Raw genomic sequence first — 72,089 nt, forward strand, 5'->3', positions numbered from 1 at the left:
TCCAGTCCTTTCTGGGACCCTGAGTGAGTGTATTCCCTTTTCCTCCTCCCTCTCAGCTCTGTCCAGCATGGCTCTAACCCCCAGCTGCCACACCCTGAACATCTCCCAGCCATCCCACCAGATCATTCCTCTCTTACCTCTCCAGGTCCTGGCTGCTGCAGCTCTCTCTGGGGCCCTGGGGGCCTGGCTTTAAGGAGCTGAGACAGAGCAGAATCCACTCCCACCCACACATCCCAGACCCTCCCATCAACCAACTAATCCCAGGGACACGACATGAAGAATGGGCCCAACAGCTGGAGCTAGGGCCCACCTGTGACAGCTGTGAGCTGAGTTTGTGGGGTGCGGCCAGGGCCCCAAGGGAAGGGAGTGTCATTGCAGGGCAAGGGGGCACAGGGAGGGCGATAGAAAGGTGTAAGGAAGGCCTCGCAGCTGACTGTCATTGTGCTGCCCTGACCAAGGTTCAGGCTATGGTTTGGAGGGTGCATTTCTGGAGGCCTGGCTTCCCCCTGGGCTGAGGAGGCATTGCTGGAGCTCCTGCTGCTGTCAATCCCAACTGCTCCTCCACACCAGCTGGCCAGCCCATTCCTCCAGCACCCTGCCTTTCCTGCAGCTGCTGGGTGGGCCCTACAGCCAAACACAGGGGCCCCATAGCTGCTAATCAGCTTACAGGCCAAGCCTTGGTAAACAGGAGCCCTCGAGCTAATGCCAGCTGTGAGAGGTTTTACTCAAAGTCCAGGCTGGCTATGGCAGGGGGTAGAGATGCTAAGAGGCCAGGATCCTAGGGCCTCCAGGCTCTACTTCCCTGGGCTTCAAATTTTTCATGGAGAGGGGCAATTGTGGAAAGCAGCGCAGATTTAATCACATCAGACAGATCATCCCATCTACCCTCAAGTTGAAGAGAGCAGGGGTGCCATGCCTGCCCACTTCCGACTTTGGCAGCTGGTACAGTGGAAAGCGTGGGTTCTGGAGTCAATCAGGCCTTAATTCTAGTCTCAGGTCTGACACGTAGGCACTTAAGCTTTCTGAATCCTTTTTCTCATCTGTAGAACACACCGCTATTTAATAACAAATGCTCTTTAATAACAGCATTTACTGAGCACATATTAGGTGCCAGGCACTACTGGAAACACCAACTCCCTAAATCCTCACAGCAACTCTATGAAGTATTTACCATTATTATCCATATTTTGCAAATAAGCTAGTAAGTGGCAGAAACCATCATGTACCCCCTCCCTTCGTCTTTGCTGACCAGTGTGGGTAAATCTTAACTAGTCTAAGTCCATCATGGGAATTCCATTCTCCTTGCCAGTGATTGGTCTAGGAATGGAAATGTCACATAATTCTGGCCAGTGGGATGTGAGCAGAAATCTAGGGGTCTTCTAGGAGAGCTTTCCTCTCTCTTTTCACCTTGGGATGTTATGTGCAAATGTGCTCTCTAGAGCTGCTCCAACTATTTTGCAACGCTGAGGGCCAATCAATTGAAAGCAGCAGAGGAGAAAGGTGAAAGAACATTAGTCGTTGGTATCATCATAAAGCAGCCAAATTACCCAACATTGAAACCGAAGCTATGTTATCTCTGGACCTCTTATGTGAGAAAAGAAGTTTCCTAATTGCTTTGACACTCTGTATACATAGCATATGTATACCACTACATACATATGTACTAATATACAGGTACTAATATATGTGATAGATCCATAGATGGATTGCATCACTGTGCTTTCGGACACAAGAAGAAAAGACCTACCTAAGAGTGCCAACTTGCCTGAGGTTCCCAGCTAGCCAGTCAGAGCAGAAAGTACCATTCATAGTGAAGATGAAATGGAGTAATATACAGAGAACTCTTTTACCCCTGTAGGCTCTCAAAAGCCATTGTCCCTGCCCCCAAAGCAACTTGTAGGCTAGTGGCTAGAGTATGTGCACAAATAAATGAACTCTTTTTCCTATTTTCCCTTATGGGAGGGACACCACTTCCCAAAAGGCCCCCACTGAGATGAAGATGGTTGGTGGTCCTAACATGGTCACTTGCCCTGGAGAACTGTCACACAGACACCCTTCTGACTCCCTTGGACCTCTGGGATTCATCCCAGGCTTCTGGCACTGCTTTAACATGCAGCATCCCTTGGAGATGGCTGTCCCTGCCTCTGTGTAAGTGTCCAGGAAGCAATGCACTGAGTGCCCCACCTCACCACCAGAGGCTGGCAGTTTCCAGTCCTGTAAAATGATATTCAATGCCCATCTTTGTTAGCTCTGCCAATCTAAAGTGCACAATGAGATAAAAAAGAATGGGGGAGAATACCTTGTGTGGCTCAGAAGGGCAGAGGCAGAGGCAGGTACTTATACTCTGCCATATTCAATGTGTAAATTTTAAGTATGTAATAAAAACCTTAAAAACGTGCATGCCTTTTGAACCAGCACCCTCACTTCTGGGGAAAGAAAATAAGTATGCGAAGGTGATTTGCTGTGAGGTTTACAATAGCCAAAAATTGAGAATAATCCAAATGTTCCTCAGTGGGGGCCTGAATAAATACATTACGGTACATCTTTACAATGGAATACTACACAGCCATTAACATCAATGAGGTAAAACAGACATGGAATGGTGTTACTGTATATTAGGTTTAAAAAGCAGGTAATAAAGTAGTATATATGGTCTCATTTTCATTAAAAAAAATATCTGTATAAAGGCATAGAAAAAACTTGAGAGGTACAGTTATATAAAGGAACTGAAAGCAGTTACTTGAGGGCATTAAAATTTTGGGTGATTTAAATTTTTCTGCTGATTTTCTATTTTCACATGACACGAGGAATGCTAGTATGTGTAACACGTACCCTCAAAAAAGAGCAGTAAATGTCCGAGACAGAAAGCAGGGCCAGGCAGACAAGACGTCTATTTCAACACTGGCCGACCCTGGACATATTGGTAATAAGGTGGTAGACTGTGTGTATTCCACCATGTTCCTGCTGTGACCGTGACATGGCATGAAGAGGCGAGAGACACTCTACTCCCAGGATTCCTTGAATGCACCTGGAGTCTTCTTCCTAGTGGGTCTGACCAGCTGCTTAGTTTGGACCAAGACCTGGCAGATATCCAGCAGCAGCAGGAGCCCCAGGCACACGATGGCTGGAATGCAAGTGTTCAGTGACTCTTTCAGAGACGCCAAAGTGAAGAGAGCCCCTGGAATGGAAAGTGAGGTCCTCAGGCTCCCTGGGGGCACCCAGGAGATCCAGTAACTCAGGGCTCTCCAGGCTAGGCTGACCCCCTCCAGCGCAAGCCCTCCCATAACACCCCCCAACACACACACCCTAAACTAGCTGCACTCATCTCTCTGGCATCCCAGAGAGAACAGAACCGGGAATCAGAAGCTTCTTGAACTGATGTAGCCCCTTCTCAGAGGGCAAGAAAGAAACAGGAATCATCAAGCCAAACAGGGCAGGCAGGTGCGTAGATGGGCATTTTGGAACAAATTCTCACTGATGCTTCTCCTTTCTTAATCCTACTGGAGGGAAGGAGGCCCACGGGTTGGTGGTGGAGGTGTGGGAAAGATGTGAAAATGAGGGAAGCTCCAGAGACGGAAAGAAAGCCTGGGGGAGGGGTGGTAGTGGTGGCAGCAGTGGTGAGACAAGGCCAGGGGATACAGAAGAGCCTGAAGACGGCTGGCCTTGGAAGCAGCAGCTGTCTTTGTACATCAGCAGTTCCTGTGAGCAGAGCTGCTATGAGGGGGCCTTCTAGGACTGCCTGCCACAGGAAACTCTCTGCCTTTCCGTTCAGGGGGCCCAGCTTCCCTGCTCTCTGTCCCCACCTGCCAGACACATAAGTCCAGTGGCAGCTGCTACTCCATCCTCTCATCTCAGGGGTAGGGGTGGGGAGAGAGGGTTAGGGTCTTTTAGGTTACAATACATCCTTATAATGGAATACCATGCAGTCAACTGAATTGATGAAGTAGAATGTATACTTGACATAGAAGCATGTTATGGTATACTAAGTTTAAAAAGAACATGTCCTAGTCTGAAGACCATGGAAACTGCAGTACAGCAGGGAGTGCTCCTGGTTCCAGAGAAACAGAAAAGGAAACAGCCAGATGTTTCTATCACACACACACACACCCCACCGAAGTCCCCACTTCCCCAGCCCCGTTGCACCTCCCTTACCCATCATGAGCAGGGTCAAAAGCAAGTTACTGATCTCTTGCAGCATCGGTGGGCCCAGGACCAGCAGCAACCCAGCCAGCAGTTCCAGCCAGCCCACAGCCGCTTGGTAGCTCACGGGATCTGGCTGGTAGCCGAACACCTTCAACGGGAACACCTCAGCGAACTGCACAAACAGGGCTTTCTAGGGGCGGCAGGGAATGCCTGTCAGCCACGCTCCCCAAGATCCACTGCCCAGGCGCTCCACAGGGGCTTCTGTGCCTGTGGCCTCAACTCCCCCAACAAAGGAGCTTCTACTCTAGGTCAGATCCAGGGCTGAGGTCAGCCTGGAGAGGACAGAGCCTCCCTGCAGGCTGAGCTTTGGAATCAGGAAACAGGCTTTATGCCCCAAAGAGAAGGGCTGGATGGTGGTGCAGAAATGGACTGATTTTCTCCCCAGATTACAACTCAGCCCCAAATTCCAGGAAGAGGATGCCAGGCTTGGGCCTTCTCAGCTAGTGCCAAGGCCTTGGGAACACCACAGCTTCTCTTTCTACCTGGCCTGGTTTCTCTTCAGGCTACTGTGCAGGGAATATTTCGAGGCAGGGGAGAGGATGGAAGGGCAGATTGTTACTCATAAACAGATTCCACTCTGAATATCATATGCTGGGTCCTGAATCCCATTGCAGTAGACATGGGGGGTGTTGAGGGGGCTTCAAGTGACTTGCTGAGTCAGGCTCTGTCCTGGGCCACATGACAACTTCATCCCAACTCTCAGGCTGGCTACCTTCACCTGCTCCCCCATCTCAGATCTACCTCCCCTACTCAGCACTGCAAGGAAGAAGTTCTACGCCATCCAGCTCTGGGGATGTACTTCCCCAAACAATCCACCACCCTAAATAGGAAGGAAGGGGAGAATCCAGGCCTGGGAGAGGGAGGCTGGCAGGGGTCTCCAAGTGTGGCTTATTTCAAGGGCTGAGGGGGTTTGGTGGACATCAGTGGATGAAAGCTTTCCTGAGAGTCTGGAACAAGACAGGAGGCCAAAGGGCGACTTCTGGGCCTCCCTCTCAGGCTCCATGGAAGGGCTCTCTGGATTCTAAGTTAGAGCGTCTAGTTTGGGTCCTGCTTCCTAACTAGCCTTGTGGCCCAAGCCTGACATCCTCTTCCTGGAATTTGGGGCTGAGTTGTAATCTGGGGAGAAAATCAGTCCATTTCTGCACCACCATCTAGCCCTTGAGTAGATACACGCCACCTTCATGGCGGGTTTCCTACTCTGCCAAGCGGGGATTAATAACCCCCTGCCCCAAGAACTAATAACCCCACCCCCACCCCCCCCAAATTCAAGCAAAAGAAGGAGGGGAAGGGGGCAGGGAGGGAGCTCGGTCCCTTTTGCATTCCGTCTTCCTCCCCCACGGTCCCGGGGCATGCCCCCTCCGGGTCGAGATGTGCCCGGGCCGCCAGCGCTCCGCTGGAAGGGGATGTGCCGGCCCCCTTCCGTCTACGGGAGATCGCAGGACTCGGAGGCGCTCCGCAGAAAGGGCTCACGTTAAGTCGAGGTCCAGGTGCTCTCCCGGCTCCAGCTCCGTCTCGCCCGAAGGCAGGCGGCTCCGCGGGGCACGGGCGCGGGCAGGGCGCCGCGGTCACGGCGGGTAACGGCCCGGGCCGCAGCCCCCGCCGCCGCACGGCCGATCCCCGCCCGCCCCCGCCGCGCCGCTCACCATCTGCTCCGACGCGGGCGCCGAGATCCGCTCCGAGAGCTTGGCCGCCCCCGTGAGCGCGAAGAAGCCGCCCAGCAGGACGCGCAGGGCGGCGAGCGGGCGCGCCATGGCCGCGCGGGCCCTCCGGACGTGAGCCGCCCCCGCAGGCCAGGCCCCGCCGAAAACCCGCCCCCGCCGCCGCCCGGTTCCACCCTCCCCGGGGCGGCGGAAGAGCCGCGCCGCAGCCTCCCCGCCCTCGCCTTCCAGGGCCGTTGCCACCGTCTCGTTTGGCCGGGCACCGGGTGCGGGAGGACACGGCGTTTGGGGGGGGCCTCCCCATCTCACAGATGGGGACACTGAGGCCCACTGGCTCTTAGCTGACTAAACGGACCACTCTGAATTCGGCGACCGTTTCTGTCTCCCAGCCAATACGGACAGAGTGGAATCAAACATGGGTATCTGGCCTGTAACAAGCACAAGACCGGGGCTTCCTCTTGCCACACTAGTTTGCCATCTGAGCTGTGAGCCAACCCCAGCGGGCCTTGGTCAATGGGAGTAACGCCCTATGAGTTCTGAACACGCCTGGCGCATAAAGAGCTCCAAATGTTATTTGTAAATCAGTAATGAAATTATTAGTAATAAATCAATAACTAGTAATTATCAATTGTTGTTCTTGGCTATCTTTGCCAGAATTATACTGTCCCTCTAATTTCTCTCAGCTGAAATCAAACTGTGAAAGGTGTTTGAAAATTCAGATACTTGTGGCTGTGGGAAGAGAGGCTTTCGCTGAACAAAACCCTACAGGCCACTCCTGCCCATCTGCTCTTCCCTGGAAATCTGTCTGGACCTGGATGGGCAAACTATGGGCCAAATGTCCTTAGCTGTCTGGGTTTTTTACTCCCTCCTCCTTCCCCAGCTAACAATGTTTGTTTGTTTGCTGTCTGGGTTTTTTACTCCCTCCTCCTTCCCCAGCTAACAATGTTTGTTTGTTTACATTTTTTAATGATAAAAAAAATTTAAGGCAGCTTTCATGACACATGAAAACTATATGAAATTCATATTTCAGTGTTCATAGATAAAAATTTTTATTGAAACACAGCCACACTCATTTGTCTATGTACTATCTACAGCTGCTTTTGTGCTGCAACCGCAGAACTGAGTAGCTGTAACTATATGGACTGCAAAGCCTAAAATACTCACTATGTGGCTCTTTATGAAAAAGGTTTGCCAAGCCCTGGTCTAGCGGGCCACAAAGGCCCCTAACAGGGTCTCAAACGCTCCTGCTGCTTCCATTTCCTGTTAGCCAAGCTGCTTAGATCTTTGTTTTCTACCTACTCAACTTGCTGGGGTAGGTGACTGGCTGGCTATAAAACTGAAATGTCCTATCATGTGCTTCTAAAGGTCACGCAGTTTCAATACCCAGGTGTGCTATTCATATAAATTGGACCCGTTCATTACCTACATCTTTGTCACTAATCCAGATTCTTCAATCAATCAGTAAAATAGCTAAATTCTCTACCTTGGACTATTAAAATTATATATAATTAAGTATAAACGCATAATTATTAAATTCCTCAACAAAAAGAAAAATTATTAAAACACTTATTTAATCACTGAAAACAGATATCCACATTAGGAAATTATATTTTAGGATACTTATACAAAATTTAACACAAAATTATAGACTTTGATAATAAGCAGTATGCATGTTACTATTCTTTCTCCTTTACTAATTTTTCTATCCTTGGAATTAAAGATGTGACTGCAAGTCTTAGGGCCGGGCCAGAAACCAACAGATTGCTTTGCTTTGACTCAGTCAAAGCTGAAAATGTAGCATCACATAAATAAACAGTTGAAAAAGGCAATAAAAATTTCATTGACTTTTCATGGAGTTCTGGGTAACTTGTCTTTGCTTTGATCCAAAACTGAGTTACAGACATTGATTTAAATACTGATTGTAATCCTAAATCTGAAGATAACTGTGCTAGTTTTTCTTCTTCACAGTCCGTGAGATTACTATTTTGGTGATTCATAAAAGGATTAATTATCCACAAATTTCCTGAACGAAAGTCTTTTTCTGGTGGGTAACAGTCATTGAACATTTGAGAAAGTCTTTCCAGGTGCTCAAAAATAATGCTTGCAATACTTCTCATGTTTAAGCCTGATGAGTTTGAGAATTCAGAAAATGAAGGAAACATGTCATAATCATTTTCTTGTGTGCGTTTCAACCACTTTTTTAACTTTGCTTTAAACACATCGATTTTATTATACAAATTGAAGAGAGTAGTCATAGTTCCTTGGAGACTTAAATTTAGTTCATTTATAAGTGAAAAAATATCTGATAAATAGGCCAGCTTCGCAACCCATTCCTCGTCAAGAAAATACTTGGCCAAATCTGAATGCTTTTGATTTAAAAAAATTTCAATTTCATGTCGCAATTCAAATAATCTTGTTAAAATTCTCCCTCTTGATATCCAACGCACTTCAGCACGAAGTGGTAAATTCACATGCTCAGACCCCATCTCTTCACACAAAATTGTTAACATACGTGAATTCAATGCATTGCTCTTTATAAAACTTAAAATTTGTGCTGACTGCAAAAGAATTTCATGTAAGCATGGAAACCACTTTTCTCCTGCTAAATGTTCACGGTGAATAAAACAATGTGTAAATGCCACTGTATTCATGGCAACTTCTTGAATTTTTGCCCTTAAACCAGAACACCTGCCAGTCATGCTTGCAGCCACATCTGTACAGAGACCAACACAATGTTTCCAATTCAGAGATCTACTATCAATGTATTTATTTATTAGTTCAAATATTTCAAAACCAGTTATTTCAGAAGGCATTTCAATGCAACATAATAATTCTTCTTTTATATCACTACAGTCATAATCAATGAAACGAATATAGCACAAAAGAAGGGTGATATTGGAGATTTCTGATGACTCATCTACCTGAAGGGCAAACCACTTTGACGTTCTGACTTTTTCAATCAGCTGATCTTCAATGTCTGCAGACAGTTCATCAATCCTGTGTCCAATTGTATTATTAGAAAGAGGAATGGTGTTCATTTTGTCTCCGGCACTTGAACCCAAAACTTCAGAACACATTTCTACTAAATATGGTTTAATTAATTCTTCATCAATAGAAAATGGCTTCTTGCTGGCAGCAATTTGGAAAGCAATTAAATAAGAAGCTTTCACAAGTGACTTTTCAACTAGTAAACACTTTTTTAAAGAACTGTTTTGACATTCCATTTCAAGGGATTTTTGTTCAAAAAAATCTACGGGTTTGTTTTCTAATTCTGAATGTTTTGTCTTCAAATGATGAGAAAGATTTGCTGGCTTCATGTTTTCAGTGGATAAGATTTCTCCACAAATGACACACTGTGGCCTTGGTGAACTTTCTTTTGATCCCGGACAGATAATAAAACCAACTTTTAAATATTCCACATCGTAAGTCTGGAAAAAACCTATTCTTTTCTTCTTTGCAGGTGGAGACTCAAGTTCCATATCATTTTTCTCATTAGGTATAGGTAAATCTGAATGAAATATTTGAATCACCGTTATTTTCAAGAAAAATAAGCAATATTCTTTATGTTTTTCCTCACACATTTAAAATTTGTATTTTTTTTACTAGTTACATTTGTCTAAAGAATACACTACTTAAAGTTTAAACACAAGCCATAATATTTCCATGATGCCATTAAAAACTGAATTTCTCCTTTGCCCAAAAATTGGCCATTGACTGAAGTAAAACTGTAGGCTGTGGTACATGAACTAGCAATGCTGTGTGTTCAATAGATTACTGGAATTAGGGCTGAAGTCCACAGAATACATCAAATTAAGAATAAATTATTTTACTTTAAAAAAGTTCAGAAAAAAAGAGAACAAATGTTGCAAAAAGTTAACATTTGGCGAACCTAGATGAAGGGTATACTGGTGTTCATTGTGCCGTTTTTTCAATCTTGCTGAATTCTGAAATTTTTCCAAATTAAAGTTGGGGAAAAAAGATAAGGGTTAATTATTAGTTGTAATACTCAGTCTCAGTGAGGGTGCAGAGAAATGAATGCTCTCAAACCCTGCCGGTTGGAGCATAAATAGATATAACTTTTCAGGAGGGCAATTTCACAACATGCATCAAAAGCCTTAAAAATCTATGATAGCTTTTGAATCTGTAATAAATTAATTAGACAGATGGACAAAGATCCACTTACACAGTTTAACTCAGCATTGTTTATAATATTAAAAAACTAGAAGCAATCTAAATGTCCAATCTTAGAGGGATGGATGTGTTATATACATCGGAATCTATGCATCCATTAAGAATCTCAGTGTGTACTTAAATGTGTATTGACATGGAATGATGTTTCTAATGCAATGTCAAATGAAATAGTTTACAACAGTATATAGAAAATAATCCAATATTTAATCTAGAAATTCAAAAAAATGTATAGCACACAAATGTAGAGTAACTTGTCTTTGCATTGATCCAAAACTGAGTTACAGACATTGATTTAAATACTGATTGTAATCCTAAATCTGAAGATAACTGTGCTAGCTTTTCTTCTTCGAAAAAAACCACACATATAGATGTCCATAGCATATTATGTGAAGTAAAATTATTAAAAACAAAAATCAAAAAATGCTTTAGACAGAGTAGGCTATGAATGATATTGAAAATATAAGGGTAGTGGGATTAAAAGAAGTTAACATGGATTGGTGCAATAGTTCACAACCTTTTCCAGTATGAATTCAAATAATTTTCCTGATCACCAATACCTCAGACATACAGTTATACTTTTAGTAATGAACCAATCAATTCACTGTGTTTTAAAAAAAAGCTAAAGTTAAATCACTAATCCTTTTAAATAAGTTTGTATCTTAGTAATTATAATAACTTGTCTGTACATTTGAAAAACAGTAGTGCACACATATAGGACACCTTCGTCCACTCTACACAATGCTTTGTGTGCATATGGATTCAATTTAGCAGTTATTAGTGTTAATGATATTCAGAGTATGTGATCTAAGCATTAATGAATGTTTTCACCTTTAAGAAATTGTCAATGACTTTCTTTTCCTTTCTTAAAAAAACAAACAAAACAGAAGACAAACTTTCTATAACTGGAAAGCACAAGGACACATACCTGTCTGACACTCCTTGTGTTGTGTATGTGGTTTGCAAGAAGTGGCCTTGGTCTGTGTAACAGGCTTGCACAATAATGCTTTGTTCTTTAAAAGCCTGGAAGACTGGGGAGATAGAAGTTTCATGGCATCTGTCTGTGTGCTTCCCTAGTTAAAAACAAATTCAGAAACGAATGAGAGATTTTTTTTAGTACCTTACCACTGACTATAATTGCTAGCAATTGAAAGGTGACATATATCAAGAGAAATATAATTCCTCTGAAAGAGTGGTTGCCATAAAAGAAGGCACTCTGGAAAATATACACTAATTCCTAATTCTTGTAATGAGTATTATCAGTTCCATTTATTGCTTTTTAAAAATACTCTGCCTCTAGTAAGTACGATCAAAACAATGAAAACAATCTTTGCTGAATAGGACAATTGGTTATTCAGAAAAATTAGATCTAGCCCAGACCATGTGCAAAAGTATATTCCATATTGATTAAAGACTCAACATGAGGAAAATAAAACTTTAAAATCACTGGAGAACTTTCAAACAACCATAACATGGAGAAAGCATTCTTAAATAAAACACCAAAGAGTTAAGAGTTAAAAACAAAGTAAAAAAGATTAGTACATTTGACTACCTCAAATTTTTTTTGCAAACAAAGGTCTTTATAAAACAAAGTTGAAGGATAAGCAACAAGAGTGAGAGAATATATTTAAAACACGTTTATTCATTCAATAAATATTTACTGAAGGTATACTACAAGCCAGGCACTATTCTAAGCCCTGCGGATCAGCAGAGAACAAGATCAAGTCCTGCTCTTACCGGCCTCACGTTCTAGAAGGAAACACAGAAGATAAACAAGTAAAACAAACATATAATGTATAATTCCTGGTAGTGATAAATGCTGTACAACACATAAAGTGGGGTAAGGGAATGGAGAGTGATGGCGTGGAGGAGGACTAATTTTGGAGTAACATTTGAGCAGAGACCTTCTGAATATTCAAAAGAGCAAGCCATGCAAAGGCCTGAGGTCAGAGGATTCCAAGCAGAGGGACTGTAGGTACAAAGGCACTGAAGTGGGAAAGAGCTTGGCAGGCTTCAGGAACATCAACAAGAACAAGGCTGAAATTAAGGAAGCAGGGGCTAAAATCATGGAGAGGCAGGCAGAAGCCAAATTGTACAGCATCTGGAAGGTCTTAGCTAAAATAAACAAGAAAAAATTAGGATTGTATGTTATGTGTGATGGAAAGCCACTGAAGGTTATATTTAAATTTACTTTTTAAACAGGTAATAGATGCAATAATTCTGAATTATGTAATAATTCATAAGGTATGAAAGTGTATACATGAAAAGTTAAGTTTTCCATGCCTGTCTGCCATCTATCTAGACTCAACCTTGAACATAACCACTGTTCCCAGTTTCTTATACATCCTCCTTGAGATGGTCTATGTAATTAAATAAGTTGCCTCTGAGTACAAATGGTAGCATATTAGTGTCAAGATTCAGCACCCTGCATTGTCACGTAGCAAGCTCTCTTGGAATATATTCACATAACTTTGTATAAAGCTGCCTAGTAACAGCTTTATACACTGAATGTACCACAGGGAATCTGAAGAGCCTCTGCTGCTGAATTTTTAAATGTCACAAATCTTTTGCTATTATAAACAATGCTATAATAAATATCCTTACACATAAATTCCACATGTGCTAGTATATCTATAGAAAAAGGTCTTATCTTGTTTGCTGGGTCAAAAATACATTAAAATCTGTATATTACAAATATTAAAATCATACTTTTGAGAGAAGTCAAGATGGCGGCGTAGGCAGACTCTGAACTCACCTCCTGCCGCGGACACAGCCAATTTACAACTACTCGTGGAAAAATTACCCCTGAGACAGAACTGAAAACTGGATAAGAGCAACTCCTGCAACAACGGACAATCCTAACTGAGTTAGAAGGGGCAGAAACTCCCTTCTGGAGAGGAAAAACGCCGCCTTCACAAGCCGCCAGCGTCATGGCCGCCCGGGAGCAGCCCACGGGTACGCAGCCTCCCTGGAGGCGCGGGGCCCTGAGCCGGGAGCGCCCCCGCTGTGGGCATTTTGTGGACCCAGCACAATCGAGACGAGTGGCAGAATATCTGACTTTGCCTGCTACTAAAACATGGGGGAGTACCCCCAGAAAAGCTGGTTCACAAAGACATTAAAACCGGCTCTTAAAGGGCCCACGCACAAACTCACCCGTTTCAGAAAGCAACCTAAAATCACCAGAAGGAAAGGTGCAGTGATTTGGTGAAAAGAGACTCACCTAATAGGCCCTGAGTGCATCTGGGTGAGAGGTGAGACCTCTCCAGGGACTGGGACATTGGCGGCCATTGTTGTGGCCTGGTGTGGGCATGCTGACACAGATGCCATTGGAGTTCTCCCTGAGGCCTGCTAGTCCAGGGTCTGCCCCACCCGCTAGAGCACCGATTTAATCCAGCTCAGCCAGGGCAGGCAGCCCACCCTAGAGACTGGCCCCACCCAACAACAAGCCCTCAGGCAACTTGTGGGCCTGCATAGATTGGTGACTGGATTCTCTGCAGCCTGGCAACTGAGCCGACTTCAGTGGGGCAGGGCGTGCACAAGGAGCGGGTGGAGAGTGTGGGACGGTGGTGGAGCGTGTGGGGCTCCTGCCGGCGGAGAGACTGGGTCCGCTTTGGGAGGTCGGGGCACGCACATGGGGCAGGACTGTGTTGACTGTGTGTGTGGACCTGTGGGTGGTGGGACTTGTCAGCTGCAGAAGACTTGTGCTTCTCAAAGACCCACATAGGGGGTTTGCCCCACCTTCCAAAGCCTGAAACAATTGGGTTCCTCCGTGCCTGAGGCCAGCCCCACCCAGCTGCAATCCTCAGAGAGCTGACAAGAGACCTAAAGGCTGGAGGCTTATAGCAATTGTAAGCCCCTGAGCCTAACAACCTGCCACGCTAGGGACCTACTCACTTAAAAGAAATACTGCAACACAAATGTGGTATTAGAACTTGCAGCCAACTGTGCTGGGGCTCCCCACACCTGATAAAGAGACTGAAGGACCCACAACAACTACAAGCAGCTGAGCATTACAACAGCTGGCCAGGAGCATTACTCAGCCTCCCCTGGGTGCCTACAGGGAGAGCAAACAGGCCACAACAGAAGGACACATGTAGCCCACATAGGGGTCACCCCTGGAACGTTGAGAACTGAGGGAAGCACACTGGAAGCCTCCTAAGCCATCACTTACATAAGATCACCTATCCAAGAGCAGGAGACGTAGCTGACCTACCTAATACGTAGACACAAGCACAGGGAAACAGGCAAAATGAGGAGGCAAAGGAATACATTCCAAGTAAGGGAACAGGACAAAACCCCAGAAAAGGAACTAAGTGAAACAGAAATGAGCAACCTACCCAACAGAGAGTTCAAACAAAGAGTGTTAAGGATGCTCACTGATCTGGGGAGAAGAATAGATGAACTCAGTGAGAATGTCAACAAAGAAATGGAAGATATAAAAAAGAACCAATCAGAAATGAAGAATACAATACTGGAAATGAAAAATTCACTAGAGGGACTCAAAAGCAGAGTAGAGGATACAGAAGAATGGATCTGCGAGCTGGACGAAAGACTAGAAGAAATTACCCAAGCTGAACAGGTAAAAGAGAAAAGAATTAAAAAGAGTGAGGACAGTCTAAGGCACCTCTGGGACAACATCAAGCACACTAACATCCGTGTTATAGGTGTCCCGGAAGGAGAAGAGCGAGACAAAGAGGCAGAGAATCTATTTCAAGAAATAATAGATGAAAACTTCCCTAACCTAAGGAAGGAAACAGACATCCAGGTACAGGAATCACAGAGAGCCCCAAACAAGATAAACCCAAAGAGGCCCACACCAAGACACATCATAATCAAAATGTACAGAATTAAAGATAAAGAGAGAATCCTAAAAGCCGCAAGAGAAAGTCAAGTTACATACAAAGGAAACCCCATAAGGCTATCAGCTGACTTCTCAGCAGAAACCTTACAGGCTAGAAGAGAGTGGCACGATATATTTAAAGTGCTAAAAGGAAAAAACTTACAGCCAAGAATACTCTACCCAGCAAGGTTATCAAACTTACAGCCAAGAATACTCTACCCAGCAAGGTTATCATTCAAAATGGAAGGAGAGATCAAAAATTTCCCAGACAAGCAAAAATTAAAGGAGTTCGTCAACAAGAAACCAGTGCTACAAGAAATGTTAAAGGGACTGATTTAAGGGGAAAAGAGAAGACCACAAATAGGAAAAATTATCTATTTCCATGATAAGAACGTAATGGATACAAATGCACAAAAAAGAGGTTAGATATGATATCAAAAACATAAAAGCAGGGAGGAGGGGAGTTAAAGAGTAGAGCTTTCAGACAGAGGTCAAAGTAAAGAGACCATCAGTTCTGTATAGAAGAAGAAAGGAACAGAGAAGGACTACTAAAACACTGAGGGAAAAAAAAAAGTTAAAAAATGGCAGTAAGTACATACTTATCAATAGCTACTTTAAATGTCAATGGACTAAATGCTCCAATTAAAAGGCACAGGGTGGCTGATTGGATAAAAAAACAAGACCCATATATATGCTGCATACAAGAGACACACTTCAAACCTAAAGACACTCACAAACTGAAAGTGAAGGGATGGAAAAAGATACTCCATGCAAATGGCAATGAAAAGAAAGCTGGGGTAGCAGTACTCATATCACACAAAATAGACTTTAAAACAAAAACTGTGAAAAGAGACAAAGAAGGGCATTACATAGTGATCAAGGGAACAATCCAACAAGAGGATATAACACTTGTAAATATCTACACACCCAATGTAGGTGCACCTAAATATATAAAGCAATTATTAACAGACATAAAAACAGAAATAGACAGTAACACATAATAGTAGGGAACTTTAACACTCCACTTACACCAACGGCTAGATCATCCAAACAGAAGGAAACATTGGCCTTAAATGACACACGAGAACAGATGGACCTAGTAGATATATACAGAGCATTCCATCCAAAAACCGAATAATACATGTTCTTTTCAAATGCACATGGAACATTCTCCAGGATTGATCACATATTAGGCCACAAAACAAGTATCCATAAATTTAAGACGACTGAAATAATACCAAGCATCTTTTCTGACCACAACAGTATGAAACTAGAAATCAACTATAGGAAGAAAATCAGAAAAGCCACAAATACGTGGAGATTAAACAAAATGCTACTGAACAACGACTGGGTCAACGAAGAAATCAAAATATACCTGGAGACAAATGAAAATGAAAATACGACATACCAGAATTTATGGGATATGGCAAAAGCGGTTCTAAGAGGGAAGTTTATAGCAAAACAGGCCTATCTCAACAAACAAGAAAAATCTCAAATAAACAATCTAACAATGCACCTAAAGGAACTGGAAAAAGAAGAACAAACAAAGCCCAAAATCAGTAGAAGAAGGGAAATAATAAAAATCAGAGCAGAAATAAATGAAATAGAGACGAAGAAAACAATAGAAAAAATTAATAAAACCAAGAGCTGGTTCTTTGAAAAGATCAACAAAATTGACAAACCTTTAGCTAGACGCACCAAGAAAAAAAGAGAGAAGGCACAAATAAGTAAAATCAGAAATGAAAGAGGAGGAATTACAACAGACACCTCAGAAATACAAAAGATTGTAAGAGAATACTATGAAAAGCTATATGCCAACCAATTCGACAATCTGGAAGAAATGGATAAATTCTTAGAATCATACAACCTTCCAAAACTGGATCAAGAAGTAGAGAATTTGAATAGACCAATCAACAGTAAGGAGATCGAAACAGTAATCAAAAACCTGCCCAAAAATAAAAGTCCAGGACCAGACGGCTTCCCTGGTGAATTCTACCAAACATTCAAAGAAGACTTAATACCTATCCTTCTCAAACTCTTCCAAAAAATTGAGGAGGGGGGGAAGCTCCCTAACTCATTCTACGAAGCTGACATTACCCTGATACCAAAACCAGACAAGGACAACACAAAAAAAAAGAACATTAGAGGCCAATATCACTGATGAACATCGATGCAAAAATCCTCAACAAAATACTAGCAAATCGCATACAACAATACGTTAAAAAGATTATACACCATGATCAAGTCGGATTTATTCCAGGTATGCAGGGATGGTTTAACATTCGCAAATCAATCAACGTGATACACCACATTAATAAAATGAAGAATAAAAATCACATGATCATCTCAATAGATGCAGAGAAAGCATTTCACAAGATACAGCATCCATTTATGATAAAAACTCTGAATAAAATGGGTATAGAAGGAAAGTACCTCAACATAATAAAGACCATATATGAGAAACCCACAGCTAATATCATTCTCAATGGTGAAAAACTGAAAGCTATCCCTCTAAGAACAGGAACCAGACAAGGATGCCCACTGTCACCACTCCTATTTGACATAGTACTGGAATTCCTAGCCAGAGCAATCAGGCAAGAGAAAGAAATACAAGGGATCCAAATTGGAAAGGAAGAAGTGAAACTCTCACTATTTGCAGATGACATGATTTTATATATAGAAAACCCTAAAGAATCCACCAGAAAACTTTTAGAAGTAATAAACGAATAGGATAAAGTTGCAGGATACAAAATCAACATACAAAAATCAGTTGCATTTCTATACACTAACAACGAAGTAGCAGAAAGAGAAATTAAGAATACCATCCCATTTACAATTGCAACAAAAAGAATAAAATACCTAGGAATAAACTTAACCAAAGAGGTGAAAGAGCTGTACACGGAAAACTATAAAACACTGCTGAAAGAAATTGAAGAAGACACAAAGAAATGGAAAGATATTCCGTGCTCTTGGATTGGAAGAATTAACATAGTTAAGATGTCCATACTTCCTAAAGCCATCTATAGATTCAATGCAATCCCTATCAAAGTTCCAACAACATTTTTCACAGAAATAGAACAAAGAATCCTAAAATTTACATGGAACAACAAAAAACCCCGAATAGCTAAAGGAATCCTGAGAAAAGAGAATAAGGCTGGAGGTATCACACTCTCTGACTTCAAAATATACTACAAAGCTATAGTAACCAAAACAGCATGGTACTGGCACAAAAACAGACACACAGATCAATGGAATAGAATCGAAAGCCCAGAAATAAACCCACACATCTACAGACAGCTAATCTTTGACAAAGGAGCCAAGAACATACAATGGAGAAAAGAAAGTCTCTTCAACAAATTGTGTTGGGAAAACTGGATAGCCACATGCAAAAAAATGAAAGTAGACCCTTACCTTACACCATACACAAAAATTAACTCCAAATGGATTAAAGACTTGAATATAAGACCTGAAACTATGAAACTTCTAGAAGAAAACATAGGCAGTACACTCTTCGACATCGGTCTTAGCAACATATTTTCAAGCACCATGTCTGACCGGGCAAGAGAAACAATAGAAAAAATAAACAAATGGGACTACATCAAACTAAAAAGCTTCTGCACAGCAAAGAAAACCATGAACAAAATGAAAAGACAACCTAACAACTGGGAGAAGATATTTGCAAACCAACCATCTGATAAGGGCTTAATCTCCAAAATATATAAAGAACTCATGCATCTCAACAACAAAAAAACTACCAACCCAATTAAAAAATGGGCAAAAGACCTGAACAGACATTTCACCAAAGAAGATATACAGATGGCCAACAGACACATGAAAAGATGTTCAAAATCATTAACTATCAGGGAAATGCAAATCAAAACTACAATGAAATATCACCTCACGCCCATCAGAATGGCTATAATTAACAAGACAGGAAACAAGTGTTGGAGAGGATGTGGAGAGAAGGGAACTCTCATACACTGCTGGTGGGAGTGCAAACTGGTGCAGCCACTATGGAAAACAGTATGGAGATTCCTCAAAAAATCAAGGATAGAACTACCATATGATCCAGCTATTCCACTGCTCGGTATTTATCCAAAGAACTTGAAAACACCAATCCATAAAGATACATGCACCCCTGTGTTCATTGCAGCGTTATTCACAATAGCCAAGACTTGGAAGCAACCTACGTGCCCATCAAGGGACGAATGGATAAAGAAGATGTGGTGTATATACACAATGGAATACTACTCAGCCATAAGAAACAATGAAATCCAGCCATTTGTGACAACATGGATGGACATTGAGGGTATTATACAAAGTGAAATAAGTCAGAGGGAGAAGGTCAAATACCGTATGATTTCCTTCATTAACTAGTAGATAATAACAACAATAAACACACACACAGAGACAGAGATTGGATTGGTGGTTACCAGAGGGGAAGGGGGGAGAGAGGAGGGCGAAAGGGATAATTCGGCACATGTGTGTGGTGATGGGTTGTAGTTAGTATTTGGGTGGTGAACATGATGTAATCTATGCAGAAATAGGAGTATAATGATGTACACCTGAAACTTATACAATGTTATAAACCAAGGTTAATGTAATAAACAAAAAATTTAAATAAATAAATAAATATCATAAAATAAAAAAAAAAAAAAAAAAAAGAAACGATGAAATCCAGCCATTTGTGACAACATGGATGGACACTGACGGTATCATGCAAAGTGAAATAAGTGAGAGGGAGAAGGTCAAATACTGTATGATTTCCTTCATTAAGTAGTAGATAACAATAATAAACAAACACATAGAGACAGAGATTGGATTGGTGGTTACCAGAGGGGAAGGGGGGAGAGAGGAGGGCGAAAGGGATAATTCGGCACATATGTGTGGTGATGGGTTGTAATTAGTATTTGGGTGGTGAACATGATGTAATCTATGCAGAAATAGAAGTATAATTATGTACACCTGAAATTTATACAATGTTATAAACCAATGTTACTGCAATAAACAAAAAATTTAAAAAAAAAACTAAAAAAAAAACAAAACACTAAAGTGACAATAAAACATCTAAAAAGAAAACAAAATCACACTTTTTACACATTTTAATATCTGTATATTACAAATTTTAATTATGATAGTACTGCCAAATTGCTTTCCATAGAAGTTATATCAAATTATACGACCTTCAGTAATGTATGTGGGGGCCAGCCCGGTGGCGTAGCAGTTAAGTGCGCGTGCTCCACTGCGGCTGCCTAGGGTTCGGATCCCGCACCAACGCACCGCCTGTCAAGCCATGCTGTGGCGGTGTCCCACATAAAGTGGAGGAAGATGGGCACGGATGTTAACCCAGGGCCAATCTTCCTCAGCAAAAAAAGAGGAGGATTGGCATTGGATGTTAGCTCTGGGCTAATCTTCCTCTCAAAAAAAAAAAATGTAATGTATGTGAACACAGTCTAGTCAACACAGTATTATCAAATGTTTTGCTACTTCTCAATAAGTGAAGAGTTATCTAACACTACTGTGGTTAGGTATTTTTCATGTTTAAGCATTACTTATACTTCCTCTTCTGTGAATTGTCTAGTCATCCTTTGCCCTGTTTTCCTTTATCTTTTTAAAAAAATTTTACGCATAATTTTTGAAAGAGTAATGTAATATGAGACATAAATTCAAAGATTCAAATACTAAACGATGAAAAAACAAAATTCTCTTAAAATTCTCCCCCAGTCATTCAGTTCTCAGAGGCAACCACTATTACCTATTTATTGGCTGCCTTCCAGAAATATTCTATATGTATATTCAGGCATGTGTTGTGTGTGTTTAAAATACAAGTGGTAGTATGCTATACAGTTTTGTGTCTTTTTTCACTTATTATATATGAGACTGCTCTATATCTGCACATACAGAGCTGTCACATTCTTTTTAACCACATAGTATTCCACTGTATGGATATAGCATACTTAACTACAGTCCCAAGAGAACCACTGTGTATGCTCATGCAAGGGACTCCATTTGCCAGGCCATGTGACGAAGTGTGGGATTGGAGGGGGGTGCATTTCAGGCTCTACCTGCATAGGGCTATTTTTTTCTAATTCGCACAATAACTCAGGATGAACTCACAGCGGCCCTGACCGCTGACGAAACAATTAGGTTGTTTTCAAGCTTTTGCTACTACAGACAATGCAGTAATTATTATCCTTGTACATACCTCACTTCATAAATGGGTGAAATGTATCTGAAGGACAAATTCCTAAAAATGAAGTTCCTGGGTAAAATGGTATTTACATTTTATATTTTAACAGGTTTTACTAAACTGCCCTCTGTAGCAGTTTTCCCAACTTCTATTGGCAATATGTAAAAATGCCTTTACAGCGTTATCCATTTTTATCTTTGCCATTATGATAAAACTGTAGTTCTAACTGGCATTTCTCTCATTTTGAAGTTGAATATCTTTGCATATGCTTAAGAACTATTTTCATTTCCTAGTCTGTAAACTGATAAATCATACTTTTGCCCATTTTCCTAATGGGTGTTGGGTCTTTTTATTGTTTCATAGAACCTCTTTACATATGAAAAAACACTAGCCTTTTATGAAATGAACTACAATCTTTTCTTTTTTTTTTTGTTTTTTGGTGAGGAAGATTAGCCCTGAGCTAACATCTGTTGCCAATCATCCTCTTTTTGCTGAGGAATATTGTCCCTGAGCTAATATCTGTGCCCATCTTCCTCTGTTTTATAAGTGAGATGCTTGCCACGGCATGGCTTGATAAGCAGTGCGTAGGGCCATGCCCGGGATCCGAACCTGCGAACCCTGTGCCACCAAAGCGGAGCATGCACACTTAACCACTACACCACCAGGCCGGCCCCCTTTTCATTTGTTTTCCTTTGTTTCTTGCCTGTGAAATGTATTTGAATTTCCCTAACAAATCTTTTATGGCCTCTGGGTTTTGTGACATATTTAGAAAGACTTTCTCCACCTCTGCATTAAAATTCTTTCCTATATTTTTTCCTAGTATTTTTATTTTTTTTCACATTTAAATATTTTCTCCACTTAACTTCATTTTGGTTTAACTTGTGAGGTGAAATCCAACTGTATTTTCTTCCAGCTGTCTACTCAGTTGTCACAACACTTTTTATTGAATAATCTAGATGTCTCCTACTCATCTGAAATGCCACCTTTATTATTTCTCAATTCCCATATATATAGTTAGGTCTATTTCTGGACTTCTTTTCTATTGAGTTGTCTGTCTATTCATGGCTTCAGTATCAGTTGTTTTAAATATATAGCTTTATTTGTAGTTTTCCTATAATTTTGGAAAGTAGCTCTTCCCCTTCTTATTCTTCTTTTAGCAGAATTTCATTGAGGGTTTTTAAGCAGTGGAGTGACACAACCTGATCTGTGTTTTAAGATGATTCCAGCAACAACGTGGAGAAAAAAACTGCAAAGGGCAAGAATGGAAGCAGGAAGACAGGTAGGAGGTCACTGCAATAATCCAGAAGAAAGATGATGGTGGCTCAGACTAAGGAGGTAGCGAAAGGAGTAGTAAGAAATCAGGAACCCTGGAGAGGAAGTCTGGGGAAACTACAAGCGTTCTGTTTTAGACATATTAATTGAGATGGCTATTAATCATCTAAGTGTAAACGTCAAGTAGGCAGTTGCATACACGAATCTGGAGCTCAGAGGTCAGGGCAAGAGAAATAAACCTGAGTATCAGCCACCACCCAGGTGGTGTTTAAAACCACAGGACTTTATGCGTCCCCTAGGAAGTAATGTAGACTGAGAAAAGGGATAAGTCTGATGACTTGGCAGTTGAAGAAGGTATTTTAAGAAGGAAAGAGACATCAAATGTTCCTGAGAGGAAGAGTAGAATGAGAACTGAAAACTGCCCATTAGATTTGGCAAAATAAAGACGGATGGCACCCTTGACAAGAGTAGTTGCAGTGGACTGATGCAGTCAAAAGCCTGACTAGAGTGAGCTAAGGAGAGAGAACAGATAAGGAAATGGAGACAGCAAGTAGAGGCCACCGAGAGAGGAGTTTTTCCAAAATGGAGAGCAAAGAAACGGGACAGTAGCTGGAGGACCACGGTGTTAAAGAAGGACTTGTTTCAGATAACGAGTATTACTCCATGTTTTTGTGTTGATGAAAATGATGAATAGAAAGGGAGGCAAATCCAGAATATATAAAGAAATTCCATAAATCAGTAAGAAAAAGACAATTCAACACAAAAACAGGGAAAAACTAAAAACAGGAAATTCAAAGAAAATTCAGATGTTCAAAAACATAGAGATATAAGCAAACTCACTAGTAATCAGTGACATGCAAAATAAGACAACAATAAGATATTACTAAACAAATTGGCAAGAAAATGTTTAAACATGACATTACATGATAGTGAGGCTGTGGGAAAGGAATACAATCATAAACTACTGGTGGGAAGAAAAACTAGAATAGCCACGCTGTAGGGCAATTTAAAAACTAAAAATGCAAATATGGCCTTGACTCAAAAATTCCACTCTTATCTATCTACACTAGACAAACACCTGCACACATGCACAAGGAGACATGTACAAGGGTGTTCACAGTAGCAGAGATTTTTAATAGTGAAAAACTGGAAGCAACCTAATGTTCATCAACAGAGCAATGGATAAATAAAACATGGTACCTACAAACAATACAATACTATACAGCAGTCAATAGGAATGTACCAAACCTACTAAGAATCGCATAAGGGGCCAGCCATGCGGTGTAGTGGTTAAGTTCAGCGTGCTCTGCTTTGGTGGCCCGCGTTCGCAGGTTCGGATCCCAGGCGTGGACCTATGCCACTCGTCAGCCATGCTGTGGCAGCAACCCACATACAATATAGAGGAAGACTGGCATAGATGTTAGCTCAGGGTGAATCTTCCTCAAGCAAAAAGAGGAAGATTGGCAACAGATGTTAGCTCAGAGCAAATCTTCCTCAACAACAACAACAAAAGAAGAATCACATAAATATTTTTTGAACAAAATTAAATATGTTCCATGGATTTGTATATATGAATGTGAAAGATTAAAAACGGTCTGAAAGGACATACACCAAACTCATAATGAGAGTTGCATCTAGGCATGTGAAAATGGGACTGGTGGTAGTGATTAATTTTTTAAAAAAGAATTTTTAAAAAGTAGGAGAAAAAAATCCTGAGCAAATAAGCCAAATCTAACAACGGTTAATTCTGGATAGTGGGAATACAGTAGAGCAGGAGTTGGCAAAGTATGGCTCTTCAGCCAAGTCCAGCCCACCACCTGTTTTTGTAAATAAAGTTTTATTGGAACATAGCCACTCACTCATTAATGTCTTGTCTATGGTTACTTCTGTGCTACAATGGCAGAGGTGAGAAGTTGCAACAGAGACCGTACGTACGGCCTGCAAAGTCTAATATATTTACTATCTAGGCCTTTATAGGAAGAGTTTGCTGACTTTTGCAGTTGACTTTCTTCGTTGTATTTTCCTGTATCTCACCTTTCCTCAAAATGTAAATAACTTGAAATAACTTCCCCACTTAAATATCTTGAAGGAGATTCACACTAAAGCCCCAGAGAAATGAAGAAAAGATTCTAAAAAGGTCAGATTTTTTAAAATCATAAGAGTACTACATTATTTATTATTATACTTTTTACAGACTAAACTAAAAATATTATCAGAGCTATTACGTAACACAGTTTAAATGACTGGTAAATTATAGAAGTACTCCATATCAGGACAACATATATAGGGCAGTCACATTTAACATGAGGAATATGTTCCTGAAAACCTTGAATAATTCAAAACTAACATAATTCAAGACTAATTGTCCCATATATATAAAGTAGAGGAGGGATGCATTCTCAGAGTACATAAATCTACAACCAATATAGAGTATTTTTATAATAGATATTAATAATGCTTATTAATAGAAAATACATTCATATCTTAATTTTATAATTATGTGGTTAATAAAAAATTATTAATTCTATAACAGCAATTTATTAATCATGTAATTTAAAAATATAATTTAATGTACAATATATAATATACAAATAAATACAAAATTAACTTAATTATAGTTCATTAACTAATATGGTATACTGCCTGAAAAGAATTAAGTAGAAGTTATTATTATCATCTTCCAACAACACAAATAATGGGAGAATTAAGAGGTATCAAATTAGGACAAGCTACCTCTCTCTCTCCACATTATGGTGAAGGCTGGTCTGATTTCCTGGAAGACTTCTGCTAAAAAATGAATCTAATGTGGTTTGTTTTTTTCTCTCATTTTTTTTCACTGAGGATTTTTTGATATTCAGATACACTGTCCATCTTCCGCCTTGAGACCATGGAATAATAATCCACATTTGGGTCGTCCTCATCAAAAATAGCAATTGTTGCTGAACTATGGTCAAAAGGCTATGCCAGTCACTTCACTGTTAGCTGATGTGCTGAAAGCCCAGGCTGAGTGCTGGGGCCCTCTTCCTGCTACCTTTCTTTTTCCAGTTCTAGCAAGTCTTCCTTTATTAATCCACAGGGACTAGCCCAAGCAAAATTTCGACATCTCCTTCATCAACCTTGCACAATCTACCTTCTTTAACACTTTCACAGATTTTTTATTAGCAGGTCTTATGCTGTCTTCCAAGTTAAAGCCTCTTTAAATTATGGTAAAGCTGAAATATTTCGATAGCTTCAGAGTTAGCAGATATAGCTTGCCTGCTCATTTTTATATTTTTAAAACCTTGGTGGGCTTTAAAATTTGAAAGCCAGCCATGACTTGTAGTAGTAAACCTTTTTTTCTCACTGTCACCTCTTTTCAAAACATCAAAAATACTCCATGCCTTAGCACAGATGATAGCTTGGCCTTAAGGGTGCATTACGGCAGCATTGATCTTGCAGCCATGTTGCCAGGATTTTTTCCATTTATTCTATTATTCTCACCTGGTTATACGATAATTTTATGAACTAAAGAGTACACCTGCTTTTTTTTTTTTGGCTGCAAAAAGCTTTATTGTTTCCACTTGGTCCACAGCTTAGGAGAGGGCTCCAGTGGCTAGAGGGAGAGGCTCAGGCAGAAGCCCTGACACCAAGGGGATGCTCTAGGGGCTCTCAAAGGCCACTGGGCTCCGGAGGCTCCTAGTCGTGCCTGAGGGTGAGCCTTTCAAAGAGATACTCGCCCAGCCCAGCCTAGGGGCGAGCCAGCCTGTGGAAGTTAGTCAGGTGGTTGCCCATCTTGACGAGTTTCACCTCCTCGTCTAGGAAATGGCTCCCCAGGAAGTCATAAAGATGGGGGTCTGTGCGGGCAGAACCCCAGGCATGCAGATCCAAAAGGGCTTGGTTCAGGTTCTTCTCCAGGACCATGACAGCTTCCATGGTGTCCAGGGTCTTACCCCACTCATCTTGGGACAATTTCTGCACGTCCCGGAAGAAGACATGGCCGCCGCGCTGGTCTTGCATTTTCAAGAGAGACTTGGCACCCTCAGGCTTCTCCTTAGCCAACTTGTGGAAGAATCGGCCCACACCCTCCAGAGCCACATCATCACGGTGCAAACAGAAGCCCAGAAAGAGGTAGGTGTAGGAGGCTGGCACTGACCAGGCGGTTGACAGCAGCCCCCACCTCGGTGGAATAATTCTGACGAATCTGGGAGCTCATGGTTGATCAGCAATAAGGAGCTAAGCTCAAAAAACGGTGTTGGCTGGTCCTGGAGGGAAAGGATGGCTGAGAAGATGGTTCTGAAGGTTGCAACTGGAAAACAAGTCACAGGGTGGTCGGAGGCTGGAAGGAGCATCCCTGGGTCTGTTCCATCCAAACACCGTGGAAGCAAGAGAGAGATCCGTGGGACCGCCAGGCACACCGCTTTTGGTTTTTTTGAGCATTATCTCCAGTATTCTGCAGGGTGCACTCTCCTAACGGCATGGCATATCACAGAAGTGGTCTGGCATTGTCACAGAGTTTTATCACATCTAACTTCCAAATTTACTGAATTTGGGACACACTTTTTAGCACTTGTACCACCACTAAATGAACTTAAATGACATTGTCTTATGATATTAAAAACACATTTTTAATTGTATCAACAGCAAATGTTGAGAGAGCAGCACAAGTCACCAAAAACATTAACCCAAGATCTGACACATTAGGTTCACGTGATAGTCATAAAGGATAATGGGAATTTTGTTTTCTTGCTGAAGTGATGCTGACACAGGACAATGATGACACAGCCTGCAATCCTTGCAGCCTGCCAGATTTCAAATTATGAATTTCTTCAAAAAAAATTTTTTTAATTTTGGCAAGTTTCACAATATTTCAAATTTGAGACATAAAGTGGGAATTTAAATATATTTTTACTTTGCACTATTTTCAGCCTCACATAATTCAAAGATGCATAAACCAACAATACGCTGAACTTTTTCAAAAGACTTTCCAGTTTAAAAGAAAAATACTTGAAGGTAGTAAAAGAGGAAAATAAGCAACCAGATGGAATTAACGACTGTTTACAGAAATTAAGGAGCCAGAACACAAACGATAAAATAAATCAGGAATGTACTCTTATTAGTGAACTAGTGTCAGACTTGAAGATTTGAAAACAAAAGTTAGTGCACTCCACTTTTTTTAACGACTACGCTGCAATAAGAAACGTACTCAGATATATATTAGAACGTTATATCCAAAATGAAAAAAAAACGGCATTATCAGGAAAAATATTAACAATAAAACTTACATCTTCAATGATCTTTGCTGCCTCTTTAGTAACTGCACCTGTTATAAATTTAAAAATACATTATTATCCCCAGAATTATACAGAAGTAAACACTGAAACCAAGAAGTTACTTTCCTCTCACTAAGGTGGGCTAGAGTTTAGATTAGAATTTCTCAAAAAATAGCCCAAGGAAACTCAGCATCAACATCACCTGGGCTGCTTGGTAAGGGTCAGATTCCTGGGCCCCAATCCCATCCTACTGTATTAGAATCTCTGGGGATAAAGGCAGGTATACTAAAATCATTTGGATTCTTAAAAAAATAAACTGTGCACACCACTTCCTTCCCTATCCACGCCACCCTGTTGCTACCCTCTTCCCTCAGAGACAGAAGGGCATGTTTCCTCATATAAATGTAAACGTAAACATTACCAATGAATGTAAATATTAGACTAAACAACACTCACTTTTACAATCTAACCAAATGCCTTTATATAAGTCATACCTTTTAAAGCACTGTTAGTGCTGCCTGTGGGCTGGGCAGGAGATATTTTTGCCAATGACACCACACTGGTTATAACTGGTGTTGTATTTGTCCTTGCAGAAGGGAGCTCCGCTGAAGCAGTTTGCGCCTTAGAAATAATTACTGATTAAAATAAACAAAAAGGTAAGACCTAGTATAAACAAAAAGGTCACACAAAAAAACCCTGTTTAACAACTAAGTTTTCAAGGTGCAATGCAAATATCTAACTCTGTATTTTGCTGGATTGAGTGATTCTGGTCAAATTAGTGTTCATCAGGGCTAAACAGAGCCTGATTGTCTAAAATTATAAACCTCAATTGATATTTAACAGGTGAAAATATAGGAATTAGCTTCAGGATTAACTGGGTTTTCCAACTAGTGAATATTAAAACTCTTACACCTAAGCTTGCTTCAAATAAAAATTTAACATAAAAATGTTTATAAATAAGTTGGTGAGGTAGCGGTCCATCCAAATAAGAAAACTGGTTTTGTTAACCCACATAATAGAGTGAAAATTCTACCGCCAACCTGACTGGTCTTAGGGAATGGATGGCCTACATAAAAGATCAGCACAAGGCACATGTGATCAAGGTGATGATTAACACGATTGCAAAGGCTGGTAAGGGCCAGAAGGTAAGGAGCCAAAGCATGTGGATTCTGTCCACTGGGCAGCACTCCAGGCTTTGTTCAGGGAGCATAATATCAAATCTAACTCAGAGAGATGCTACTTTAAGAATATGCCACATATCTGTCTATTCATCTGGATATTCTGACCACATTAGCTGTCCTACTTTGCGAAATTATTTTATTCTTAGCCAGGAAAAACTTCGCTACCCATGAAGAAATGGTCTACTTTATTTTTCCTGATATAATTAATGTGTTCGGTTTTTTTCCACAGCTATAAGCAAGCTCTGGATCAAATCTTACACCAGTCGCAGCAACCGTATTAACATACTTATACCCTCTCCCTTTGTTTGCCCCAATTGTCTATTTTTATTTCTAGTTTATTAACTAAATAGCATATATTCCTTAGTGAAAGTCACTTATGTAAAGATAAATTCAATCAAAAGCAATCAAATCTCATTTTCCTATAAAAGTAGCGCTTAGACTTTTATTGATTCCTTGGTGTGTTTGATTAGGACAGGAAAAAGCATCAGGATTAATTTTCCCTCAAGGGCCATCTTTAAGGATTCTTACAGGAAAATTCAAAGAAATTCAGGCTATTTGAATCCAGTGAAGTTTTGTTTTTATTATATTATTTGCTGTGTGCTGATAGTATATCCTAGCACTGACATAAAGATCCCACTAGCCAAGTGTAATTTTACCTTTATTTTGTGGAAGACGGTCATTCGTAATTTGCCGATGACAAAACTCCAAGACACAGAATAGGTTACAGAAATGTTTGACGTTTCCTCGCCATTTTATGGACTCACTTAGCTTACCCTGTCGTTTACAACCATCACACTTGGCCATCTGAGAAAGAAACGTAAGACACGTTAGGCTGAAACTATAAAATAATGAAAAGATAACATTAATCAGAAAACTAGAAGGCACTATGAAAATGGGATGTATGAGTCAGTTGAGACCACAAAATGTAAGATTCCTGCCTTAAAATATTGTGGCTAAAAATATATACACTTAATTATTTGTTTCATATAGATACCCTCAATCGAGAGGATGTAAAAGTTGATCTCCTGTTTTCAAAATTACTGATGAAGGAATATAATGATAGGTTCTATTTTTAAAAGGTTCAGAGGCAGCATATTGCAGTAGAAAGAATATGGGCTTTGAAGTCATAAAGACTTGGTTTTGTTCGAATATCTAATGAGGTATCCTTTGTCTTAAGCACTGTCATAGGTCCTGGTCATAGAATTATGAAAAGATACACCTCCTCCCCAACAAGATTATATTTTAGGGAGTAGGTAGACAAGTAAACAGGTGATTTCACCAAAGTGTTATAGGTGCTGTCCAGCTGTCATCTACCAGCTTCTTCAAGGGCACGTTACTTAACCTCCCTGGACCTTACTCCTTTTCCTTATTTATAAATTGGCAATACTCCTACCTCTGGGGATTGTGGTGAGGATAAATGAAATAACACTTATGAAGCACCGGACATGTATCAGTGATTCAATTCATTGTTAGCCTTTCAAAGAGGTAATTTTTTTTTTAGAAAGAGGTCAGTCATAGTCATTTGACCTATGAAGTGAGAACAAGGTCTGACTTCAAATTCCTCAGAGGAACCTTATGAACAACAGAGCCATTTAAGGCAACATAACTATGAAAAGCTCTAACTTGAAAGAACTCAAAGCTATAAATAATGTCAATGTGCCTAATCAGAAAGCAAAAAATAAAAGAAACATATCCTCAAACAACAAGAAAGTCTCTAGAAATTCTATACTCTTTACCCCAAAGACTTCATGTTTATATTCAATTGCATTTTGCTTTAGGGGCTCATAATTTATTTTACCCAGTTTTAAACACCAAACTTTTCTTCACACATTTTGACAATATTTTAAACAGAAAATAGTTTGTACTAACTTCAGAAGCCAAAGAGGTATATTACATTTACCTGATAAAACAGAACCGTAAATTTGGACATGCAATCTTCACAACAAAACTCTTCTAACTTGCCCTCCAATCGATTTTCCACCAAATTAGGGGATGTCTGTGAACAATAACTGCACATCTTACAGTAGTTTCCCCATCGTTCTCCGAAGTCACGGGCAGAGAGGAATTTGCAAACTGAGAACCGGAAGGGATGAAAGGAAGAAACATCAGATTGACATGAACTTGAGGGAGGTAAAGTGAGTTTCTATAGTCTTAGATACCAACTTCAAGCTAATTTCTGAACACTTGACACAATTATTTGCCTCTAGGTTAAAGGACGGTCTTTATACTCACAAAACGAAGTCATATCACTTTTAAATATACTCTAAATATTAGGCCGTCTACATTCAGAAACATCAGAGGCATAAAAGCTTCTTAAGCCAAGAAGCAGCAACTGCTTAAGGACCCTCTTTACAAACGGGTGCAGAGACAAAACGATCTCTGAAGTCACAGCCAAACTCGCGAAGAGATTTTCTATACTCTATGCTAACATCATTGATCTTACCATATTTTGAAATTTTTCTTTATTGAGATTATTGTAACATTTAAAAGGATAAACTTTAAAGTGGATTAAGAATAAACTCAACAAAAAAGCCTCAAATTATACCTCATAAAACAAAAATTACTTGAAAATTAACTGTGGATTAATAGCCTATCACCGTGAATCACTTCATAACCACAGGCTCCGTGGAGAAAAGTGAGCTTTTTTCTTTACCTTCACTACAGAATGGCTTATCCACCCCTGAGTATCGTACAGTCTCCTTTATAATTTTCTGCAGTTTACAATAGTCACACATTGCCATAACTTTATTTTTCTTTTTGTAGTCATCGGAGCAAGTCTTGCCACAAAACAGAAACATTTTGCCCTGAAGAGAAAGAAAGAAAAAAATCTAATAGTTGCTGTATCTTTAAGAAATCCTCTTCCTTCTCATTTCAAAGCAAACTGAGTGATTGTCAAAGACAAAAAGACAAAAATGCTTCTATTGATAAGTTTATATTCAGTTCCTTTCACAAGCTCTCTTTACCTTGTAGAAAAGAAGTTCTGGTTTTGTGGCAAACAGATGGTTACAGTGCTGACACTTGAGTTTAACAACTGTATGGGTTACAGCAACTTGCTGGGGTTGGGCAGCAAGAGGCTGGAGACTGACCGCAGCGGAGCCACTGATGGAGCTGGGGGAAACAGCAGAGGTGTTACCTCCTCCTGTGGACACCGCTGACCCGGAGGGCGGACGGACAACCACTTGGCCCTGAGACGGGGGCACCACTGAAGGGTTTGTTCCTTTTGGCTTGTTAAATACATTCTGAACGAACACAAATAAGGCAAACATTTTATCAACAAAGAAATAACGTAACCTGGTAACTTTCATTTTCTCACTTTATAATAAATTAATTCCCCACAAACATCTCTTTAAAATTCTATAAAGTCGTTCACAGAACGAGTTTAAATAGCATACTTCCAGAATAGAAGGACTAGAATAGTTCAGAATAGAAGGACGGAGAAACGTAACATTAGAAGGTTGAGGCATGGAATTCAGGCTTTCCAGACAAAGAGCTCTAATATACGTCTTTAATAAATTATAGCAGGTCTCTCTTCCCCCCAAGATACCCCTCCATCTGCACTCTCATCTCTAACGAGCCTCTGATGGCTACTAAGAGCACAGTGGCCATCAGTAGACTCTTCCTCCCTGGTGCCAGGGACTCGGCATCAGACATCTTCCCTCCCTGGAGGATCACTAAACTCTACTCTTTCTCTGCGTATCACAGAGAGTAAGGAGAAAATGGGACAAGTAAGCGGAGGCTTACAATTCCATGCCAGGAGTCATTATGTATCTGGCCCAGGATGGGAGGAAGGGACACATGAGCACACCACCACACCACCTACCCAACCATATCCTAGCTTCCATCCTTCTGAGAGGGAGAGAGCCAAGAGAGAAAGTGGAAGGGAAGAAAGCACTGAGGCCCAAGACCTGGGCTCAGACATTTTGTAGAAATGACCTCTGGGAGCATAGTTGAAGAGAATTTTTTTCTTTCCAACTTAAATTTAATCTTCTTTAAGTATGCATCTTCAGCAGTTAACATTTTGCCATAGATCAATACCTAAGAGAAATTTAGGAGTAAAACACTACCTTAGATCATACCTGGAAAGCCACCACACAGCTGGAGCTGCAGAAGCTGTATATAGTTCCATTGGACATGGCTAGGTGATACTGAGGAATCGCTGAGGTTTTACAACTATGACACAAAACCTGCACACCTTGGTAACAAAAAATAAGAACCAATGAATAAGTTACACAGATGAACAAACGATACAAAAATGTATTGGAGAATAAAAAAACCAATGCTCAGTAATATACAAAACTCAAGGAACTTTACAATAATTGTAAAGCTAATTACAACTAACCTCAATTAAGTCCCACTTACACAAAAGCTAACTCAGAACTTATGTTTTTTTCCCTTTATTTTCACATATGAAACTACAAAATAAATACCTCAACCAAGAAAATCAATGAAAAACTATTTTCACTTAAAAATCAGTTCTCTGAAACTAAATCAATCTGGGGTCTTTACTTAACCATATAGATAAATTTAGTTTGTAACAAAATGAAAGAAAGGCAGTTATATTCTTCTTCAATAGTTATTAAGTCTATAAATTTATCAAATTTAAACATTACCTGAAGAAATAACTGTCTTAACTCTGTAAGCAGATAAGCAATTAACAGAGCAGAAAAGCTCTGTTTTTCCTGAGTCATTCGTAGTCTCAATCATTTCAGCTGAGGGCCTCAATGATTTCCCCAAGGCATATGGAGGAGTTTGGGCTGAATTCTATTAAGAAAATAAAAGAACACTGAGATACCTAGTACAAGCATACCTATGTACATATTGTTTAAGAAAAGAAAAAAGAAAAATGACCTACAACCACTGCCTTTGGCTGAAATATTTGAGCATGACAATGAGGCCACACTAAGTATAGACTTTTCTGAAATTTGGAATGTGGGAAAAATAAGTTCTTTCACACAATAATAAAACGTAAACTGAAGAAAAATAGTAACTACTCAGATATATTAGCAACAACAAAACACATTAAAAGTCATGAATTGGGTAGTCATAACATACTTTTCTCATCACAAACAATCAGAGAAGACCAGGTAATCCACAAACCAAAGGGCCAGCCTCAGCACAGACCTGGACATCAATCTAGAAGAGAGGTTACTTAACGAGTAAGACTCGAACAGGAGGAGAGAGAAATGATGTTTAAGGTATATTAGGAGACCCAACAGAACTACCTGTTTTTCAAGCTGAGTTTCATAATAAAATTTGCCTGTAAGTTTATTCATGTTTTAAGAAACAATAATAACGGTTACTATTTATATAAATTACTAATATTATTACTTATTGAGTGCTGACCATGAACCAAGCCCCATACTAAGCAATTTATATACACTGGATCATAGAATCTTTTCAATAACAGAGTGAGATACTTCAAAAAACTGTATTAACAAAAAGTTTAAATTAATTCTAATTAAATTAACTTAACAAATAAACAGAAAAGTAAGAGATTAAACTTACTTCATCTGACTCCAAAGTCCAGGCTCCTAAACACTACACTATACTGTCACTGACAGAATATAAGTTCTCTTGGTAAGAAACTATATGGGGAAGTAAACGGTAGGAGAATATGAACTGTGAAGTTTCACCACATAATCTTCTTAGTAAAAGAGGAACATCATTTATGCAGTTGATAGAGTATAATACCAGTAACAAAATTAGGAATGGAACTGATTTTTGGATCATATATATAAAAATAACATGGATTCTATTCCTGTGAAAGGAGAAACAGACTGCCAAAAGTGGCAATTCCTAGAAAAGAGATGCTTTTCAAAGATGAGTGTCCATTACCAACTGCTCAGAGGGATTAAAAATAAATTGAACTTGCTAACTGAAAAAAAAAATTTTAATTGTCATTGACATCCTCTTTAAAAAAATTAACTTTTTAAAGATCTCAAATCATTCAGCAATAAACTGATAGAAATTAATATATTTAGTAACCAAATGAATTCAATATTCATTAAAATAAATAAAAATTAGATAGAGTATTCTAAGAAGGCAACATTGCCAAAATAATTACAATTCATTCCAAAACACATTAAAAAATATATTTTCTAAAAGGAAAAAGAGGGCCAGCCCCATGGCTTAGCAGTCAAGTGCACGCACTCCGCTGCTGGCGGCCCAGGTTCGGATCCCCAGCGCATACCTACGCACCGCTTCTCTGGCCATGCTGAGGCCGCGTCCCACATACAGCAACTAGAGGGATGTGCAGCCATGACATACAACTATCTACTGGGGCTTTGGGGGAAAAAAATAAATAAATAAAATTATAAAAAAATAAAAAATAAAAAAAAATAAAAGGAAAAAGATATGCTTTAGATTTACTGATTTTATCATCTTTTAACTCTTGGTCAGAATTTACCTACAATAATATGGCTTTTTCTTCACTCTCAATGTATCACAAAATATTTCAGACTCAGAGCATCATGAAATTACATTTGTGAACTCTTAGCCACAAAGGAAACCTTAAAAAATGATCTAGTTCACCTCTATCATCTCACTACCACAATCAACCCTTACAGTATCAGAATCTATCCCATTTTTCTAAATGGGAAATCACACAGCAGGATCAACCAACGAGAAGAGCTCACTTTTATTTTGCACTGCATCCCTGTGAGGCCATCTCAGAAGGGGTGAGCCTAATGATACGCAACAGACATATATTCATACCTGCTTATATGCTGTGACACTTGTTGAACTAAAAACCTTCTGGGACTGGCAAGGACCAGAGCTACTATAGCAATAGCTCCCACAGTTCTCACAACAGTTCATGGTGAGGTTGTTGGCAGAGTGAAATTTCGAAAAACAGGCATCACTACAAAGACCATGTACCACATTTTGATATTTAACTTCAAATCGAATCTAGGAAATACAAACACACATGCATACAAAATAAGCAGAGCCAGTTGAAAATCTCTGATTTTTGAGCGGAATCCCAGTAAGAGTAAAATGTAACTTACGTCAGCATTCTTCTGACACATACTGCACTTAGTTGAAATGCTATTGGTATATATGGTAACAACAGGTTTTTTCTTTAGCTCGTAAGAGGAAAGGCATGATTGGCTGCAGAAATCTTTGCTAGGAGAGGAATTTTCAAATCGTGTTGTGATCACATCCTTTGGATTTAAAATGTCTCTAAAAATAAATAACAAAGGCAAAATGAAATGTGTTCTTCATAATTGTAATTTTTTCTTCTTTGTGAGCTAAAATAGCCACATTGACTAAGGGCAGCTATTGTACAGTAGAAAATGGCTGGCCCTGGATAAGCCATCTGGAAACCTGGGTTTCAGGATCAGTTCTGTTACTTATCAGCTGAGTGACAATGCGTGAGGCAATCACTGTTTCCTCATCTATAAAATGGGGTTTATAATACCTAATTACAATGTATTGGGAGAATTATATTTAAAATATATCCAGCCAGATGCTCATGACAAAAACAGTGAGGCTTCCAGCTTTAAGCAAAAATTAATATAAAAAATTAGCATGATATATAAAATCTAGCTATAACTGAAAAGATCAAAGAAACAGATGACAAAAGGGTATTAAGCCTTGGTAGCAGAGGACAGATGGAAACAACGAGACAGAAAGAACACAAATAATCGAGTTGTTCTGTGAGATTCCTAGAGCCATTTTGTAAAAGCTCATTGTTACAATAAGCACTGACAGTAAAAACAGAGGCTGTGTTGCCACTCTTCTGACAAATAGAAAAACTGAAAGAAATAGTCACTAATTAAAAACACTAATACAGCCCACACAGTAAAGAATAATAATGGCAATAATATTGTATACTACAATAAGGTATACTGAGCAATTTAGTGCTAGCCATCGTTCTCTTTACTCAAATCATCCAATTTAATTATCACAAAAAACTCTATGAAGTAAGTATTACTCTAAGTGCCATTTTACAGATGAGGAGACCAAATCAGAAAGGTTACAGAGCTTGTCAAAGTCACATAGCTGGTAAGCAGTGAAACCAGAATACAAATCCAGGCAGTGTGATTCTATAATCCATGGAGTTAATCATTCCACTATTCTGCCTTCCATCCTGTATTTTTATTACACAGAACTGTTCCATGTGTAAACTATGAAAGAATAACAACAACAACAAAGTACTTTAATTTTCTAAAACTCATCTAACCTTAAATGAGTCTTGGAAAACTAAGTGGCTACGCTAACACACAGATGAAGTATTAATTTTGAAAAGTGATTTTTCTACTAAAAACAGAGCAATAAAGAACTTTATCGGGGCTGGCCTGGTGGCGAAAGCAGTTAGGTGCGTCCGCTCCACTGTGGCGGCCCGGGGTTCGCAGGTTCGGATCCCAGGCAGGCAGTGACGCACCGCGTGGCCAGCCACGCTGTGGTGGCGTCCCATATAAAGTGGAGGAAGATGGGCACGGATATTACCCCAGGGCCAGTCTTCCTCAGCAAAAAAGAGGAGGATTGGTGGATGTTAGCTCAGGGCCAATCTTCTTCACAAAAAAAAAAAGAACTTTAATAACGTGAATCTGCCAGTGGCATAATATAATAATGTATATATGTAAACCAATGAGAATGGCTTTTTAATGGAAATCTAAATGCATAATATAAACACATTCTAAACGTTACACATCCAAATGAACGTTACATCTTAACATTTATCTTAGAAAAACCATACCTCTTCCAACAGTATGGCTCAAGTATTTTTTCTAATTTCTCCTTTAATTTATAAGAATTCTAAGAACAACTTTTTAATTTTATAGTCAAATATCATGTTTAACAGTATGACTCAGTTTAATCATCTACAATAGTCAGCTGATAAGGCACCAAGTAACTTTTGGCGATTTTCACAAATCAAACCCTTGCTGAAAAGATAGATTTGTCTCCAGAGTCTAAAGGAATGTTTCATAGGCTCTGAAGGCGATGCTAAATCAAGAGATCAAAACATTATCTGAATAAGAGTAGCACTGTGGAAACAAGTCTCTGACAAGAATGACTATTTTTAAGAGGATAATATGCATTTGGATGTATAAGTTGTACTATATTCTTTAAAATTTAATTCATTTTCTTTCGATATTTGATATGTTGAAATAGAACACAGAAAACTAAATTTATTCTTCCAGATCAGTTTCATGAGAATGGTATGAAAGAGTTAAAGCAAGGTATTAGAAGGGCATTTTAGAACAAAACTGAATTTGAACATGTAAGTAAAATATTTTAAAATTTCTCTTTCCTTTTAGTTGGAGATTTCCATTTTAACAGGATCTACTTTTAGATACCTAAGACCGACACACTAAGCAGATAAAGAAACTGTCATATATCTCCAAAGACAAAATAGGGGCCTACAAATGATATGTTAAGTATACATAACAATATTAATTTTATTATTAAAAATAATAGGATCCCACTTATTAAGCATTTGCTATGTGCTAGGCCTTGTGCTAACATTGTCTCATTAAAATCTAAAGAAGTAGGGGCTGGCCCAGCGGCCTAGTGGCTAAATTCAGCTCGCTCCACTTCGGGGGCCCAGGTTCGGATCCTGGGTGTGGACCTACACCACTTGTTGGCAGCTATGCTGTGGCAGTGACCCACACACAAAATAGAGGAAGACTGGCACAGATGTTAGCTCAGGGCAAATCTTCCTCAAGCAAAAAAAGAGGAAGACTGATAACAGATGTTAGCTCAGGGCAAATCTTCCTCAACAACAACAACAACAAACAAAATAAACAAAAAAATAAAATCTAAATAAGTAGATACTATTTATCAATGAAGAAACTGAGGCTTAGAAAAGTCAAACATCTAGCTCAAGGTCATATAGCCAATAAGTGACAGAGCCATGATCCAAAACCAAGCTCTTATCTTTTCTTGTCTATGTTAGTGACTAGTGACAAACCACTGTATTCCTAGATTTACACTGCCACAGGAATAGGCTAAACATGCCAAATTCTTCAAACATACTAAGGTAGAGAAAGAAGTTTATGTGACTTGGTCGCTATTTCTCCCTCTCTCTGCATCTACACATTATTGTAAAGAAACAACAATCCCCAACAAAAGCTCACAAGGATTTTTTAGAAATAACCACACTATTTTTGTGGCCATTTAGCGTTTTTACTTTCTAAAGAATTAAATAAATTTCATATACTATTATAAGAGTGATATTATTTTATTCTATACTTCAATAACTTTCAAGATAACGAATAATTTTGAATGGTTGCTGTCGACAATTACAGGATATATGAGTAGTCCTACAATTCCCACAAATGGTTTGTTATTTCTTCCCACAGTAAAATTTAACCTGAAAGAGACAGGAAAACTGGTTTAGGCAGTACTTTTTTTTTTTGCTGAGGAAGATTCACCCTGAGCTAACATCAGCTGCCAACCTCCCTCTTTTTTTATGTCAGCCACTGCCACAGCATGGCCACTGACAGACGAGTGGTCTAGGTCTGCACCCAGGAACCAAACCTGGGCCGCCAAAGTGGAGCATGCCAAACTTAACCACTAGGCCACCATGGCTGGCCCAGGCAGTACTTTAACACCAAGTCACTTATTTAACGTTATGAAACTTTAGACTTTGCAAACTTATCAATTAGCTAAAAAGCTATTTTCACAGAAATGTGCTAAAGAGATTTAAAGGAGCAATAGCATGTCTGGACTAAACTATACATGCACTAAAAAAAGTAAAGTAAAATGGGACATAATTAAGAATTTTATACTTTGAGCAGTTTGTGCAGGTTTTCTTGGGAGGAGGTGGTGGGCAGGCAGATGAAGAATATCCAGTGATACACCGCGTGGAGCAGAAGAGCTGAGTAGATCCTGTCTTATGATATGCAGTTTGCCCCTTATAAAGCATTTTTTTACAGCCAGAACAGAAAACCTGAATAGCTACAGCTGGAACTGAAGGAAGCAACATATTTGGGCCAGACGACGGAAGAGAAAACTGAAAGCCTGGGGTCAACTGTTGGGCTATAAAAAAATTAAGAGAAAAACCGTTTTAGTATCAACACAAACACACATACATTCTCTGTTTTTTAAGACAAATTCTCTCAGTCTTGAAATCCAATGTTCACAAGGCAATAAGCACTCCAAAACAGGGGGTTTCAAACGTTTTTAACCATGACCCATAGTAAGAACTACATTTCACATTATAAACCACATTTCACATTATAATAGATACATACGTTTGTGTGTGTGTGTGTACGTCCATATATAAAATTTAATAACTGAAACAGCAGTTTCATGAAATAGGTTTCCTTACTACATGCATCACACTCTGACATAATCTTATTTCTACTCCACTTTTTAAAACGCTGGTCAAGACCAGCCACCCAGTTTGAAAAGCAGTGCTTTATCTAGAGGAAGAAAAAGACTTACATGACGAGGTGCTTTCTCTCAATTCTACTAGTCAGAATGTAACAAATATTCATTGTAATTAACTGAACCAGTTCTATTTCTTACCAAGAGGACTGTCATTGACTGAAAACACAGCACTAATTTTCAGTTCACTTTCTTGAGTTTTTGGCTTTGGGTCATGTCCATACTCCTTAAAGAAAAAAAAGAAAGAGAGAAATGAATACAGCATTAGTATCTAAATAAACCAGAAATTCAGGCAAAAAATAATTGTCGTATTCATCTCTTCTACTTTCTAATCGTAATCACCCTCACAAATACCTCAAAAGTCTAAATTTACAAGTTAGTAGACTAGATTTAACCTTTACAAAAAGGATTTTTCAAAACTGGAAAAGCTTTTATAATGGTTATATCTACTTTTCAAATGTAATCTTCATACACTGGAGTAATACACAGCTATTTCAATGCTCAGTACTACCCTTTTCTTAGGCTGTGTTTATAAGAGAGCAAGAAATGAAATTAAATCTGAATAATTTCGAGTTTGGATCAAATTAGTAATTTTAGCCAATGGATTTACAAGCTATCATATCTGTTAATGGCAGAAAAGACACGAGTTTTAATGCAATCTGCTCATTACACATAAAATCATCACAGCCTAAATCAGATTTATCCTTAACATATTCCTTAAAATGCTTTAAAATAAAATGTTATCATGAAATAAAATTTTAAAAATACATACGCATATCTTGAAAAAGACTGTCCTTTATTCTGAGATGACAACCATCCTACATTTTTTTTCCTTTGGTGTTAAAATAGCCTTACATATTTCAATAAAAAGTTTAAAAAAATAATCTTACTTTTCTGAAGCAATGGGGATAATAAACGGTAGTTCTATTTTTAATCCCCCTATACTCAGCAAAATAAATGACTGACATGTCAGTTCCCAAAGTTACTTTTAAAGTTTTTTTGTACTATTAAATGCCAAAGACTAGGAACCACTGCATTAAATTACCAGTTCCCATGACGTGCATTATGGCACCAAACGAGCTGCTGCCTATAAGGCAGGAACTATTATACCTTCTTTATAGATGAGGACATGAAGCTTACAGATGTTCAGCAATCTGTCCAAGGTCACAGAGATCCTAAGTGCACAGATGGGAATCAAACTGAAGTCTTTCTATTCCAAAACCCGTGCCAGCTCCCTCATAGAAGTACAAATATAATACAACAAAATTACTATAATGAATTCAAACCCTGGCCCCAACTGGAATTAAGATCCCCTGTTGTAGTCTCTCCCATCTCCTTTCCCTCATAGCACCTGTCATAATACATCATTTCATATTTATTTGGGTGATAATTTGCTGAATGTCTAATACCTCACCTCCTCCCACACACACACACTAGACTGAAAGGACCATGTCCACTATGGACAGAGACCGTTATCTGTTTTTTCCACCTCTGTACATTCAATGCCCAGCACAGTCAACATAACACAACAGAGAAGACTATGGGTCCCGAAAGAAGACAGAAACAGAGGAGATCTTGGCTCAAACAAGTTATTTAATCGTGCTTAGTTTCAATTTCCTTATCTATATTATAAAGATATTATCTAACCAATAGGGCTGTTATGGGGGGTAAATGATTTAATACAAATAAAGTATATAGCATGATGCCTTACACAGTTAGCCAAAAGTTACACACAAAAATGCTACCTCTTATTATTATTTTCATAATTATGGCATTTAATAAACATTTGTTGAATTAATGAATCCAAGTCCACTTTCAATCCAAAGTGGATGTTCTTAAACATTATACTTAAATATTTTTTTTTTTTTTTTTTTTGGTGAGGAAGATCAGCCCTGAGCTAACATCCATGCTAATCCTCCTCTTTTTGCTGAGGAAGACCGGCTCTGAGCTAACATCTATTGCCAATCCTCCTCCTTGTTTTTTTTTTGCCCCAAAGCCCCAGTAGATAGTTGTATGCCATAGTTGCACATCCTTCCAGTTTCTGTATGTGGGACACGGCCTCAGCATGGCCAGAGAAGCGGTGCATCGGTGCGCGCCTGGGATCTGAACCCGGGCCGCCAGCAGCGGAGCTCAAGCACTCAACCTGCCAAGCCACAGGGCCGGCCCCAATATTTATTGGCACTTGCAAAAAGAGGAGGAAGTTAAAAGTACCCATATACACTTCCTTCAGCTTACCAAAAAGAACACTTAAGATTCAATAAAAAACTACTTTGCCTTACCATGAACTCAATCTCTAGTATTTCTCTAACATGCCTGTTACATTTCCCTGGTCAGTTCCTTTTACTTCACAAAGTAACTGTCCCAAACTTCATCACTGGTAAGTCCCGACCCCACATATTTCCTGCTCAGTGATGTTTCATTTCACCAAGAAAAAAGAAGTAACTAAGTAAGAACTCCCTCAACATCCTGATTTCCCCTCCACCAGGCCTACAAATTGGTCAGCAAACTGTCCTCCTATCTTACAGGAAAAGGCAACCTTCTTAGCCACGGCTAACATAGTGCTTGCATTCAGGATCCCTTCTTTCAGCATTCCACACACTGTGTATCTTCAGCCTCTCTCTACCTCCACATTTGTTTCTTCCCCTCAGCTTAATAAGGAACCTATCCCCTAGGGAACTATTCCCTCTCTTTTCTCTCCTTTTACACCCAGAGAAAAAGTACAGTCACGTGCTGCCTAACAACATTTTGCTCAACGACGGACCACATACGCGACGGTGGTCCCATAAGATTAGTATCATATAGCCTAGATGTGCAGTAAGCTATACCATACAGGTTTGTGTAAGTATACTCTACGATGTTCGCACAATGACGAAATCGCCTAACTACGTATTTCTCAGAACATATCCCGTCGTTAAGCAACACATGACTGTACTCCATTCTTTCTCTACTTCCTCACTTTGATTCCTTGCTGAACCCAATGCTATCAGGCTACTGCTTCAACTGAAACTGTTTTACGATAACCAATCATCTCGCCATTGCCTAATCCAATAAACACTTTTAGGTTTTACCTTACGTGGCTTCTCAGACACATCGGATATTGTCAATGATTCCATTCACTGTTTTCTGGTTCTGTTACTTCAATTCGTTACTATGTCTTAGTATCCTCCATTGATCTTCATATATTCACCCCTAAAGTCAATGGTTCCCAAATTCAGTGGCATCAGAAGCCCCTAGAGGTCTTGTTAAAGACAGATTGTTGGGCTTCAGTCCCAGAGTTTCTGATTCAGTAGGTCTGCAGCAGGGCCCAAAAACACACATTTCTAACAAGTTTCCAGGTAATGCTGAGGCTCTGGTTGGGGGATAGTATGAAGCCACTTTGAAGCTCTAAATTAATCCAGTTCCCAGCTTTCTATCCTGAGCTCTACTCTCCTCTCTCTACTCTTGCTCCCTGAACAATCTCATCCACATTCGTAACTTCAACTATCACCTATATAGGGTTACCAGATTTAGCAAATAAAAATATAAAACACCCAGTTAAATTTCAATTTCAGATTTAAACAACAAATAATTTTTAATATAAATACATCCCAAATATTGCATGCAACATAATTATATTAAAAAATAATCATTTTTTATTTGATAGTCAAATTTAACCCAGCAGTCTATATTTTATCTGACAACACCACACCTACAGGTAGATTAACTTTCTAATCTCTAAATACCCCATCCATAAGTTCAAATGCCTCCCAGCGCAAATCACTACTTGAATGTCCCATTAGCCCCTTAAACACAACAGATCTCAAACTACACTTACTACTTCCCCCCAAATCCTGATCCTAGCCCCTGACTAAATAATATCATCAAAAACTCAACTTTCTGAGGAAGGAAATTTACGTATTCCTGGACTCCTCCTTGACCCTCATACCCTTAGAGATATGCTATCTCTAAGTCTGATCAATTCTACCTAAATATCTTAAATCTATTCTCTTCTCTCACTTTGTTGTTGAAATACTCAACCACTGAACATACCACTTTCTCTCACCTCTCCATGACTCAGCACATGCTGTTTACTCTGCCTGAAAGTCCTAATTGTTCTAACTCCAGTGCTATCTGCCCTGTGAAGCCTTCCTCTCCTCTCCAGACAGACTTAATGGCTCCTTCCCCTATACTCCCAATGTACCTTACACAATTTTTATTACAGTAATTACATAATACTGAGATTTTGTATCTGCACAGAGGTGGCACAAAAAAACAAGAATACAAGTCTGAAGCCAGTCAAAACTAAATTCCTATTCTAGTTCTGATGCTTCGAGTTTGATAAATTACTTAACCTCTCCTTGCCTCAGTTCTCTCCTTTGTAAAACGGGGTAAAGACACTTCCCTCATATGGTTGTAGAGTTTAAATGAGAATGCATAAGACATGCTTAACATAGCTCCTGGTGAGATGCAGTCACTCAACAAATAATTACCTCTCTCATTCCCATACCTTTCCTCCCCCTTACACTACCAATTCCCTCCAGAGCAGAGGCCTTATCCGTCTTTGTAGCTCTTCTGAAAACAAAATAACTAACACAACTGAGCCTGCAGTATCCTAGTTAAGGGTTTGGGCTCTAGAAACAGACTGCTTGGGTTCAAATCCTAGCTCAACCATTTACTAGTTGTGTGACCTTTAACAAGTTACTGTGTCTCGGCTTCCTCATGTGTAAAGTGGGAATAGTAACAGTACTTAACTCTTAGGGTTGTGAGCATCAAATGGATTAATATATGCAAACCACTCACAATAATGTTCAACAAGTGCTATGGCTTATAATAAGATTATAGTAAGCAGGAATAAAAACTCACTGAATAGGGGCTTTGGGGAAAAATAAATAAATAAAATTATAAAAAAAAAAAAACTCACTGAATGAATGAATCAGAGCTCAACTCTAATATTCAGAACAGATTCTTAGTACATAAGAAAACATTAAACATTAAACATTTTTGATTTCTTGTCTCCTATTTTTCAATATTCAAATGCAACATGGAAAATAGCACATACTATTTGCTCAACTGGCTTTTCTATCATAGCCCACATTCTCAATCTGAAAAAGTATAGCCTATTCACCTTGAATAGCATTAATATAAACCAAAGAGAACTGAGTATGTCCCTATCCACTTAAATTTACAATGTAAGCTGTTAGTGGGATTTTCATTATCTCAATTTTTATGTTCAGAAAGCACACTCAATTAACTCATAGCATAATATTTGTTAAATTTATAAACTACTGGCAAGATATAACAAAAGAAATATTGGATCTGGAATTTTAAAAAACTGGTTTTGTATGTAAAAAACTGCTCTGCCATGGGACCTTGGTGAAGTCACTTATTCCTTCGGGCTCCGCTTTCTTATGTGTAAACAGAGGCTCTTTTATTTCAATAAGACCAGCTTCTGTATGAAAACAAAATTCATTGACCTGAAGATGCCATAACAGAAGTGAAAGCTATACAATAAGAGAACAGCTCATTCTATCCCTGAGTGACAGATAGTTAAACTATATCTTAAAAGAGGAGAAAATTTTTGCCATGCTACCTAGTTTAGGATATCGCAGGCAGAAGAAATGGCATGGGCAAAGGCAAGGAAACAAAACTCAAGAGAACATACCTCTGAGTGATATGCACATCGCATGTAGGAGCATAGCTCAGAAAAGGTGGAAAGAGGAGTGATGATACTGAAGAAGGAAACAGAGGCCTAAACGTGGACAGTTTGGATGTCTCACTAAAAAGTCTGTTTTGGTTTTTTTGTTTGTTTTCTTGTTTGTTTTTGTGAGGAAGATCAGCCCTGAGCTAACATCCGTTGCCAGTCCTCCTCTTTTTGCTGAGGAAGACTGGCCCTGGGCTAACATCCGTGCCCATCTTCCTCTACTTTACATGGGACCACAGCATGGCTTGATAAGCGGCGCGTCAGTCCGCACCCGGGATCCAAACCTGCAAACCCCGGGCCACCAAAGCGGAGCACGCGAACTTAACCACTATGCCACGGGGCTGGTCCCAAAAGTTTGTTTTATCATACATGAAGAGACAGGGTCTTTAAAGGGAGTCATGTCATCAGATCTATAAGGAGTACAACGGCATAACTATACAGTGTTTTGACGGGACTGTGACTAAACGAAAGAAGATGAGTAGGAAATTGTTATAAAAGTCCAAATGAGAAATAATGAAATAGAGAGGAAAAGGAAGAGACAGGGTCAAAAAGTACTTAAAAGGTAGAATCCACAATACTTGGCAAACAAACGGTTACTTTTGGCAAAGGAAGAGAAAGAATTTACCATCCGGAGGGAAAATAAGTGCATGGATGCCACCATCCCCCACCCCACATCCTGCAGACACTACCTCAGAACGCTTCTCAGCACAGCACTCCAGGAAGGCCTGGAGTCGATGGGTGAGACAAAACTAATTGGATCCCTGTGTTGGAATGATACTGCCTTTGAGATAGTATGACAAATAAAATATTACCATTATTATTTGTTATTTTGTTGTTTATATTATTATTCATATATATATTTTTGTGTGTATGTGTGAAGAAGATCAGCCCTGTGCTAACATCTGCCAATCCTCTTCTTTTTTTGCTGAGGAAGACTGGCCATGGGCTAACATCTGTGCCCATCTTCCTCCACTTTATATGGGACGCCGTCACAGCATGGCTTGCCAAAGGGTGCGTCAGTGCACACCCAGGATCCGAACCGGCAAACCCTGGGCCGCCGCAGCGGAGCGCGCGCACTTAACTGCTTGCGCCACCAAGCCGGCCCCTATTATTTATATTTTTAATATTATGCTTTGCTTATGCAATAAATCCAATAACTACAAAGTATAAAGCAAAAGAACTGTCCAAGAAGAAGAAAATCGTTTTTTTCCAAAACAACTAACTAATCGCTCCACATTGATCTCCACAGATTTCTAATCTGGGTCCCTAAAGGGCAGCCAGGTGATCTTTCCAAACAAGTTTATCTTACTCTCCCACTTAAAACCACACAAGGGCTTGGGCCGGTCTGTGGCTTAGCGGTTGGGTGCGCGCGCTCCACTGCTGGCGGCCCGGGTTCGGATCCCGAGCGCGCACCGACACACCGCTTCTCCGGCCATGCTGAGGCTGCGTCCCACATACAGCAACTAGAAGGATGTGCAGCTATGACATACAACTATCTACTGGGGCTTTGGGGAAAAGAATAAATGAATAAATAAAATTTAAAAAAAAAAACCACACAAGGGCTTCCCATTGCTGTCAAGATAAAGACCAAAATTCGTAACAAGGTCCACAAGGTCCTGCGTAATCTGGCCTCATACTAGCTACAGAGCCTCATCCTAGAAGCAGGATGGCGTAGACTCTGAAGTCTGACTACCCAGATTTGAATATAGTCTTCACCACTTATGAGCTGTGATCTGTGGTAAACTGTTTGACCTCTTTGTACTTTGGTTTCTTCATCCGTAAAACGAGGATAACAATATGGTTGTGAGAATGGTGCCTGGCACAGTCTAAGCACATATAACTATTAATAAGTTAATATTTATAATGCCACATGTATTATGATATACATTTCCTACTGATATATTAATACCATCTATTAGTACTGTTGTTATGATCATCGTTATCATCAGCATCACCGTTTTCATACCTTTCCTGTTCCAGGCCAACTGGCCTTGCAGTTCTTCAAAAGAACCATGCATCTTTTCAACTCAGGGCTTTCCTATATGCAGGTCCCTGTCTGGAACACTCTCTGTGCCTTCGCCTAGTCAGTTCATTCTTCATCATGTAGCTTACAAATCCTTCCCTCAGAGCCTTCCCTAGCCAGTCTCTGCCCCCAATCAAAACAAGCTCAGATTCCCCATTCTAGGCTTTTCTTTCAGAGCACTTGTCGTAGTTTATAATTATATATATTATCTGATCTTGTCTAAGGTCTCTCTCCCCCACTAACCTATAAGCTCTTTGAGGGAAGGGACTATACTGACTTTGCTCACTCCTGGATCCCCTAGCACAGAGTAGATCACAAATACAGAATAAAAGGAAACTACTGTCAGATACAAAAGAATTTTTTTAAAAAAACGTGCCAAGTATGGAAAAATGCTAATACATATTACTTTCTTTTTACAAAAGAAACATCGTATAGTTACTAAGATCCTTTTACATTCAAGGAGTAGAAAAACTGATTTACTCATCTAAGAAAATTCCTTTGGGTTTTTTTAACTCACAAGCCAGAAACTGCCTAACTAAAAATGTGAATTCACCTGATAGAAAAGAAGGAACAAAAAAAATAATTTAAATAAAATGAAATGCTTACTTGAGCATTGTCAGGTTCTTCTTTAATTTTGTCCAGAAGCCCCTGCTGTGGTGCCATTGCTTTGTCACATTCACCATCCCAAGGTTCTTTCATTCTAATTTTTTATGTAAAGGAATTCCCCAGTCTAAAATTAATAAATTTCTTCTTGGTAACGGATAGGTGGACTCCTAAAACACAACATGAAAGATTGGTACTCAGGTTTATTCTTTTTTTTTCTTCTTCATGTTTATCTATATTAAAAGCTTTGTATTGAGCATCTGAAAAACAGCTCTTCTGAGGCCACGGCTTTCTCCTTTCTTCCTGCCTTCTGCTCCTTTAGCTGCTACCTTCGCATAAGAAAAGTCTTTCTGCAATAGCTCCCACTTCCCTATTATCTTTAAAGACTGGTACTCTGGTCTTTTGTATGTTGCAAGTTACAGAGGCAATTAGACCAGAAGACCAAGACGTGGGAGGAAGTTAGCAAGCTCTAAGAGGAAAAAGACTCAGAAATACTGTTTCTGATTCCACGAGACTTAGTACTTGGAGGCCCGCTTCAGCTTTTATTTCTCTAAGTGGGGAACACGAAGCTCCCCACCCCCAACTCTCACTCAGCCTTTACTGGAGGCCTCCATAAGGGCCCCACTTCTTGACCTAACGATAGATCAGAGCTCCAGTGGCCATCACAAGTGACAAACAGGTACGCCCTTACTTAAAAGGGACCACCTGCACCTTTCAGGGTCTCCATGGGGGCCATGCCCAGGAATAAGCCCCGCTGAGCTCTGCTTCACAGTCGCCTTCCCGTAAACAAGAAACTCCCTATTAGCCATTCCGCAAACTTCCCTTCTCCTAAGAGTAAACGTACTAAACAGGACGTAGTAAACCTGCAGCAAAAAGGAAGCTCCCCAAAGTCGTCTTTATCCAAACAGTCAAGCCAGGCATGGAAATAAGCAAGTGGTTTAAAAGCCTGTGTGGAAGAAGAGACGAGAACTTCTGACCACTTGCACAGTTGTAACCCATGGGCGCTCACCCCTCCAAGTATCGTACTCGCTCCGAAATTCTCGTCCCCACCAATAATCCCCACGCCCGTCACCGAGTGCAAACGCGGCAACGTTGTATGGGATTTGCAACCCGCAAATGCCTGTCAGCGCGTCCCTGCGGCGGTATCCGCACCGCATCAGCAGCTCAGCCCGCCCGGCGCCGCCCCCGCCCGGCTCCCGCCTCGTCACGTGGCGCGGCCGCCGCCCCGCCCCGCGCAGCCCAGCACAGCCCCGCCGCTGCCAGCTGCCGCACTCACCTTCTGGTCGCCTCCCTGCTCCCAGGAGCACCGCGCGGGGAAGCGGGAACGAGACCCAAGGCTCCCGGGCCGGGAGCAGAATTACTTTTTCTTACTGGAATTCCGCCTGATCCATCGCAACGCAACACCCGGCCCACTGCGCGTGCGCAGCCCTGGTCTCCGCCCTCCTTTCCCATCATGCTCCGGATCTGAGCGGAGTGGATCTTCCCAGCATGCCTCTCTCCTTAGTTGTGGTTGATTTATTTTTTTTCTTGATTGAGCTCTGATTGGTTTGTAACATCATGTAAATTTCAGGTGTACATTATTATATTTCACTTCTGTATAGACTACATCGTGTTTACCACCAAAAGTTTACTTTCCATCCATCACCTTACAAATGTCCCCCTTTACCCCTTTCGCCCTGCCCCCACTCCCTTTCCCTCTGGTAACCACATGGTTGATTTCTTAAAGAGACGGAGACCCAATTGTGAAAAGGTAGAGCAAGGGGTTTGGGGGAGAATGTTAGGGGCGTTAGATGAAGCTGTAAATGCTCTGCACCATTCATTAATGCCCATTTCTACAAAGGTGACCTGCTAAAAGAGTATAATAATAAATAATAGCTGACATTTATTAAGCCAAGTGCTTGCTGAGCACTTGATATAAATCATTCCACCTAATCTTCACCACAACCCCAAGCAGTACAAATTTTTATCTTAGAGATATAAATGAAAAGATTAATTAATTTGTCGAAAGTCAAGATTTGGTATTTTTTTCATTCAACGTTGTCTTCGAGATACATCCATGATTTGTGATGCTGTTCATTCATTTTGACTGTTGTATAGTATTCCATTTTATGAATATGCTACAATTTAACCATCTACCATCTACTATTGATGGGCTTATTGATTGCATTATTTCCCATTTTTGGCTATTAGGAATAATGCTGCTGTGAACATTCTTGTCTTTTGTGGCACATATGCACATATTCTAGATTCATACATAGCAATGAAATTGCTTGTCATATATTTGTTAACAGGATAATGTCAAACAATTTTAGAAAGTAGTGGTTTCAGTTTGCCCTCCCACCAGCCATGTATGAGTGTTCCAGTTGCCCCACATCCTTGCCAATAACTACTACTGTACATCTTTTAAATTTTAACCATTCTGGGGAAGTAAAATGGTATTTCATTGTGTTTTTAATTTGGATTTCCCAGATTACTAATGAGGTTGAGCCCATTTTCATGTTTTTGGATATCTGGATATCCTCTTTTATGAAGTACCTGTTCAAGCCTCTTACCCATTTTTGTATTGGGTTGTCTGCCATTTTCTTATGGATTTATATTCTGGATATGAGTCTTTTGTTGAATATATGTATTGAAAATATATTTTCCCACTCAGTGGCCAGCCTTTCCACTTTATTATTGATGTCTTTTGATGACCATAGAAGACCTTTATGCTTAGTGTTTCATATGTCTTGTTACGAAATATTTTCCTACCAAAGGTCCTTATTAATTTCTGGAACTGTTATTACTTTGTCTTTCTCATTTAGATCTAAAATCCACCTGAAGGTGGGTTTTGTGTAGGGTGTGAGGCAAGTCAGGTTTAATTTTTTCCATGTGAATGTTAAACTGATTAAGTGCTATTTTTTAAAAGTCTGTGCTTTCCCCCACTGCTCTGTATTGGCAGCTTTGCATATAAAAGTTGTCTATAAATCTGTGGGTTTGTTTCAGGACTATCTAATCTATTCCTTTTCTCTCTCTTTGTGGAAATATCACATTGTGTTAATTTCTGTAACAGCTTTATTAAAAATCTTGGTATCCTCCTTCCCAATATGTTCTTCAAGACTGTCTTGGCTTTTCTTCATCCTTTGCATATTCCTATAAATTTTAGAATTACCTTGCCAAATGTGATAAAATTTTCCTTATAAATTTTAGAATCAGCTAGGATTTTGTTTAGTATTGCACTAAAGCTATAGACTTGTTTTGGAGAACTGGGATTTGTTGTTCATTGTGTTGAATTGTGTCTCCCAAAAAGATATCTTGAAGTGCTAACCCTCTGAATGTGACCTTATTTGGAAATACGAGCGTTGCTCGTATGTAATTAGTTAAGATGAGGTCATATTGGAGTACGGTTGGCCCTTAATACAACATGACTGATGTCATATTGTAAGAAGAGGAGACATAGAGACAGACACATAGGAGGAGAACACCAGGTCACAATTGAGGCAGAGTTTGAAGTGTTGCAGCTAAAAGCCAAGGAAAACCAAGGAATGGTGATAAACACCAGAAGCTAAAAGAAGCAAGGAAGGATTCTCCCATACAGGTTTCAGAGAGAGCATGGTTCTCCTGATACCTTGATTTTGGACCTCCAGAACTGTGAGACAAATTTCTGTTTGTAGGACTTTATTACAGCAGGCCTAGAAAACTAAGATAGCATTTTATAGGGTTGAGTCTTCCAATCCGTGAAAATGGTACATATCTTGATTTATTTAAGTGTCTGTAATTTCTATTAATAATGTTTTATAGTTTTTAAGTGTAGAGATCTCACACCTTTTTTAGATTTATTCTAGATCTTTGATATTTTATTATATTTTAAATGGTAAAATTTCATTTTCTAATTGTTTATTTCCGGTAGTATAAATATAGAATTACAATTAACTTTTGTATGTTGGTCTTGAAGCCAGCACCATTGCTAAATTCATTTATTAATTCTAATAGTTTATCCATATTTTTTTAATTTTCCAACTATATCTAAAATAATGACAAATTTATCTCTTCCTTTCCAAGCATATAACTTTTATTTCATTTTCTTGCCTTATTGCACTGGGTAAAACTTCTAGGAATGTGTTAAACGGAAATGGTGATGTTGGGAACTGTATCTTCTTTATGCTATGTTGCTTTCAACATAAAATCATTAAATATTATATTTGCTTTAAAATTTTTGCAGTTACCTGTGGGGGATTAAATATGGTAAATTCTTTGCAACTCCTCCCATCAAGAGAGGAAGTCTATTTCTCTACCCCTTGTTTCAGGATTGGCCTTGTGAATCGTGTTGACTGATACAATGTGGCAGGAGTGATATCATGTGAATTCCCAAGCATAGGCCCCAATTGTCTTTGCAGCTTCTGCTTTCACTTTCTTGCAATATTCCACCACCATGTCAAGGTTAGATGAGTTTAACTATTGAATGATGAAAAATCACATGCAGAGAGTGGCCCCATGGCCAGCACCAAGGCCCCATACATAACAATGGAACCATCTTAGATCCTCCAGGTTGCTAGATGACTGCAGCCTCAGGAGTGAGCCCAGGCAGGATCAGCAGAATTGCCCAGCTAAGCCCAAATTGTAGAATCACGAATAAATAAATGGTTCTTGTTTTAAGCCAGTAAGTTTTGGGGTACTTTGTTATTTAGGAATAGGTAACTGTTACAGAATTGATATCTAGAAGGAGAGTGCTGCCATAACTAAAACCTAAAACGTGACATTGGCTTTGAGACCAGGCAGCAGGCAGAGTCTGGAAAGACAGCAAGGAGACTGTTAGTGGATGCCAGAAGAGCAATGAAGAAATTGTTATTGGAGGCTGGAGAAAGACTAACCAGTGCTATGCAGTCGCAAAATGTTTGGCAGCACTGACACCTGTGATAACTTGGAAGACAGAAAACGTGCTTAATGAACTTGTGGATCTGGCTTTGGAAATTTCCAGGCAGAATACTATAAGTGACTATTGATTTATTTTAACCACCTATGATAAGGTATTGCAAAAGAGAAATAAGCTAAAGGAGGAACTGCTTTGTTTTTCAAGCAGAAATTAGGCAAAATATAAAGGGTCCAGGACAGTCCCTCCAGCTAGCAAAATATCATCAAAATAAGAAATGACCTCAGAAAAAAGATTAAACCTAGGACATTGCAGGCAAAATGTGGCCTCGAGGTCAAGATCAACTCAAGAGTGCAGCTGTACGACTTCATAAGGAGTTAAGCAGTGCCTCATAGACCCTCTCCTCTAGACAACAGTGCTTCTAAGAAACATAAGGGTATTGCCCCATAGCAATCCAATACCCCCAAGTAGAGAGAGTTCTGTCTCAGAAAGAAGTATGGATGTGGGTTTGGGGGGCAGGCAGTGAATCCCAGTAAGATTCACAAAACACCCACAAAGTTTTGTTTTTGTTTTTTTGGGTGAGGAAGATCAGCCCTGAGCTAACACTCAATGCCAATCCTCCTCTTTTTTTGCTGAGGAAGACTGGCCCTGGGCTAACGTCCGTGCCCATCTTCCTCCACTTTATACGGGACGCCGCCACAGCATGGCCTGACAAGCAGTGTGTCGGTGCACGCCCGGGGTCCCAACCTGCAAACCCTGGGCCACCAAAGCAGAGCTCGAGCACTTAACTGCTGCACTGCCGGGCTGGCACACCACAAAGTTTTTAAGGGAAGTATTTTGGCAAAACTAAAAGCTTAGACTATAAGGAGAAATGACAGTTTGAAATGAAAAAGATCTTGGGCCCCCAGCTCTCTATGGGCAGAGACAAGCTGAAAAAGCTGCTCAGGGTCAAAGCGACCATTTCTTACGGGGAAAAAAAGGCTTCTCAGGGAGCAAAGCCACAGCCCAGAGGGCAGAAGCAAAAGCCTCTGAAGAAAGGATTATGAAACCATTCCTAGAGAACAAAACGAGGAATAGCCCCTGTCCTTAGAGTAGAAGAATCTGACAACAGATGCCCAGGTAATGAGTTACTGCGGATCAATGACTGTCACGTGCTTTCTGTTCTTCCTCTTGTTGAACAGCAGTGTCCACTGGTGTCGTTATGTCTCTGTATCATCAGGTGTATTGGGTGGGGAGGGGGGGTAAGGGGAGCTGATAACTTGTCTTTTTGGTTCACAGGTCTCTGGATTGAAAACATTGCACCTGAGCAGCTGCATCCAGTGAACTATACCCGAGGGGTTTCTTCTTCATAGGCCTGGTTTAGATGGGAGATCCTGGCTTGATCTAATGCCATGATGGTTGAGGAGGTAAGTCTATTTTGCTTGAGAAGGGATATGAACTGTCATTCCCAGAAGGCGAACTGTGAAAGATTGTTTCCAAAGAAACAATCCAATGGCCACCAACACTTTCTCCCATCTCTGTATGTGCATGATGCTTCTCCCATCAAGTGGTAGAGTCAATTTCCCTTCCACTTGAATCTGAGCTGGCCTGTGACTTGCTTTGACCCATAAATTACAGGGCAATGACACTGTGACAGTTATAAGCTTTAAGAGAACTGGCAACTTCTGTCTTTGCTCTCTTGGAGCCACCATGTAAATAATCCAGCCACCCTGCTAGAGAGACCATATGAAGAGAGAGAAGTCCCTGAGCTCCTGCCAAGGTCCCAGGGATGTGAGTGAAGCCATCTTGGACTTTCCAGCCAAATTCCTAGCTGAATGCATCCACAGAAGTAACCCCAGTCAACACCATGTGGGGCAGAAGAGCCCCTCAGCGTAGCCCAATCAATCACAGAATCATGAGAAATAACAAATCTTTGTTTTAAGCCACTATGTTTTGGGGTGGTTTGCTACATAATGATAGATAACTGACACACTAAAATAGTTTACATCTTTTAGTTTGGTGTTATTAGGAATTCCCTTTCAGTATGCACGTTCTGTTTCAAGAATCCTTACTTGATACTTCTATTTCAAATTCCAAGTTGCAATGTTATGATCTATTTAGAGTACAGATTTATTGTTTATCATTCTTTCTTTCCCTGTCCTTTCCCCCATCTTCAAAACTAGTTAGAGTACTCTTTAATTATTTTCCCGAGATAAAGTTATGGATGATATATTTTTTGAATCCCTGTGTATTAATTAAAGATTAAATTTTTATAGCAAAGAAACCCCAAAACACAATAGTTCAAATAAACTGAAGTTTATCTTTCTCTCACGTCGCAGTTCAGGGCATGCGTTCCAGGTCATTAGCAGTTGTGCTTCCACGCAATCATCTATGGACACAGGATTCTCCCATCTTGTTTCTCCATCATTGAAACTGGGGCCCAGGTACATCTTCCTGAGAGTGTGGAGGAGGCTGGGCTCAGAAATGGCACGTAACACTCTGAGCACATTCTATTGGAGACAATTTTGTTTGGGGCGGGAGGTGGGGGAAGAATAGTGTCATGGTCCAGGCTGCAATTATAATCCCACAGAAAAGGGGAAGACTGAGTTTTACTGGAAGGTTAGCAATCTCCACCACACCTTGTACAGTACTGCCAGAAATGTCATCAATTGTGCGGACAAATGATGTCTTGGCTATGTATAACATTCTTGCATTTTAATTTCTCTTATAGTGTAAGTCCAAAGCTACTCTAATCTTTTTCCTTCATAAGTAAATGTTCTTTTTCTTGCTTGGAATTGTGTGAGAATCACCCACAGACACTCTGGTCATGGCCTGAGGCCAGGACCAGGACCGGTTCAGGGCTTAATTCAGAAACTTCTGGTTCCCAGAGATGATAAAGATATTCTCAGTCCCTCCCTCTGCCTCAGAGGGTTGGCCCAGGTCCTCAGTCTGCACACACCAGCCTTGCAGCCTCTCTGACGCTGCCTCCTGTTGCCTGGATCCTCACCCTCACCTCCAGCTCTGCCCCAACTTGCTCTACAGGCCTCAGAAGTGAGGTCTCTTTCATTTCTCTCCTTTGACTTGAGGCCTCCAAGCACTCTCCTGCTTCTCTGCCTTCGGTATCTCCTTCTCTCGTCCCAGGAGGGGGCAGGCCATTTTCGCTGTAGGTCCCAGAAACCCTTTGTGGCATTAAGTTGTCCTTATCTGACTCAGAAACCACCAGATTGTTTGTTATCTGACCTCTAGGAACAGAATCTTTTTTTGTACCTGCTGGCCAGAAAGGGTCACACGGGGCACCCTCTGGGACTTCCTCTTCTCCTTGGATTCTCTGGACCTTTTCGTGCCCTCTATGTTGAGCATATCCTACAAGTGGCTCTCAAAGAAAGAGTTTCTTCTTTAAAAAAAAAAATTGTAGGGGCCGGCCCGGTGGCACAAGCGATTAAGTGCGCGCTCCGCTGCGGCGGACCGGGGTTCTGCAGTTCGGATCCCGGGCGTGCACCAATGCACTGCTTGTCAAGCCATGCTGTGGCGGCGTCCCATATAAAGTGGAGGAAGATAGCCATGGATGTTATCCCAGGGCCAGTCTTCCTCAGCAAAAAGAGGAGGATTGGCAGATGTTAGCTCAGGGCCGATCTTCCTCACAAAAAAAATAAATAAATAAAAATAAAATATTTCTCTAAAAAAAATTGTAATAGCTTTATTGAGATATAATTCACATATCATACAATTTACCCACTTAAAGCGTACAATTCAATGGATTTTGTGTATTCACAGTTGTGCAACCATTACCACAATCAATATTAGAATGTTTTCATCACCCCAAAAAGAAACCCTGTATCTATTAGCCATCATTCCCCATTTCTCCCCAACTCTCAGGCAACTACCAATCTACTTTCTATTTCTATAGATTTGCGTATTCAGAACATTTTGTATAGATGGAAGCATACAATATGTGGCCCTTTGTGACTGGTTTCTTTCACTTAGCTTAATGTTTTCAAGATTCATCCATGTTATAGCATGTATCAGTACTTCATTTCTTTTTATTGCCAAATAATATGGATGGATTACCATATTTTACTTATCCATTGTATGGATATACCACATTTTATTTATCCGTTCATCAGTGGATGGACTTTTGGGTGGTGTTCATTTTTTGGCTGTTATAAATAATGTTGCTCTGAACCATCATGTATAAGTTCTTGTGTGGACATATGTTTTTATTTCTCTTGGGTATATACCTAAGACTGGCATTGCTAGGTTATATGGTAACTCTATATTTAACCATTTGAGACTGTTTTCCAAAGTGGCTGCACTATTTTTACATTCCCTCCAGCAGTGTATGAAAATCTCATTTTCTTCTCATCCTCATCAACGTTTATTATTATCTCTCTTTCTGATGATAGCTGTCTTAGTGGGTGTGGAGTGGTATCTCATGGTGGTTTTGGTTTGCATTTCCTTGATGACTAATGATGTTGAGCATCTTTTTTTTTTTTTTTTTTTTTTTTTTTTGTGAGAATGATCAGTCCTGAGCTAACATCCATGCCGATCCTCCTCTTTTTGCTGAGGAAGACCGGCTCTGAGCTAACATCTATTGCCAATCCTCCTCCTTTTTTTTCCCCTTTTTCTCCCCAAAGCCCCAGTAGATAGTTGTATGTTGTAGTTGCACATCCTTCTAGTTGCTGTACGTGGGACGCCGCCTCAGCATGGCCGGACAAGTGGTTTGTCGGTGCGCGCCCGGGATCCAAACCCAGACTGCCAGCAGCGGAGCGCGCGCACTTAACCGCTAAGCCACGGGGCCGGCCCCTTGGGTGTCTTTTCCTGTGTTTTTTGGCCATTTGTTTATCTTCTTTGGAGAAATGTCTATTCAGATCATTTGCCCATTAATTACGTTGTCTTTTTATTGTTGATTATTTATTTTTATTATTTAATTTATTATAATTTTATTATATAAAATTTCTTTATATAGTCTAGATACAAGTTTCCCTGTCAGATATATGATTTGCAAAAATGTTTTCCCATTCTGTGGGCTGCCTTTTTACTTTCTTGATGGAGTCTTTAATTTTGCTGATGTCCAATTTATCTATTTTTTTCTTTTGTTGCTTGTGCTTTTAGTGTCATATCTAAGAAACCATTGCCTAATCCCATGTCACAGAGATTTACACATATGTTTTCTTCCAGAAGTTTTATAGTGTTAGCTATTACATATAGGTCTTTGATCCATTTTGAGTTAATTTTGTATCTAGTGTGAGGTAAGGGGTCCAACTTCCTTCTTTTGTATATAGATACCAGTTGTCCCATGTTGAAAAGACTATTCTTTCCCCCATAGAATTGTCTTGGCATCCTTGTCGAAACAAATTGACTATAAATGTGAAGGTTTATTTCTGGGATCACAATTCTATTCCATTGATCTACAAGTCAATCTTTACACCAGTACCACATCTTGTTGCTTACTATAGATTTGTAGTAAGTTTTGAAATCAGTATGAGTCCTCCAACTTCATTCTTCTTCTTCAAGATGGTTTTGGCTATTCTGGGTCACTTGCATTTCCATATGAATTTTAGGATCAGCGTGTCCATTTCTGCAACGAATCTTGCTGGGGTTTTGATAGGGATGTGTTTCTTCTTAATTCAGACTTCCTCATTTTTGGGAGAGAAGGCTCAGCTGCCATAGTCTATCTTTTTGTTCTACATTCCTAGTTGTTTCCTCAACTTTCTTTTCTGTTGAATTTCCAATGTCAGCTCCTATGTTTTTTAATTTCCAAGAGCCGTTTCTTATTCTTTTATTGCTCAATTTTTCTTGCACAAGCCTCAGACCATGTAATCACCAAAGTGCTTTCCAATTCTGAAGTCCAAAATTGTAGGAGGACACAAGGCTGGTCGCAGAGAGGCACAGCACTCTGAAAGCTACCTGTCTGTCTTGTCATGAGCAAGGTTGCCTGAAGGTCACTCAGGATAATGTCACAGCCTCATCAACCGTCAACTCCTCTATCCCTTCCTTGTACATGCACATCCATATTCACAGTAATTTAAATCACATACAATTTACATAATTCCTAGCAGGCATAAGTCTGTCAGCACTGGATGCCAGGGGAATACCTTGGACTCTATGGTCACATCGGCCCAGCTCAACACTGGTCATAGACTCTCAGACCACAGAAGGCTCTGGGGCACTAAGGAGGAAGAAAGGAAGGAAGCAAATGAGTTCCTACTGTACCAGGCACCATCCCGGCTGCCGAGTGCTTCACACCAATTAATTCATACATACTACAACTCTCAACTTCAGCATGGGCCCTAAGGAAGGATACAAACTAAACTATTAACAACACTTATCTGTGATGGGTACAATATTAGGGGACTTTGTTTCAATGTTTTACACATTAGCAGAAATAAAACATTGGGCCTGCCTCGTGGTGTAGCAGTTAAGTGCGCGCGCTCCGCTTCGGCAACCCAGGGTTCGCAGGTTCGGATCCCAGGCGTGCACCAATGCACTGCTTGTCAAGCCATGCTGTGGCGGCATCCCACATAAAGTAGAGGAAGATGGGCACAGATGTTAGCCCAGGGCCGGTCTTCCTCAGCAAAAACGAGGAGGGTTGGCATCGGATGTTAGCTCAGGGCTAATCTTCCCCACAAAAAAAAAGAAAAGAAAAGAAATAAAATATTATCAGAAATAAAATATTTCTAGCAGCCAAAATGACAAATGCCCAGTATATCTGTAACCTGCATGGATTAAACAAGAACGTCTCTAAGGGCTTTTCTAGCTTTAATTGTTTATGACTCAGATACAGCCCTAAAATATATATATATATATAAGATGTATATAGCTTATTTCCAATTTTTTATGCAAAGAGTTAGTCATTAGCATTATAGTACTGATTTCTGTCCACCCTCTCATTCTTTCTCAGTTGAAGTAGTAACTTCTCTAAATGGAGAGTTTGGAAAGAGAAACTGATTGTGTGCAGTCTAGCCTCTTCCTGTTTTCTTTCTACACGGAAGCAAGTTGTCAACAGTGAACACTGGTTTTCCTTGGCTCTTCTCTGCCTGAAATCTCACAGAGGCACGCCTGCCATGTGGGAGAGGCTATATCCTCCAACCTAGCCTTTTCCAGTAATGAAGGTGATATATATCTTTATTTGCCATTTCCTGAGTCTTATTTCTCAATTGGTTTAGAAATTAGTGGGGAAGAGGAGTGCTAATTATTGGAGCTCTTTTGAACCCCCAGTAGTATAGTGGAACCACTGAATCAGGAGATACAAGGTCAGGTTTGTAATCCTAGATCTGCCACTTCTGAGTTGTGCCCTAGGGCCAATCACTTACCACGTAAGGCCTCAATTTCTTATCTGATGAAAGAGTCTAGATTCTTGATTATAAGCAACAGAAATCAGGTTTGTTTATTTCAAGCCAAAAAAGGGAAAATATGTGGTATAGATATTGGTGGCTTGCAGAATGTTGAGAAGCTAAAAGAAAAGGATTAGACAATGGACAGAACCAGGGACCTCCCAAGATCTGTCAGCAAGAATAGCTTGATCCATGTCACTGCTACTGTTAAAATAAACCTTAAGCCAAACATTCTATCTTTTTATCTGGGTAAGATAAAATAACCTCCTAAATTACAGAGGTTGTACACAATGAAAGTTTATTTCTGTCCCACACTATCGTCCAACATGGGTGCTCCTGGTCAAGTGGCTTTTCTGGGCAACTCTCCTCCAGACAGTGTCTCAGCGACCCAGACTCTTTCCATCTTGTGGCTCTGTCCTCCTCTATGTCCCTGGAGTCCTCTCCATTCAGCCAGTGGTTGGGGAAAGAGAGGGCAAAGATCACATGTGGGAGGATTGTACCGGTCAGATCTAAATGTTGGGCATCATTTCTATCTACATTCCATTCCAGAACTCAAGTCACGTGGCTGTACCTAACTACAAGGAAAATATAGTCCATCTTTATGCCCAAGAAGATAAGAAAATTGGGTTTGGTGAACATTTGACAGTTTCTGTCAAACATCACTTGAACGAGATTCAAAGTCCTGCAACTGATCATCTGATTGGCCAAGTTTAGGTCACATGCTAACCTACTGGCCATATCAGGAGGGAAATACAGGAAGAATCTATCCCTCTTTACTTCCATTGCGAGAGGAGGCAATAGGAGGCAGGCAGAGGAATTGCCCTCACATGCAATGGAGAATTTCCCAGAAAGGGAGATCAGGGTGCTTAGAAACAGGGCAAGTTGGATGCTAGGCACCCACAAATGTCCGGTATATCTGTGACCTGCATGGATTAAACAAGAAAGTCTTTAAGGGCTTTTCCAGCTTCAATAGTTTATGATTCAGATGCAAGAACCAAAAAATATATAGATGTCCAGAAATTTCTATTAAGGGCAATAGCCCTCCCTGAGTCCTGTCTAGGTCTAGGGAAAGCAAGAGAGAGAGGGGAAGAATAAGGTTTTGAGAAAAAGCAAGAAAGAGGAATAATCAAAATTTAAAATATCAGTTTTTACTAAAATTCTGACAGATATTAACACTACCTTGGGACCCCTCTAATAGAGTGTTTAACACAAAAGTGGGGAGAGATCGTCTTCTCACTTTATTATAGATATCAAGAAGTCCACAATACCAGGGAAAAAGCCAGGGACATGCTGATATCAGCAAATAAGAGGCATAAAGTGCAAGAGAAGCAAAAAGTTTATTTGGGGTCTCAAGAATTGCAATTCAGGAGACACCAATTCAGGTAGAAACTCAAATGTGCTCCAATTACAGGAGAGGGGCTCAAGGTTTTTATAGGAAAAAGGGAGGAAGATGAGGTAAGTTGTATTAAGGAAGAGTTCATTGGTGCTGGATGAGGTAAGGCTAGGTTTGTACTTCATAGATTGGCTTGCGATTCAGTCATTAGGCAAAAGGCTAGACTTGTACTTCATTGATTGGTTGGGATTCGGCATTCAGTAAAGTCCAGTTCCACCAGTCTTTAGAAACAGGATATTCTTGTCCTTGTTGACTTCTTGGAATGTTGGTGTTTTGGTCCAGTTTGGAAGATAAACAAAACAAAACATACAAGGCAATTCCTCTGAAATGGCTGCTCCGGCTCTATTTTAATATGGCTCCACTTGGGTGGGCCCCGTGGCTTGGTGTTTAGGTGCGCGCGCTCCGATGCTGGTGGCCCGGGTTCGGATCCCGGGCGCGCACCGAGGCACCACTTCTCCGTCCATCCTGGGGCCAAGTCCCACATGCAGCAACTGGAAGCATGTGCAGCTATGACATACAACTATCTACTGGGGCTTTGGGGGGAAAAAATAAATAAATAAAATCTTTAAAAAAAAAAATACTCAAAAAGATCATACCATTTACAATTGCATCAAAAAGAATAAAATACCTAGGAATAAATCTTACCAAGGAGGTGAAGGACCTATACAATGAGAACTACAAGACATTATTGAGGGAAATCCATGATGACATAAAGAAATGGAAAGATATCCCATGCACGTGGATTGGAAGAATAAACATAGTTAAAATGTCTATATTACCTAAAGCAATCTACAGATTCAATGCAATCCCAATCAGAATCCCAATGACATTCTTCACAGAAATAGAAAAAAGAATACTAAAATTTATATGGGGCAACAAAAGACCCCGAATAGCTAAAGAAATCCTAAAGAAAAAGAACAAAGCAGGAGGCATCACAATTCCTGACTTCAAAACATACTACAAAGCAATAGTAATCAAAACAGCATGGTACTGGTACAAAAACAGACACACAGATCAATGGAACAGAATTGAAAGCCCAGAAATAAAACCACACATATACGGACAGCTAATTTTCGACAAAGGTGCTAAGAACATGCAATCGAGAAAGGAAAATCTCTTCAATAAATGGTGTTGGGAAAACTGGACAGCCACATGCAAAAGAATGAAAGTGGACCATGTGCTATCGCCATTCACAAAAATTAACTCAAAATGGATCAAAGACCTGAAGGTGAGACCTGAAACTATAAAACTCATAGAAGAAAATATAGGCAACACACTATTTGACATTGGTTTTAAAGGAATCTTTTCGGATGACATGCCTACCCAGACCAGGGAAACTAAAGAAAAAATAAACAAGTGGGACTTTATCAGATTAAAGAGCTTTTATAAGACAAATGAAACCAGAATCAAGATGAACAAACAACCAACAAGCTGGGAGAGAATATTTGCAAGACATACATCTGACAAGGGGTTGATCTCCATAATATATAAAGAACTCACACAATTGAACAACAAAAAAACAAACAACCCGATCAAAAAATGGGCAGAGGAAATGAACAGACACTTCTCCAAGGAAGATATACGGATGGCCAATAGGCACATGAAAAGATGCTCAACATCACTAATCATCAGGGAAATGCAAATCAAAACAACACTAAGATACCACCTCACACCTGTTAGAATGGCTATAATCACCAAGACAAAAAACAACAAATGTTGGAGAGGATGTGGAGAAACAGGAACCCTCATACACAGCTGGTGGGAATGCAAATTGGTGCAGCCTCTATGGAAAACGGTATGGAGAATCCTCAAAGAATTAAAAATAGAGATGCCCTATGATCCAGCCATCCCACTACTGGGAATCTATCCAACGCACCTGAAATCAACAATCCAAAGAGGCTTATGCACCCCTATGTTCATTGCAGCATTATTCACCATAGCCAAGAAGTGGAAGCAACCTAAGTGTCCCTCGACTGACGATTGGATTAAGAAAATGTGGTATATATATATATACAATGGAATAGTACTCAGCCATAAAAAAAGACAAAATCGTCCCATTTGCAACAACATGGATGGGCCTGGAGCATATTATGTTAAGTGAAATAAGCCAGAAAGAGAAAGACAAACACTGTATGATCTCACTCATATGTGGAATATAAGCCAACACATGGACAGAGAAAACTGGACTGTGGTTACCAGGGCAGTGGGGGTGGGGGGTGGGCACAAGGGGTGAAGGGAGTCATATATGTGGTGATGGACAAACAAAAATGTACAACCCAAAATTTCACAATGTTAGAAACCATTAAAATATCAATAAAAATATATATATATATGACTCCACTCATGTCATCTTTCACATTTTCCCCTTTTTATCAAGATCTTCCTCCAAAAGCATCACTGATCAAACACTGGAAAGCTCTGCTGATCAGCCATCAAAGCACTGTTCGTCCCTTGTCACCAGGAAGGCTTATTGCCAGTATGTCATGTCACATGTAGGAGGGAGAGCAGTTTCCTTAGGAGACTTTAGGCCACATTGGAGCAACAGGAGCACCAGAGCAGAGGAAGTCCCCACTGTCGAGTTCTTTTAAGGGTAAACATCTTCTGCAGTTCCTTAAAAGTTTCTCACGTGAAGTTTCATAAGGCTTAGTAATCATTTCAAAGTGCTGAGCGACCGTTATCCAAGTGGTGTTTTTATAACATCGAGCTATGCAGAAGAAACAAAGTTTTAGAACAACGGGAGTTCCTATAATAACAAACAAAATGCTAAGTCCAAATTGGAGAATCAACCTGAACCAGGAGGCAATGTCTGAGGGCAGCTAGCTAAAGAGATCAAAGAACCACAGGATGTCAGTGGGCACTGCATTTAACCACTCGGCTTGTGCGTGAATTCTGTCTAGTTGTCTCTACCTTGTCAGAGATGTTTACCCAAGTAAAACGAAAAGTATTTACAATAGCTACAAATGTCACCTCTTAAATCTTGGACATTTGATTAGTTAGACAAGAAGTTCTAGACACTTAGCACAATGAATTAGGGGAGGAGGGATGGAGAGATTGGTAATTAAACGTACTAAAGCATTCTCTAGATTCGTGTACAGAATGGGGCTTCTGATGACAAACCCAATAGTCAGAAAGATTTCCCCCTTTGTAATAGATTGAGATATGCAGATAAGAGTATTGTCTTTCCAAGAAAGACAGGGAGAAAATAAGGTAGGAAGTAAGAGCAAGTAAAATGTACACAGCCCCGGTCCAGCCATCTGAGGAAAGCTGTCTGCCTCAGATGTCAGTTGCTTCTCTTCCTAATCAACTTGATTTGGAGGTCTCCAGTTGGTACAGGACTAGATGTCAGGTGGAGCCTTCTTTAGCTGAGAGATATGTCTCCAAAGTTCAATGCCTTCTAGTTCTACAGCAGTGTCAGTGGTTAGGAGCACTTGGTAAGGTCCTTTTCAGTGGGGTTCAAGGACTAACTTCCTCTGATGATGCTTCCAGAATATCCAGTCACCAGGCTCTAGACTGTGACCAACAGGATCCTTTAAATTGGAATCCAGGAAAGTTTCTTCAACCTGTTGATGATAGGCTTGAGTATAAGACATTAGAGACTTATAGTAGCTGGTCATACTAGCATAAGACAACAAGGGATCAGCAGAAGGTTGTATACCAACAGAAACTGATCTGCCAGTGACCATCCCATGTAGAGTTAGTTCATGTTTTCCAAAGAGAGTACTGTGAACAGTTGGCAAGACCAAAAGCAATACCTTAGGCTATGGGAGTCCAGTCTGTAGGTATATAACAAACCTCAAAGATACTTAACAGGACTAGAATCCAATACCTACAAAGGTGCAAACATAATTTTTCTCTCTACAATTACCCTCATTTTTTTTTACCAAAGATAATCACAATAAAACTAGTTTGTTTATATTAAAAACTTGGCCTGGTTATGTATATAAGTGAAAATAAGAATACTCAGTAAGAATTTCTGAATTCTGGAGGGATCAGGTAGGGGGAGAAAGTAAATGTTTCATCGTTGTTCACAAAGATATATCTTACCAAATTGTTGATAGCTTAAGGGAAAAGATTTCTTTAAATCTGCAAAAACAAAACATTAGAGCATCTTCCTCAGTTCATATAGTCACATGTAATTTAATATTTCTTCTGCTTAAATCCAGTTTTTCCAGTAGTTTTCTCCACTTTGCCTGATTGAGGATGATAGAAACAGTAATAATTCCAGCAAGTTTGAAAGGTTTTCATTAAGGTTCATATGATTTGCCCGGTGACGTGGGTGCCTTGATCACTGGAGACTGTGGAAGGTATATATCAAGTGAGAAATACATTTTCTGAATACATTTCTTTGCCATTGTGAAGGCATCAGCTTTGCGGCAAGGGAGGGCTTTAACCATCTGAGAAATGTACATAACAATGACAAGAACATAATGGTAACCCATATTAAGTAGCAGTTGGATGAAATTTAGCTGCAGGTGCTCAAAGGACCCAGGAGGAGGAGTTCTGAGGCCTCCAGGGAAAGAAATGGGTTTGAAGGAATGTAACAACAAAAAATGGGGTTTGCCAGGGAGCCAGGAAGAATCAAGCAGCCATATTGGGTAGCCCATACTGTTTAATTTACAGCCATTGTTTATCTATCTTAATTTCTCTGATTCAGGAGCAGACTGTTGCCATGTTACAAGGACATCAGGATGACAAAAGTCTGGCAATGAGGGATCCATATATCTTTTTTTTTTTCAGAAGCAGAATGGACTTCATCCACATGTGTCGTAACCTCCATAGATTTTGTGGTTGCTGCCTTTGCATGAAAGTCAGCTAAGGCACTTTCTTGATATGTAATTTGAGCCTCAATTTTGCATTTTATACCAGGACATATTAGATTTGCAGGAATTTCACATAATTTCTGGAACTCATAACATATACTTATAAAGACATAACATAAAGCTTAATGTTATTTCTTATTTAACAATGCTTCCCATGTAATTTAACATATCAGATAAGCCTAATTAGTTTGACATCCCTCTTTTTATAAGGAGAGAGAACAAATCTTTTGAGATGTTTCAGGGATCCTCTGAAAACTCCCAAAGTTATCTAGAGGTCAAAAAAGACTTCATTTAGAATTTGATTTTTGGAAGTTTTTGAAAAATATCAATGAAGTTTTTAAAACATTTGCCTAAGTAGGATCACAGATCGTTACAAAACTTAATATTTACTCATCTATTTAACCAAAGTGACAAAAAGATTTCAAAGACAAATTTAGAAGGTTACATAGCTGCAAAACCTTAGTTTTTTGTTTTGTTTTGTTTTGTTTGTGAGAATGATCAGCTCTGAGCTAATGTCCATGCCAATCCTCCTCTTTTTGCTGAGGAAGACTGGCCCTGGCTAACATCTGTACCCATCTTCCTCCACTTTATATGGGACGCCGCCACAGCATGGCCCGACAAGCGGAGCATCGGTGAACACCCAGGACCTGAACCCAGGCCGCCAGCAGAGGAGCGCGCGCACTTAACTGCTGCACCACGCAGCCGGCCCCAAACCTTTATTTTTTTAATAGAAAAGACTCAGCTTTTCTAAGCAATCGAAGACTTGATAAAGACAAAACACAGAGTCTTTGTTTCCTCAGCAAAAAGAGGAGGATTGGCATGGATGTTAGCTCAGGGCTGATCTTCCTCACACACACACACACACACACACACACACACACACACAAAGTAGATATGGAGGTGTCTGTAAAGGCATTAACTTAACAGACTTTTGTATAGTTTTTTCTTTTAGGTACCTCTTATACCTTATTTTTTTCATTATTTTTTTGCAACAAAACGTTCAACAAGGCTATTTTGGAATTTTGAATTCTTTGCTTCTAAGTGCAGTTTTGTTTTTGTTTTTTTTTTTTGTGAGGAAGATCAGCCCTGTGCTAACATCTGCCAATCCTCCTCTTTTTTGCTGAGTGAGACTGGCCGTGAGCTAACATGCATGCCCATCTTCCTCCACTTTATATGGGACACCACCACAGCATGGCTTGCCAAGCAGTGCGTTGGTGCCCGCCCCGGATCCAAACCAGCGAACCCCAGGCCACTGCAGCGGAGCACGTGCACTTAACTGCTTGCGCCACCGGGCCGGCCCCGAGGTGCACTTCTTAAATGATCTTATCTAATGGTAACATTCCTTCTAATGGTCAATGTAATTCCCCTGAGGCCAGCAGCAGTTTGATGGGACCCTAGCCACAAATGGAGTTTAACCCCCATTTCTGCCCACCATATCCAGCTGCAAATGGGGTGCAATCCACATTTCTGTCTGACCGTATTTTGGCCCCCAAACTGATGGTTACCAAGCCAAGCTTTCAGGACACAAAACAAGCTTAGTAATATTTTGCTGTTCTTTGTAAATATTTACACCTTCTGGGAACATAGTTTTTAAGCAGGTGTGTTCAAATGTAGCGTGCTTGATTCTTTAGAAATTAAAATTGCATTCAATTTCTCTGGTCCATCGTTCTCAAGTCTAGTACACATAAAGACAAATTTTGGAAACTCAAAAGAGCCCCAAAGTGGCCACTGTAATTTTAAATCATCTTTAGTGTTGGTCCATTGGACAAAAATTTGTAAGAGGAAGGACCATAGTACTTAAATATAAACCCACCTGGAGTTCCTGAGGGAGGAACTTCTCAGGAACTTTTAGAAGATGAAATTCCCATGTCAAAGCACAGCTGGACAGAGACAAAGAGACAAAGAGATGCCAGTTGCAAGCCCCAGGTTGTTACCTGTGCTTCTGACCCACTGGCTATAGCTGTTTGGACAAATGACACGAAAGACAGAATTTGAGCACTCACCAGATAAGGATTAAACTCTCAGACAGCAGCAGCCGTAGCCTTCTCAAACAAAGAAACTCTTCCAGATGGCAATAGCCATGAGCTGCCATACGGTGGCCCAAAGAGAGAAACTGTTCCAGATGGCAAAAGCCCATGAGTCCAGCTTGGAGACAATTGTCTCCTGGGTTGTTTACATTCTAAAAACATAGTAAAATTTACAACTTCAAAGGACAGAGAGAAAAATGAAAGTTGAGAGAGGTCTGAATTGGCCTCAGTGAGTTTAGAGTTAGCTTTTAGGGAAGCAACTTTTTCAGTGCTTCATTTAGAGGCTTCAAGTTACCAATTGAAATAAGCTTCCCATTCAATTTGTTTGGTTCAATAAATTTTTTTCCAATTGAGCATGCAAGTGAACCAATTTAGGAATTTCAAAGGAGTCTCACTGAGGCCAGTTGAAGCCTCAAATCCTCCCAAGTAATGTGAAACCAGCAGGACAAAAATCTACACGTAGAAAATCCATATTCTTTAAACATAAAACCAGCAGGAGTCCCAGAAGAGGGGCTGCCCTTTGGCAGTCTCCTTAGAAAATGTACTTCCAATTTGTAAGTATTTACCAGCAAAACCAAAGGCCCAACAAAGTGACAAAACAAACAGAAGTTCCTTAACAAAGCTGACAACAAAAGGATGCTCAGAACTGGTATCAAATGACACCCAAATAAAGAGCCTGAACTTCTATCAAAGATGGGAGATTTGGGCCCAGCAGGACTTACCACCAGGAGCCAGAGCTGCCAGGAGGAGATGATAGAGCAGAAGACACTCTTGTAGGTGTCTTGCTTGTGTCTGTGCAGCAGCACCTGAATTGGAGATCACTCACTCTGGATCCCACTTCTGACACCAGCCAATGTCAACAAATAAGAGGCATAAAGTGCAAGAGAAGCAAAATGTTTATTTGGGGTCTCAAGAATTGCAATTTGGGAGACACAGATTCGAGTAGAAACTCAAATGTGCTCCAATTACAGGAGAAGGGCTCAGGGTTTTTATAGGAAAAAGAGAGGAAGATGAGGTAAATTGTATTAAGGAAGAGTTCATTGGTGCTGGATGAGGTAAGGCTAGGTTTGTACTTTATAGATTGGCTTGAGATTCAGTCATCAGGCAAAAGGCTAGACTTGTACTTCATTGATTGGTTGGTGATTTGGTCATCAGCAAAGTCCAATTTTATCAGTCCTTACAAGCAGGATATTCTTGTCCTTGTTGACTTCTTGGAATATTGGTGGTTTGTTCCAGTTTGGAAGATAAAGAAAACAAGACGTGCTAGGCAATTCCTCTGAAATCATTGCTATGGCTCTATTTTAACATGGCTCCACTCATGTCATCTTTCACACTGATTACAAACAAATTAGGGGGCTCAGAGATTAGTTAAGCAGCTTCCCCAGTTTCTGCCATGTTGTAAGTGATAGAGCTAGAATTTGGACCTGAATATTGTGTAAATCCAATTCTTATCCTTTTTTCCTTTTAACAAGCTCCTCTGTAGTCTCCTGGCTGTGTTTATTTCTAATGGTAACTACCTCACCTGCAGCTTTTTCAAGTGGAGGATGCTTAGTTTCCTACACCACCTGCCTTAGGATCTGAAGTTGGGTCTATATCCCCTGTGCTCTCCATTGCTGTTCTTATGTAAAAATTCATGTTCCTCTCAAGCTTATACCATCAGGCTTTATTAGATCCTACTCCTCCTTATTACTGGATCTACTCATCTCCTAATCACTCTCTAACACTCACTGAAGAATTTAGCTGCTAGCTCATTGTTTTCTTCTTCTGCCATGATTTCACCATTCTCATTTCTGACACCCTGGTGTCTCAGTTTATTTAGCTTCTCATTTTCAGTGAACTTTCTGTCGTTCCATTTGAGCTTCCCCATTCCAATGGCCACATCTTGAATCCTTTGATGGCCTAAGATTGCTCCACCTCTGAAATAATATATTCAGATATCCCACTGTCTGACTACAGCCCACTATCTTTTCTGTTTTCCCACTCAACATCTCCCTCTAAAACTATACTTCTATTTTATAGGGACCTCTGGTTCCTTGATCAGTCTATTTTCATCCTATTTATTAACCTTCTACTGTCTTCTCTTCCTATTACATTTTCTACTAATCACTTGCCAGTGTCCTCAGCTTTCTCCTATGGACCTTTTGTTGTACCTACCTGGAAAAACAACTCTGAATCAACTTCTCCATGCCATACCTTGGCTGCTTACTATTGTTGGTAAAAATCATACAGCCTACAAAGCTGATGCAAATACAAATTCAAGGTCCTCAACCTCAACTAAGCTAATGGTATTTTCCAGAAATCCTTCTGTGCCTCTTTTGTCAGTTCTCTCTTCCATTCTTCACAATGTCTATTCAGAGTTTCTCCTTTCTCTTCAAATCTCTGACCCATTCACCTCACTCATAGCAGATGACCTGACCTCTTATTTCACAGAGAAAATACAATAGAAGCCATTAAATAATAACTTCCTTAGTTCCTGGCACCAAACTCACAAAGTTTTCTGCCATTCATTCTTTTCTCCAAACAGAGGAGGGAATGTCTCTCCAGCTACCACCTTATCTTCTTTGTCATAGCCACACACCTCTTAGAAAAGCTGACTACACTCAGTATTTTTGCTTCTTCATATCACACCCACTCTCAATCCACTGTTATCTGGCTTCCGGCTCCTACAGAAACCACTCTTGCTAAATCCTATGGATGTTTATAATTCCTTATTTTATCAATCAGCAGCGTTGCTATTGTTGATGTCATCCTCTTTTAAACCCCCTCCTCACTTGGCTTTGTTGATACAATATTCTCCGAGTTTTCCTCATACTGCCTTGGCCACTTCTTTTTAGTCTCTTTTTTGTGTTCCTATATCTACACTAATTCTTTAATTATCAGTGTTGCTCAAGGTTTCTCTCTTTGGCATTCTTTTCACCTCACTCTACCCACAATGAGTGTACTCTCACCACCAATTTCTATGGTTGTAATCATCAACTCTATGTGATGACTCACAAAGCTATAACTCTTTCAGGTATGTCTTCTGAACTGTTTATCCTACTGCTTATTAAATATTTTCCTTCGGGTATTCCACAGCATCTCAAACACAACATATCTAAAATTGAACCCATTATTTGCCCCAGTGCCCCACCACCTCAATTGCTCCTCCTTCTCCTGTGTTCCCTATCTCATGGAATGGTACTACTATCCACCAGGTTTTCTTTTTTTTTTTTTTTTTAAAGATTTTATTTATTTATTTTTCCCCCAAAGCCCCAGTAGATAGTTGT

General features: G+C 40.0%; 2 protein-coding genes and 1 pseudogene across 8 annotated transcripts; all 3 read right to left on the reverse strand.

Moving 5' to 3' along the window:
- Positions 1-2,598: 2,598 nt before the first annotated feature.
- Positions 2,599-5,972, reverse strand: TMEM35B (transmembrane protein 35B). Its single transcript, XM_058553619.1, has 3 exons — positions 5,847-5,972; positions 4,153-4,333; positions 2,599-3,178 (listed from the first exon to the last, which is right to left on the reverse strand). The coding sequence occupies exons 1-3, from the start codon at positions 5,952-5,954 to the stop codon at positions 3,003-3,005; spliced, it is 465 nt and encodes a 154-aa protein (XP_058409602.1). The 5' UTR covers positions 5,955-5,972; the 3' UTR covers positions 2,599-3,002.
- Positions 5,973-7,413: 1,441 nt separating this feature from the next.
- Positions 7,414-49,823, reverse strand: ZMYM6 (zinc finger MYM-type containing 6). Of its 7 annotated transcripts, none has more exons than XM_058553623.1 (17): positions 49,698-49,823; positions 49,285-49,367; positions 48,425-48,591; positions 40,257-40,341; positions 39,515-39,764; positions 35,786-35,960; positions 35,496-35,687; positions 33,392-33,542; positions 32,858-32,973; positions 31,745-32,020; positions 31,435-31,585; positions 30,682-30,854; positions 29,438-29,585; positions 28,095-28,235; positions 27,613-27,650; positions 10,978-11,122; positions 7,414-9,369 (listed from the first exon to the last, which is right to left on the reverse strand). In XM_058553623.1, exons 3-17 carry the CDS (start codon positions 48,515-48,517, stop codon positions 7,538-7,540), a joined length of 3,966 nt encoding a protein of 1,321 aa, XP_058409606.1. In that variant the 5' UTR covers positions 48,518-48,591; positions 49,285-49,367; positions 49,698-49,823; the 3' UTR covers positions 7,414-7,537. The 7 variants fall into 7 exon arrangements, with proteins under 7 accessions (XP_058409606.1, XP_058409605.1, XP_058409603.1 ...); XM_058553622.1 differs by having other exon boundaries at positions 49,266-49,367; XM_058553627.1 differs by lacking the exon at positions 49,285-49,367 and adding an exon at positions 9,751-9,805 and having other exon boundaries at positions 9,332-9,369.
- Positions 24,858-26,609, reverse strand: LOC131413124 (ferritin light chain-like; annotated as a pseudogene).
- Positions 49,824-72,089: the final 22,266 nt, after the last annotated feature.

The sequence above is a fragment of the Diceros bicornis genome, chromosome 13, assembly GCF_020826845.1.
Source record: "Diceros bicornis minor isolate mBicDic1 chromosome 13, mDicBic1.mat.cur, whole genome shotgun sequence".
NCBI lineage: Eukaryota > Metazoa > Chordata > Mammalia > Perissodactyla > Rhinocerotidae > Diceros > Diceros bicornis.

What these genes read in the sequence shown, in the direction of transcription:
- TMEM35B (XM_058553619.1), bottom strand. Translation starts at nt 5,954, where the DNA reads ATGGCGCGCCCGCTCGCCGCCCTGCGCGTCCTGCTGGGCGGCTTCTTC. An exon ending in CGCCCGCGTCGGAGCAGATG is followed by an intron (nt 4,334 to 5,846) that starts GTGAGCGGCGCG and finishes TGCCGCCCCTAG; the next exon opens with AAAGCCCTGTTTGTGCAGTT. An exon ending in TTTGACCCTGCTCATGATGG is followed by an intron (nt 3,179 to 4,152) that starts GTAAGGGAGGTG and finishes TTTCCATTCCAG; the next exon opens with GGGCTCTCTTCACTTTGGCG.
- ZMYM6 (XM_058553620.1), bottom strand. Translation starts at nt 48,517, where the DNA reads ATGAAAGAACCTTGGGATGGTGAATGTGACAAAGCAATGGCACCACAG. An exon ending in AAGAACCTGACAATGCTCAA is followed by an intron (nt 40,342 to 48,424) that starts GTAAGCATTTCA and finishes TTTTTCTTTAAG; the next exon opens with GAGTATGGACATGACCCAAA. An exon ending in TGTGTCAGAAGAATGCTGAC is followed by an intron (nt 35,688 to 35,785) that starts GTAAGTTACATT and finishes TGTATTTCCTAG; the next exon opens with ATTCGATTTGAAGTTAAATA.